At 45.2% G+C, this 72089-nt stretch overlaps 1 protein-coding gene across 1 annotated transcript; it reads left to right on the forward strand.

The window, feature by feature from the left end:
• The first annotated feature begins 21857 nt into the window (after positions 1-21857).
• On the forward strand, positions 21858-44980 carry LOC149401438 (uncharacterized). Its single transcript, XM_089610716.1, has 5 exons — positions 21858-22135; positions 22205-22297; positions 22363-22464; positions 22548-22630; positions 44785-44980. Exons 1-5 carry the CDS (start codon positions 21902-21904, stop codon positions 44978-44980), a joined length of 708 nt encoding a protein of 235 aa, XP_089466842.1. The 5' UTR covers positions 21858-21901.
• The last annotated feature ends 27109 nt before the right edge of the window (positions 44981-72089 follow it).

The raw sequence follows: 72089 nt of genomic DNA on the forward strand, positions 1-72089 counted from the left end.
GCGCGAGGATGGTGGTGGTGGTGGTGTTCCATTGGACAGAGGTTGTGTGTGGGAAGGCCGTTGGAGCTGCGGTCAAGATGGTTAAGAAGTAGAGGGATTGAAATGTGTTTGAGATGTTTGAGTACCAGACCAAGAGAAAAAGAGGAAGAAGAAGAAGAAGAAGAAGAAGAAGAAGAAGAAGAAGAAGAAGAAGAAGAAGAAGAAGAAGAAAAGGCAATGTAATAGACATGGAAAAAAAAGGAGAGAAAGTAAATAAAATAAAACATGATAAAGGAAATGAAAGAATATTTAAGTAAATTTATATCAGAATATCACAAATTCTGTTAAAATTTAGATAGAAGGGGTTGTTGTCGATTGTTTTCGGAAAACCCGGAGCGCCGAGAAGACGCGCCGCTCAAAGGGCCGATGGTCAGGCCGGAGGTCCTGAAGAGTGGCAAGCCTTCCGTCACGAGTCGCTAGCAAGGCCTCGTGCCAAAACTTTCAGCTCCTCAAGTCGAGCTTCGCTCCTCAAGTCGAGTCGATCTCCTCGAGTCGAGCCTCGCTCCTCGAGTTGAGTCATTCTCCTTGAGTCGAGCCTCTCTCCTTGAGTCGAGCCTCGCTCCTCAAGTCGAGCCTCGCTCCTCGAGTCGAGCCATTCTCCTTGAGTCATTCTCCTCGAGTCGAGCCTCGCTCCTCGAGTTGAGCCTCGAGCCGTTCTACTCGAGTCGAGCTTCGCTCCTCGAGTTGAGCCACTTTCCATGAATAGAGAATCTCATACATCATGTGATGAGCGTGATATCTGCCGCCCAAACGGCCCAACAGGCCAAATAATATAGAGGTCGCAAAGGCCCACAAAGAGCCAGCCAGGCGCGCGACGCACCCAGCACGCCGCGCGCCGCACGCAGTGCGGCGCATCCCGCACGCCGCGGGTCGCGCGGGGCAGGTTGCGCGCCGCGTGCATGCTGCGCGCCTCCACTTGATGGTGCGCGTGCCCCCAATCCCACATGGACGAGAAATGAGCCTCCTAATGTCCTCCAACCAATCGATACGCTCGAATTCTCGCTTTGCTTCTCTTGATGCCATTTTTGGCCTGAAGCGCTTTCTACAAATCTCTCTCGTTCTCAGAGGTTCCGAAGCACTCTCAGGGACTCCCGGACGTCGCTCCCTCTGATCGAACGCCGAGAGTAGTGCCAAGGCACGCTCCTAGGGTTTTCTACTGAAAATCCCCTACGTGTCTAACACACTAGACGCGTCCGCGATTTCCGAAGTTCTGAGACATCGCCGTGGACTCCTCCACGCTCCGTCTCCTTCGTTGAGAACGCCCTCTCCCCAGGCTCCGGGCCTCATTCTGCGTTACATACGCCTTGAACTACGTTCTGATCTGATCCCACACACGGGTACGTAGGCAGCCTATACCAAAAAGGCACGGTCACTCCTCCTCTTCACCCATTCTCTTCTCTAAGAAGTGCGTGGGTTGAAGAAAACTTAGCTCGAGACTTTCGAGTTCACACCTTTGGCTCGGGTACGGCCACTTGGCCCGGCCTTGGGTCGAACCGCCCGAAGCTTTAAATAGTTGTTCATTTTCATGCAACAATATTTTGGCGCTAGAAGGAGGGGACTTCCCGACCTGTTCAGCTCGAATCCCTTCTATCTATCTTCTTCTTTTTCTTGGAGACTAGACTTTCTCGGACTCGAGAAAAGATGAGTAGTCCGCCACCCATACGTTCTGAGGGCGTTAACAACCCAGATAACGTCACTTGGACCAAAAAATATTTCTTGCTCTCCCAAGCGCATGGTGACGAAGAGTCGCTCCATAAAGAGGGCTCGCCCCGCTTGCCATCTCCATCTCCAGATAGCAGAGACGACTACATCATGGAGTTGGAGGAGAATATCCGCCAAATGAAGGCGAAAAACGCGAGGTACCACAGCCGACTGGCTGCAAAGCGACCTACGCATGACGCGGTGATCCCCAACGGGGATCTCGAGAACCTCAACAAGGAAAGTCGCGACAGCGACCCTGATGACGAGGGTACTGGCGATTCAGAGGATATCGAGACTTCTCTCATGAAGAACGGGGGACTCCCTGCCGTGTTTGAAGCCGGTCCTTCGAACCCCTTACCCAAGACAGGGGACGTACCTGCGACCTCCCAAGAGGGGAACTCCCGACGTTCGGCCCTTGACCGACTTGGTCAAAGGGAGAATGTTGCGGAAAGTCAAGGCACGCGGAGAGCGCACCGTCGTAGACGAAGCCTGCGTCTTCGTATGACAAGACCTGATCTCAGGAGCCATCTCACTAATCAAAGCAACGGACGTGGCAATGATCTGAGAGAGCGATTGAGCTCTCGACCCAACATCCTGCTGGCAGCCCCAACTAACGGGAATCGCCGCACGGGTCAAGGGTCTAATGAAAGACGGCAGGTGTTGTCAATGGTGCCCACAAGAAGAGTTGTAGTCTTTACTTTTGTACATTTGATGAAATAAAGTCTCACGAAGACTCTTGCTTGTAATTGCTTATTCATTAATAAAAAGTTGAAACGTTCATTCATTATTCATTGTGTGAAGCTTTATGATAAAACCTTAGTCTTTAGTCCATAAACAAACCTAACAACACATGAAGAGACAAATGTAGATTTGCATGAACAAACTCTTCATGGTTTTCTTAAAACGATATATTCGCAATCTAAGGGTCAAATGACTATTGACCTCAGTACGATTGTTAGGAGAATCTATGATGTCTGGTTATGGGACATTGAGAGTTGGAGACTCTATAGTTCTTCTAGGTATCTTCCGAAGGTACTGAATTGACCAGTGCACTTCTAGAGACAAGATAAGAACAAACCATTTACCCTCTTATGTCTCGAAGCCACTACGTATGAATTGCATCATGCTTACCTTAATCCATAAATGACACATGCCATTTCACAGCTTACGTATTCTCATTTGAGAAAGTCAGAGTTCTGACTCACTATCTGATTCTGAACATGACCTATTGGTGAAATACGAAGTTGTGAAGATGTCATGAGTAACTATGTGAAGTTCTCATAGATATGGAATTCATGTACAAGATTGCTGAAATGCAATGCATATCACCTCATGCTTTTTTCCTTGGAATGTGGATAAATGAACTGGCCAGTGTCCATATTGAGTCCTGAATCTTTTGGATGAAACAATGTGACTTGTTAGCTCCTCGTCAATACATTGTTTCTAACTTATTCACAAGCGACCAAAGAGTTGAGGAAATAACAGCTAGAAGGGTAAAATGGTAATTTTGTAAATCCCGACTAGCTGATGCTATTCATGAAGGGTAAACATAGATAATATTCAATGGATCCACTCATCACAATTAGGTTGAATCCTTGAGTAGAAAATTCATTTAAACCGAGAGATTCTCAGTGTCAACTCTTTAGTGGAGTCAGTTGACTTTAAGCTAAACTTGAAAAAAGTTTGTGAACTTTTGAGTCCAAGTATTTTAGCTAAAGCTTTGTTCATTTGGATCAATGAGGTCACTGTCACAAATCATATCGAGTAGGAATAGTTAAACTAGAAGCTAAGTCAAAACAAGAACGAGACAAGTTTTACGAAAATTGTTTAAAGGGTATTTTTGTCTTGTTGGACATAGGACGAAATGAATGTCAATAAATTTTTTTTTGACATTGTCATATGATGAAAAATGAAATTTAAATCACACGGCCAACTTAAAGAATTTGGGCCTTGAGGATTTATTTCATTTCACGGAATTTTATGTGAAAATTCTTAATGGGCTTTTCTTATATTGTCATGAACAAATAAAGAAACATCTAGAAGCATGTTCTAGACTCAAAATTTCGTGCATACCGTAGAGAGAAAGAGGAAATTATTTTTTGCATTGATGTATTAAGATACTTGCCAAAAGAAAAATACGAAACAAATTTCCTCTAGAAGGAAAGCTAATTTTCGGCCAATTAAGGAGGAAACAAATGAGTAAACAAACCCAAGGTGTCATGACTACCATCTTGGACGTGCAACATAATGGGAAAAGAGGAAATAAACATTTTCTCATGAATATGTGATATTCTATAGAAAAGAGGAAACTAACTTTTGAAGGTAATCCTCCTCCTATAAATACCCCACCTCATTCTCATTGTTTCTCATCCGACATAAGTTAGATATTGAGAGACTCTCTCTCTCTAGACCTTGTGACCGCCCCTCTCTTTCTCTCTCTAGTTATTTTTTGTTCTTGTTTTGGCACCTAAGCCCACACTTGACCTAGTGTTTTAGCTCTTCGACTTTGAGACTTGTTCTTGAGTCATCGTGTTTAAAAGTGCCCACACACTAATTCCTTTTTTTCTCGAGTGATTTTAGTGATATAAACTTTCGTGGTTGCTCGAGTTCTCGAGGAAAGAAGAGAGACGTGCTGCGAGGGGTGACGAACGTTTCAACCTTCCGAAGGCTTCTCAACGTTCAAGCTTCTAAAAGGTTAGTAAATTTATAATACTCATTCATGTTATAAATTATATGTACTTGCTCTTTGTCTAGGTTAGTAAAATTGTTTTACTTGTTTTAAGGAAAATTTTTAAATTTCGATGGTTGCTCGAAGCGTTAAACTTTTTCTTAACCCTAGATCAATTCCAACAAATGGTATCAGAACTATGGTCAAAGATATGCATGTACATGTAATTAAAATTATGAGCTTGAAAATCGTTTTCGAAAGTTTACTAATTTTGTGACAAGTTATAATTGTTTTCTTAGATTTTTTTTTAATTTATTGCTCATGCCTTTAAATTAAAAATCATGTTGATTTTCTATGAGTTTGGGATGTTATTAAAACACTTAGAATCAGTTCTAAAAGTTTTTAATTTTTTATAATGAAAAACGTATTTTTAAAGTTTGAGAAATTTCGGTAAATTTTTGTGACTAGTTATCTTGTCTTTCTAGTTTCTTTTATTTACTTGATTCGTTTTATGTTTGTTGTTATTTCTTTTATACCATGTTATTACAATGTTAATAAAACACAAATAAAAGCTTTAACAACTTCCTAAAACGTTCCGTTACAGTCGATTCTTTTTTCGCACTCAAAGTCTGACCTTTAATTATTTCCAGTTTTCTTCGAGCTCAAGAAAATCCGCAGTAAAAGTGGCGTAACTCTCAGCTCAGAATTCTAAATTTAATGATTCTTAAATCAAATTAAAGGTCTGTTTGTCCTCTTTGCAATGCAATTGCTTTCGGGTTAAAAGGACATCGGAGCCCCAGTTATGGCGATTTTACTCCGAGGTGCGCGACTGTTCCGAAAGTCCAGTTTTTTAGAAATCCGGATTTTTAGCCCCACTACCATGAGTTATAGGACTCTAATGAGAAAATTTTCTTGAGAAAAAATGTTTTTTTTATAAGATTATAAACATAATATGAAAGATTAAAATGTTTTTATTTTTGAAAGTTTAATTGAAATTGAATTTTTACAAAACTAGTTTGAATTTTGAAAAACCGTTTTCGTTTTCAAATTTGAAAATATTTTGTCATCCAAATCAAATAAGTTTTCAAAATGTTTTCAAAACTATATCTATATCACATATGTTCAAAATCTATATGGTCTTGAAAATTTGAGTGGGAGGTCTCCTCGTAGACAAGCCGAAAAATAAAGATGTGTAATCTCAAACTTTAAAGTGTTCGAGTGAGTTGAAGTTCACACTTCCCTCATGCACTTTCCCCGAACAGAAAATAGGAAAAGATCCGAGTATGTCCCTTGTGCCTTTATGCACTAACACTGCTCTGAACATGAAGATCTATGATTCTTTTCTAGTTGTCCGCTCTATCGCTCTATAACTAGGAAAACCGTTTCCGAACTTATAAGAGTCGATGCACCAACTCCAAAAACTAAGTGGGAGGGTTATACTTGTTGTTTGTAACCCACGATCCCCAACACTAATGAAAGAAGCAATTAACATGAGACTAAGAGCCGTTCTTGCGACCCTCTCTTAAATGGGAGTACTCTAAAGCGTTTTTGCTTCGATCATTGCTCAATGGGCTACATCCGAGAGTGATACGATGAAGGCAAGGCCTCCCCTTGGGGGATTGTTTTTTCAAAGTTGATCTTTTGGACTAAGTGGTTGGTTGCACACTTAGACTTAATCCCTAGTAATCCTTCATTGATGCTCTGCGAAAGGATGTGAGTGATCAAACCAATTTAAAAGATGGCTAGTCAAAATTGGTGTATTGACATTTTGGCTAAGCATTAATGATGTGTCATTTACTTATAAATGAAGATTTTTTTGCGGCCTTCTCTTGAGGGAGTAAATTATCGTTTGGTTTATAACACCTTTGGATTTTATCAAATGTTAAAAACTTAAATCCTAAACCAAAGACAAATCATAAACTTGTTTCAACTCTTTTAGGCAATATGTCTCTCAACCTTCTCTCGATCATCCTTTCCTCGAACAAACTCGAAAACAAAAACTACGTAGATTCAAAACGTAACCTCGATATCATCCTTACCGTTAACAAGCACAAATGGGTACTCACCACCCCGTGCCATCCTTTGACGAATAATGATTCGACTCAAGAGGATAAATATGCCTTAACGGCCTGGCTTCGATCCGGTGAGATTGCGAGATGCTATATCTTAGCATCAATGAATAATGTGTTGCAACAACAACATCGTGACATCGAGACTGCCGCCGACATGCTCTATAATCTCCTTGAGATGTTTGGGGGGCAATGGCGTCAAGAAAGGCAACAAGCAGTCTGACAGTTTTTGAACTGTCACATAAAGGCTAGGACTCCTGTCGGAGACCTTATGATACTGATCATTAGTTATCTGAATAAAATGGAAATCCTAGGATCTGAGATTGATGGGAAGAATGTCATAGATATGATCTTAGAAACTCTTCCCGCGTCTCTTGATACCTCCAAGATAAACTACTCCATAAACAAGCTAGAATACACTGTTACCAAGCTTATGAAGGAGCTTCATACTGCTGAAGGTCTCACTAAGAGAAAGAGGAATCAAAGAGAGGCACATGCTACTGAGCACAAAGCCTCCACCTCTGGATCTAAGAAGAGACCTCACAAGGCCGATAAGAAGAACTGTCCTGCCTATCTCAAAGCAAAGGAACATAGTATTGTAGTAATTACCGAAGCATGCTTAGTAGCTGATAATGTATCAACGTGGATTCTTGACTCCGCTGCTACTAATCATATTTGTTGTTCCTTGATTGGTTTCAAGAAAACCAAAAGCTTAGAGGAATGCGACTTCTGTTTCAAATGGGGTGATGGGAGCTTGGTGTCTGCGAAGGCTGTGGGATCCGTGACGCTGTCTTTTGAAGACCGCACTTTAAACTTGAACAACGTTTATTTTGTTCCTACCTTTGGGAAGAACTTAATATCCGTTGTTCGTCTCCTTGAGCAAGATTATTATTTAAAGTTCATTAAGAATGGAATTCGTATTTCGTTTCCTGATAATTCTTTTGTCACTGATGCATGTATGAAGAATGCTCTTTTTTATATTTATCCCACTCAACCTTCTCATTTAGACACCGAAATAGATAATGATCTAGTTAGGGAGCCAAAGAGGATCAAACTATTTGAATCCTCCGATCTAATAAAATCAACATATCTCTGGCACTTAAGACTTTGTCATATCAGTCTAGACAGGATTAAGGGACTTGTGAGGGACGGTCCACTCCAAGCCTCTGCAATAGGTTCACTACCTACTTGTGAATCTTGCATAGAAGGAAAAATGACTAAGCAACCTTTCTCTGATAAGGGTCGAAGAGCCACTGAGTTGCTGGAACTAGTACATTCTGATGTATGTGGTCCGCTCAGTCAACATGCACGTGGTGGATACGAATACTTCGATATTTTCACCGATGATTACTCAAGATACGGTTTTGTCTATTTGCTCAAACACAAATCCGAGACCTTTAACGTATTTAAGGTCTTTAGGGCTTTAGTAGAAAAGAAAACTGGCAAAGTGATCAAAACCCTTCGATCTGATCGAGGTGGTGAGTATATGTTTGGAGAGTTCGATGACTTTCTTAAAGAAGAAAGTATCGCTTCTCAGCTTACCGCACCTGGCACACCTCAACAAAATGGAGTGTCAGAGAGAAGGAACCGAACTCTTATGGAGATGGTTAGATCAATGATGAGTTACTCATCACTCCCTATTTCCTTTTGGGGATATGCCCTCGAAACAGCCGCTTATATTCTGAACCAAGTTCCGTCCAAAACGGTTCCTGGTACTCCTTATGAACGATGGACTGGCCGTAAACTAAATCTGGGTCACATCCGAATTTGGGGTTGCCCTGCACATGTGCTAAGGCAAAAGACTAGCAAGTTGGCTAGTAGGTCAGAATTGTGCTTGTTTGTGGGATATCCAAAGGAAACCAAGGGTTTCATCTTCTATAGTCCCGAGGACGATAAGACTTTCGTTAGCACGAATGCTCGTTTCCTTGAGGAGGACTTTATGAAGGATGCAAAACCTAGAAGCAAAATTGTGCTTGAAGAAAAGTTGGGTGATGAAGCTTCTACCTCATTTGTAAGAACTGTTCTTACCCCAACTGAAACACAACCTAACTCATCAGAATCTCGTCAAGTAGTTCTTCAACGTAGTGGGAGGGCTACTCAAAAGCCTGACAGGTACATGTCCTATGGAGACTCTCTCGTAGCCGTCTCCGACATGGATGACCCTGTTTCCTATAGCCAAGCGATGACTTGTTCTGAATCAAACCTTTGGCTTGACGCCATGAAAGTTGAGATGCACTCGATGTATGTCAACAAAGTCTGGAAACCTGGCACAAGAATTCGTTGACTTTCTTACAAGAAGAAGGTATCGCTTCTCAGCTTACCGCACCTGGCACACCTCAACAAAACGGAGTGTCAGAGAGAAGAAACCGAACACTTATGGAGATGGTTAGATCAATGATGAGTTACTCATCACTCCATCTTTCCTTTTAGGGATATGCCCTCGAAACAGCCACTTACATTCTGAACCAATTTCCGTCCAAAACGGTTCATGGTACTCCTTATGAACGATGGACTGGCCGTAAAGTAAATCTTGGCCGCATCAAAATTTGGGGTTGCCCCGCACACGTGCTAAGGCAAAAGACTAGCAAGTTGGCTAGTAAGTCAGAATTGTGTCTGTTCGTTGGATATCCAAAGGAAACCAAAGGTTTTACTTTCTATAGTCCCGAGGACGATAAGAATTTCGTTAGCACGAATGCTCGTTTCCTTGAGGAGGACTTCATGAAAAATGTGAAACCTAGAAGCAAAATTGTGCTTGAAGAAAAGTTGGGTGAGGAAGCTTCTACCTCATCTGTAAGAACTGTTCCTACCCCAACTGAATCACAAACTAACTCATCAGAATCTAGTCAAGTAGTACTTCGACATAGTGGACGGGCTACTCAAAAGCCTGACAGGTATATGTCTTATGGAGACGCTCTCGTAGCCGTCTCTGACATGGATGACCCTGTTTCCTATAGCCAAGCAATGACTTGTTTTGAATCAAACCTTTGGCTTGACGCCGTGAAAATTGAAATGCACTCGATGTATGTCAACAAAGTCTGGAAACTTGTAGACCTTACTGAAGGGATTAAACCCATAGGGTGTAAGTAGATATACAAGAAGAAAAGGGGTCCGGATGGTAACGTCGAGACGTTCAAAGCACAACTTGTGGCTAAAGGTTATACCCAACAAGAAGGGATTGGCTATGAAGAAACCTTCTCTCCAGTTGCGATGCTTAAATCCATCCGCATACTTCTATCCATAGCTGCAGCTCTCGACTATGAGATCGGGAAAATGGATGTCAAGACGGCCTTCTTGAATGGCGATCTTGACGAGCGCATTTATATGGCTCAACCAGAGGGTTTCGTGGAAGAAGGTCAAGAGACCAAGGTTTGTGAGTTGCTTAAGTCCATTTATGGATTAAAGTGAGCATCTAGGTCATGGAATATTAGATCCGATGAAACTGTGAAGAGCTTCGGCTTTGAGCAGTCAATAGATGAGCCGTGTGTTTACAAGTTAATACACAAAGGCAAAGTTGTGTTTCTGGTACTATATGTCGATGATATATTACTCATAGGTAATGATGTGGCTAAGTTATCTGAGGTTAAGGTCTGGCTAGCAAAGCAATTCGATATGAAGGATCTAGGAGAAGCCGCGTACATTCTGGGGACCCAAATCTTTCGAGATAGGAAGAACCGGATTCTGTCGCTCTCTCAAGCATCTTATATTGATAAGGTGATGGATCGCTTCTCGATGCAAGACTCCAAGAAGGGCCAAACACCCTTCGATGCAAGACTGCACAAGAGATTGAGGACATGAGAAAAATCCCTTACGCCTCAGCCGTATGAAGTCTCAAGTATGCTATGCTTTGAACTAGACCTGATATCTGCTTCGCAGTTGGCGTAGTTAGCCGTTTTCAATTCAACCCTGGACCCGAGCACTGGATTGCTGTTAAGCATGTTCTTAAGTGTCTTCGAAGAACTAGGAACTTCATGCTTACATATTCAGGTACTTTACTTTTGTACATTTGATGAAATTATGTCTCACGAAGACTCTTACTTGTAATTGCTTATTCATTAATAAAAAGTTGAAACGTTCATTCATTATTCCTTGTGTGAAACTTTATGATAAAACCTTAGTCTTTAGTCCATAAACAAACCTCACAACACATGAAGAGACAAATGTAGATTTGCATGAACAAACTCTTCATGGTTTTCTTAAAACGATATATTCGCAATCTAAGGGTCAAAGGACTATTGACCTCAGTACGATTGTTAGGAGAATATATGATGTCTGGTTATGGGGCATTGAGAGTTGGAGACTCTATAGTTCTTCTAGGTATCTTCCGAAGGTACTGAATTGACCAGTGCCCTCCTAGAGACAAGATAAGAACAAACCATTTAATCTCTTATGTCTCGAAGTCACTACGTATGAATTGCATCATGCTTACCTTAGCTTACGTATTCTCATTTGAGAAAGTCAGAGTTCGGACTCACTATGTGATTCTGAACATGACCTATTGGTGAAATACTAAGTTGTGAAGATGTCATGAGTAATTATGTGAAGTTCTCATAGATATGGAATTCATGTACAAGATTGCTGAAATGCAATGCATATCACCTCATGCTTTTTTCCTTGGAATGTGAATAAATGAACTGGCCAGTGTCCATATTGAGTCCTGACTCTTTTGGATGAAACAATGTGACTTGTTAGCTCCTCGTCAATACATCGTTTCTAACTTATTCACAAGCGACCAAAGAGTTGAGGAAATAACAGCTAGAAGGGTAAAATGGTAATTTTGTAAATCCCGACTAGCTGATGCTATTCATGAAGGGTAAACATAGATAATATTCAATGGATCTACTCATCACAATTAGGTTGAATCCTTGAGTAGAAAATTCATTTAAACCGAGAGATTCTCAGTGTCAACTCTTTAGTGGAGTCAGTTGACTTTAAGCTAAACTTGAAAAAAGTTTGTGAACTTTTGAGTCCAAGTATTTTAGCTAAAGCTTTGTTCATTTGGATCCATGAGGTTACTGTCACAAATCATATCGAGTAGGAATAGTTAAACTAGAAGCTAAGTCAAAACAAGAACGAGACAAGTTTTACGAAAATTGTTTAAAGGGTATTTTTGTCTTATTGGACATAGGACGAAATGAATGTCAATAAATTTTTTTTTTGACATTTTCATATGATGAAAAATGAAATTTAAATCACACGGCCAACTTAAAGAATTTGGGCCTTGAGGATTTATTTCATTTCACGGAATTTTATGTGAAAATTCTTAATGGGCTTTTCTTATATTGTCATGAACAAATAAAGAAACATCTAGAAGCATGTTCTAGACTCAAAATTTCGTTCATACCGTAGAGAGAAAGAGGAAATTATTTTTTGCATTGATGTATTAAGATACTTGCCAAAAGAAAAATAGGAAACAAATTTCCTCTAGAAGGAAAGCTAATTTTCGGCCAATTAAGGAGGAAACAAATGAGTAAACAAACCCAAGGTGTCATGACTACCATCTTGGACGTGCAACATAATGGGAAAAGAGGAAATAAACATTTTCTCATGAATATGTGATATTCTATAGAAAAGAGGAAACTAGCTTTTGAAGTTAATCCTCCTCCTATAAATACCCCACCTCATTCTCATTGTTTCTCATCCCACATAAGTTAGAGATTGAGATATTCTCTCTCTAGACCTTGTGGCCGCCCCTCTCTTTCTCTCTCTAGTTATTTTTCGTTCTTTTTTTGGCACCTAGGTCCACACTTGACCTAGTGTTTTAGCTCTTCGACTTTGAGACTTGTTCTTGAGTCGTCGTGTTTAAAAGTGCCCACACACTAATTCCTTTCTTTCTCAAATGATTTTAGTGATATAAACTTTCGTGGTTGCTCGAGTTCTCGAGGAAAGAAAATTTTTAAATTCCGCCGCTTGCTTGAAGCGTTAAAATTTTTCTTAACCCTAGATCAATTCCAACAGCAGGTGACTCCTCCCGAACAGGGAGTTACTCTGACAACCGGTCTCGATGTGGTCACTATGATCCACAATCTTCGAAATGAGGTACGAGATCTTCGGGAATACGGAATAGGCGGAAGTGCCTTTGGAGTCGTTGAGGAGAATTCCTCGCCTTTCACGGCTCAGATATTGGTGGAGGTTTGTACAGGAAATTTCAAACTCCCGAACCTCGCTCCCTATGATGGAAATGCGGATCCTGCTTACCACATCTAGCACTATGAAACCTGGATGACGACGTAGGGTGTCTCTCCCAGTGCCATGTGCCAAGCCTTTAGTCTTACCCTCGCCGGACCCGGTTTCGAGTGGTTCAAGAACTTAAGGTCGGGAAGCATCCACTTGTTCAAAGACCTGAAGGACATGTTCCTACCATGGTTCGCCACATCTATTGTCCAAAAGAAGACCAAGATGTACCTGTGGTCAATCAGGCAAGAGAGTGGCGAGTCTCTTAGGCGATACCTCGCCCGATTCACCGAAGAGTTGAACAAGGTCGACCGCTTTGACGACGGTGACGCAATTGCCGCTATCATTGAAGGCTTGCGCACAAGTGACTTCCTCAAGTCGGTCGTTGGTCGTGTCCCTTCTACCATGGCCGAGTTGATGACTCGAGCTAAGACCTTCATGGGAATCGAAGATTACCTCGACGGTCGCAAGAGCAACAATCAAAGCTCTCCACGTCGAGACGAACCTAGCCACGAACAAGGTGAATCTCGTAAAAGACGAAATAAGGGGAATCAGGTTTCCAATAGCCAACCCCCTGCACCCCAGAAGCCGCGACTTGCGGAAGAATTTAAAGGATATTCGTCGTTCACAACGTTGAACACGACGCCGGAACGGATCCTTGCTTTGGTACGTGACAAGTTCACTCCCCCGGCTCCAATGAAAAAAGATCCAGCGACTTGCGATCGATCCAGATATTGTGAGTTCCATCAGGAATACGGTCACTTGACCTCCGAATGCTACAATCTTAAAAGGCAAATCGAGGCTTTGATCGAACGGGGTGAACTGAAAGAGTTCATGTTACGTATGATAAGCGCTGCGGGCCCCACCACGAATAGACCACAGTCTGGCAAGGGAGGAGGAACATCCGCTACTGCCGACCGAACCGCGGGTACTGCCAACGCCGATCCGCAGCTCCACGTTGTGACTACCATATTGATAGGTCCACAAGATGGAGATTCAGCCCGACAACGGAAAAAATTCCTTAGGGCCGTGGCTCAGGAAGACGCTGCTATGCACGTCAACTTTACGTACGAGGAACCTCCGTTCGTGCCACACGAGACGATGTATTTCACCAACGAAGAGGCCAAGCGAGTTGTGCATCCGCACAATGACGCGATAGTACTCAAAGCCCAAGTGGCTAATAACTTGGTAAAAAGGGTTCTCATCGACAACGGCAGCGCTGCCGACATAATTTTCAAGTCCACCCTAGAGCGCATGAAGCTCGGGGTGCTACACCCGACTCCAACCCAAAGGCCCTTGTTTGGGTTCACTGGGGAAAGAGTCATGACCTAAGGCATCATCGATCTACCAGTCACCTTCGGGACCCCCGGAGGCATTGAAGTCGTTCACATGGTCCCATTCCTAGTGGTTGATTAGAAGTCGCCCTACAACTTAATCATCGGGCGATCCACGCTGAACCGGCTGAGGGCTATTATTTCCACGTATCACCTATTGGTGAAATTCTCCACTGAAGAGGGAATTCGTATCATTGCTGGAGACCAATCCCAGGCCAGGATATGCTACGTGCAAGGAGTCGATGGCAAGTCCGCGGGAAAAATGGTCAACACAATCTTCCAACTGGAAGACGATTACCCATGCGACCTAAGGAACGCAAGGAAGTTCAGAGAACTTGACCCCTGGGACGAAGTCGAGAGACTCAAAGTGGAAACCTCCGATGATCTTATGCCGGTCATGCTAGACGAATCTAAAACCTGACCAGGTTGTAAAGATCGGCACCCGACTTCCACTCGCCATCAAGACTCAGCTCACTGCCTTCCTCCGGGAATTCAAGGATGTGTTTGCATGGACTCATGCGGACATGCCCAAAATTGATCCCGAGATAATAGTGCACTGATTAAACGACGACCAAAGGGTCGCCGAGAAAGTGCAGGCTAGACGAATGTTCAATCCCGAGCGATACCTGACTATAAATGAAGTGGTCGAGAAACTTCTCACCGCAAACTTCATCCGAGAGGCTAAGTACCCCAAGTGGGTCGCCAACGTGGTAATGGTGAAAAAACCTAATGGGAAGTGGCGTATTTGCATAGATTACAAAGATCTTAACAAAGTCTGCCCTAAGGATTGCTTCCCACTCCCGCGCATTGAATAATTGGTCTACGCCACGGCTGGCCATGAACTCCTCAACTCCATGGATGCCTATTCGGGTTATAACCAGATTCGAATGCATGAGCCCGATCAAATTAAGACAACCTTTGTCACCGATCGAGGTCTCTACTGTTATAAGATCATGCCTTTTGGTCTTAAAAATGTGGGAGCAACATACCAACGTTTGGTTAGTCGTAACTTCGCCAATCAAATCCGCAAGACCATGGAAGTGTACATGGACGACATGCTCGTTAAAAGCCTACTGGCAACCAATCACGTACACGACCTAAGGGAGATGTTTACAATCCTCCGCCGGTATAAAATGAAACTCAACCCCAACAAGTGCGTGTTTGGGGTTGAATCCGGAAAATTCCTTGGATACATCGTCAGCTGACAAGAAATAGAGGCGAATCCCGAAAAGATCAAGGCACTCCTCAAGATGAAGTCTCCATGGCGAGTCAAAGAGGTGCAGAACCTGACCGGTCGGATTGCTGCTCTGACGCGCTTCGTGTCAAAAGCCACCGACAAGTGTCAATCGTTCTTCAAAGCTCTGAAGAAGACGGACGGCTTTGAATGGACCAACGAATGCGAAAAAGCCTTTCAAGAAATGAAGGCTTACTTTGGGTCCCCGCTAGTTCTCTCCAAGCTGAAAGAGGGCAAGATGCTATACGTATATCTCGCCGTCTCTGAAAGAGTTGTAAGCACTGTTCTTGTCCGCGAAGAAGATAGGGTCCAATGGCCGATCTACTACGTGAGCAAAGCCTTACTCGACGCGAAAACGCGCTACGCCGAGATAGAGAAACTCTCTCTGGCTCTCGTGATGGCAGCCAAAATGCTACGTCCGTATTTCCAAGCTCACCCCATCGCGGTGCGAACTGAGCATCTGGTCGGTAAAGTTCATCAAAAGGGAACATCGACTCGCATGGAGATCTGGTCCCAAGAGTTGAGCGAGTACGAGATTGAATTCCACCCTAGAGCGGCTATAAAGGGTTAGGCCTTAGCCGACTTTGTGGTAGAATTCTCCTACACTCCCGATGTGGGAAGAGCAGAAAATGGCTTAACCGATAACTCAATGACGCGGAAAAGAAAGGTTGACCCAACGGGTCCCATCTGGGAGTTATACGTAGACGGAGCATCTAATGCTAGGGGGGGCTGGCGCCGGAATCATTTTGACTAACCCTGACGGGGAAAAGTTGCGATACGCCCTCCACTACGGCTTCCATATCTATGAGAACTTCACAAAGTTACTCATGACATTCTCACAACTTAGTATTTCACCAATAGGCCTTGTTCGGAATCACATAGTGAGTCCGAACTCTGACTTTCTCAAATGAGAATACGTAAGGTGTGAACTGACATGTCTCATTTCAGGATTAAGGTAAGCACGATGCAATTCATACGTAGTGACTTCGAGACATAAGAGGTTGAATGGTTTGTTCTTATTTTGTCTCTAGAAGTGCACTGGTCAATCACTACTACAAATTAACATATTAGGTGCGACATGTCGCACCTAAATGTCGCACCTAAGCACATATTAGGTGCGACATGTCGCACCAGATAATCCTCCAAGCGACTAAAAATTTCGCTGATGATTAGTGCTATCCGGTGCGACTTTGTCGCACCCAATATGATAATGTCGCACCTGATACTATTGGGTGCGACATTTGTCGCACCTAATGGGTTTAAAAATTTAAAACGGTTAGAAATTCCCCCCGAATATTTTTGGTTCTGGAATTTCACATTAGGTGCAACATTGTCGCACCTAATAGTCATATTAGGTGCGACACTTATGACTATTAGGTGCGACACTGTCGCACCTAATAGTTTTAGGGTATTTTAAATACCCGAGCGTCTTCTTCTTCGCCCAAACCGCCTCTCTCTCTCTCTAACTCTCTCTCTCTCTCTCCGACGCTCGTTCTTCTTCCTCCGCCGTGACCTCCCCGCCACCGTGACCCCTTCGTCGTCCTCCTCCAAGGTACGTCTCTCTCTCTCTCTCTCTCTCTCTCTCTATCTATCTATCTCTCTCTCTTATTTTCTGTCTCTCCGACTTGCAGGTCGTCCCCCGCGCCGCCCGTGACCACCTCGGCTCAGCCCGGTCGTCCCCCGCTGCCCGTGACCTCGCCGCGCCGCCCGTGACCTCCCCGCCGCCCGTGCGCCTATCTGCCGCCGTGACCTCCCCGGCACCGTGACGTACGTCTCTCTCTCTCTCTCTCTTATTTCTGTCTTTCTCCGACCTACAGGTCGTCCCCCGCCGCCCGTGAGCATCCCTCGACTCAGCCCGGTCCTCCCCCCGTACCCGCTGCCACCCTAATAGCCCTCGGCCCACCCGCTGCCGCCCAAATAGCCCCGGCCTCGCGTTTAGCTCGTCGCCTCGTCGTCGCCTCGGAAAAGGTTAGATTAGAAATGGATTGAAATTATGTGTTTGAAGTGGATAAATGTTTAGTTAATTAGTAATTTTGAAATGGATTGAAATTAATTAGTAATATATATGAAAATAGTAATATGTTTAGTTAATTAATTAATTAGTATTGAAATTGAATTTGAAATGGATATATGTTTAGTTAATTAATTAATTAGTATTGAAATTGAATTTGAAATGGATATATGTTTAAATTAGAATATTGAGTTAAATGGTTGAAATTAAAATGAATAAATGTTGAAATTGGAATGTTGAGTTAAATTGTTATATGTTGAAATTAGAAAGTTGAATTGGAATATTGAAATGGATATTCGTATGTTAATTAGTTAATTAGTATCATATGTAGTTAGATTAATTACTAATATATTTTAAAATGATTAGTAACATGTTACATTTAATGTAATTATTGAAAATTTATTGCGACCGAGCCACATAGGCTCGGTTTAGTATTTAGTATGTTAATAGGATAGACCTGGTTGGTTATATATGTGTTTTTTTTTAAATTGCAGATTTTGGTTAGTCAATATTTTAGGGGAAACTCTGCCGAATTTTCGGTAGAATAATAACTATATGTAATATAACGAATTCTAACCATTTTTTCAAATTAATATATATTTTTCACAATTTCTCTTTCACTCTCACTAATTCGATCTCGAATCTTTCAAATGTTAACGAGTCACTCTCAATTTCCTAACAATTCATCACTCTCAATTTCATAACAATTCACTTTAAATTTCAAATATTCACTCTCAATTTTACCTCTCAGTTTTACCTCTCAATGTCAATAATTCACTCTTACAAAATGAATTCTAACGATTCATTTTTATCTCCCAATTTCCCGTCTCATTCAGAAGAATGTCAAATCCAAGTAGGGACTGGATTACCGAGAACAATCGGTTGAGTTTGCAATATAAAACAGGGGTTAACGAGTTTATCCGCGTTGCAAGCAAACTCTCGAACGAAAACGGTCATTATCGTTGTCCTTGTAAGTCTTGCAATAACGTGAGATGTCTGGACATCGGGGTCGTAAAGAATCACCTTTTGAACAAGGGGTTTACCCCGGGATACACCGAATGGTATCATCACGGCGAACGTCGAATGGTAGAAGATGCCATCGAGACTAACCAAAGAGGAGTCGGTGGATTGCACGATGATCTCCATGATATAATGGATCACGAGGACTTCGACGATTTTACGGATCCGACTCCGAGTGAAGTGCGTGCAGATGAGCAAGTGGAAGATTTGTTCGCTGAGTTCGAAGCAGAATTGTACCCTAGGTGCAAAGAGTTTTCGTCTTTGTCGTTCTTGGTTTCGTTGATGCACATCAAAGTCACGAACCATTGGACGAACAAGTCGTTTACAGAATTGTTGCAGCTCTTGAGGAAGTCTCACCCAATTGGTAACCGAATTCCGGAAAAACACTACGAGGCAAAGGCGAAGCTGAAGCGTTTCGGCATGGGATACGATATGATCGACGCGTGCATCAACAATTGTGTGTTATTTCGAAAAGATCTCGAGAAAGCTGAAGTGTGCCCAATTTGCAATGAGAGCAGATGGAAGCCAACCGGGAAGAATGTATCACAAAAGATATTACGATACTTTCCCTTGAAAGATCGATTGAAGCGATTGTACGCTTCTCGACACACGTCGCTTGAGATGCAATGGCATGAACGAGATCGCGTCAAAGAAGAAGGCGTTTTGCGACATCCTGCAGATGGTTCGACGTGGAAGAATCTAGATGAGAGATACCCAAATTTTGCTGCAGAGCCTCGTAACGTACGTCTGGGACTAGCTTCTGATGGGTTCAACCCGTTTGGGGAAATGAGTCTAGCGTATAGTATGTGGCCCGTGGTACTAACTGCGTACAACTTGCCACCTTGGTTGTGCATGAAAAAAGATTACTTGCTGCTAACGCTTTTGATACCTGGACCGAGCTCACCTGGAAAAGACATGGACGTGTTTTTAGAACCACTAGTTGAAGAGCTGAAAGAATTGTGGGATAATGGATTCCAAGTGCAAGACGGGGCGAACGATGAAGTGTTTCGGTTGCGTGCCGCGCTTCTATGGACGATAAACGACTTTCCGGCTCGATCGTATTTGTCGGGATGGAGTGGCCAAGGGTATCTTGCTTGCCCTACATGCAACATTGAGACGCCATCTATGAAAATTAGGAACATGATTGTCTACTATGACCATCATCGATTCTTGCCTACGCCTCACCGATTGAGGAAAAGCACTGATCACTACGTAAATCGTCACGAGAAGCGCCTGAAACCTGTCAAGTTGACTGCGCAAGACATACTCGATCAGTTGACTAGTGTGTCTTCCACGACAACCGGCAAGAATATCGATAAACGAAAACGTGCTGAGTGCGAATTGAATTGGACCAAAAAGAGCATCTTCTATAAGTTGTCTTACTGGTCAGAATTGGAGTTGAAGCACAACATGGACGTCATGCATATAGAGAAGAACGTGTGCGAGAATCTTCTTGGGACGATGCTCAGCTTGGAAAAGAAGAACTACGATACGGAGAAGTCGAGATTTGACTTGATGGACTTGAAAATCAAGTATTCTCTGCACTTGAGACAACAAAGGAATGGGTGGTACAAACCGCCAGCAGCGTACACGTTAACGTTTGAGCAGAGACACCGGTTTACCGAGTTCCTCCAATCTGTTAAATTCCCAGACGGGCTCGCTGGAAATTTGAAGAAAAATGTAACTGCTGACGGGAAGCTCACAGGTTTGAAGTCGCACGATTGTCACGTGATCATGCAGAGGCTGTTGGCTGATGGTATTCGCCCTTTTGTGCCAAAACCGATACAAGAGACGATCTCAGAGCTCTGCAACTTTTTCAAGTTGATCAGTTCTAGAACCCTGAGAGTGGACGATCTCGAAAAAGCGCAAGATTCAATCATTGAGATATTGTGTAAGCTTGAGATGATATTTTCGCCAGCTTTTTTCACAATCATGGTTCATGTGGCAATTCATCTACCAGATGAAGCGTTGTGTGGCAGTCCGGTGCATATGCGATGGATGTACCCAATTGAGAGATACCTTGGAACGTTAAAACAATTTATCAGAAATAGAGCTAGACCCGAAGGCTCCATTGCGGAAGCGTACATTGTAGAAGAGGCATTGACATTTGTTGCAAGGTATCTCGAAGATAAGAAAACTGTCGACGAAGTTCAAGTGCGGGAACTTAGTGTTTTCCGATCTGAAAACTGTGTGCCTTACGGGATGATGAAGCCGATAGTTTTAGACGACGACCAAAAAGAGAAGGCGGAGTGGTACATTTTTACCAATTGTCCAAAAATCGATCCGTATTTGATGTAAGGGAATCTTTCATTTAAATATGTATATAATATAGCTCATTGATTTACATCTAATTACGTAATATTAACAGTGAGCATTTGGAACTTATACAAAATAACTCTGAAGCGGGAACTGCAGATTCTGATCTCGAAGCAATGCACAGAAAAGAATTCAAAATTTGGTTTGCGAAAAAGGTAAACTGAAAGGATTCATTTGCTGAAAGCATATTAAAATTGCTACAAAAATTGCTAATGACATCATCTTAATTTGCATATTCCAGATTTATGACATGAAAGTTAGTGGTTCCGACGTGTCTGAAGAACTTTACGCATTGTCTACGGGATCTATGCAAATTGCTCATCAGTATCCGAGTTTCTTTGTGAATGGCGTGAAGTTCATCACTCGTCGTCGTGATAACCAACGAATCACCCAGAATAGCGGTGTTTGTGTGCCCCTGAACGACTTCAACTTTTACGGTCGAATGGAAGACGTAATCGTGCTGAACTATACACATAACTGTCGTGTCGTACTGTTCAAATGCATATGGTATGGTGACAAGTACAATGCAGGACGTATAGTGCACGTTGATAAGATCACCGGAGTAACGAGTTCGTATACCGCCAAAGAGTGGTTTACAGAAGAGCCGTTTATACTCGCTACTCAAGCGAAGCAAGTGTTTTACATCCAAGATCTCAGTAAGGGTCGCGAATGGAAAATCGTTCAAGAATGCAATCAACGTGGGATATGGGACATTCCTGAAGTAGATCCGACCACTTCAGCATCGATTCCATTGACAATAGAATTGTCGAATATCGACCGTCTTAATCATCGACACGAAACTGCTACGGCCGAGCTTGTTACTGTCGTTGAAGATGATGAAGAAGTGGATGAAGAAGATGAGGCGCTTGCCGTTTTTGAGGGAGACGATGTTGATGTCGATACTAACATTACATCGAGTGTCAATGATGAATGACTAACACCATGTAATAACCGTAGTCGTCGAATACTAATTACATAGTTATTAAAAATACTAACTACAATTCATTTTGCAGGATCTCTACTTCAGGTCAGGACCCATCAGGAGGAGAGCGTGACCGCCGCAGATGCCGAGGAAGAAGCGGGGACCAACGACTGGCGTCGTTTCTGGGAGAGCTCGTGTTGGGACCCCTAGAGCGAACACAGTTCGCTACGATCAGACTGCGCATGCGTTCTACCAAGACGTTAGGGAGCAAAATCCATTGATCGGGACGTTCCAAAACCGATTAGGAAACCTGATCAAGAGTACCATTCCAGTCGACCTCCCAGACTGGAATCATGTACCTGCGTAGAGTGTGGCGGCTCTTATGAACTCGATTCATAACGAGTATAACTTCGTTTATGAACATCCCGAGAGTGGCGAGCTTGTGCCTGCAGATCCTATTCACAACGAGATTGATATGGCTATCATTCGCGATGCGAAGAGGATGCCGTGGCCAGAAGTCGAGGTTGTCGCAGGTCTTCTTCAAGACATTTTGCGGGAGTAAGGATCTCGCTAAAAATGAAACTCCCGAAGGCTACAACAAGGAAGCCTGGTTGAAAGCAATAGAGACGTTCGACTCGCCGGAGCATAAGGTATGAGTTAAACTTCCGATGGTTATTCGAATTTCTTAAAATTAAACTTAACGAATTTATGTCTTGCAGGTGAAATCTCTCCGCAACCGGGAAAATTCGAAGATGAAGAAGACGAAGGCGAGACAAGGGTCGCTTAGTTTTTTTGGTCATCGCTCGAGGAACGTAAGTCTCTTAATATTAATATGCAATATATATGTGATTCATATTTTAATGTTGAAAAATTACAGCGAATGGAAGATGGGAGTATAGGCTCGGCTTTAGCGATATGGTCAGAAAAACACCATGACGCTAAGGGATCGTGGACGACGGACTTCGCGAAGACGCAATACGTAAGTTAATTTTTATTTATTTACTATATTTAATTACTTTATTTCTTCTTATCTGATAAGTTTTTTGTGGTTTTATTTTGAAGGATCAAGTCACCGCCCAGAAGATAGATATTTTGCGGCAAGCGGAGGAGCAAAACGTCGTGATCTCCCAAGAAGATGCGGAGATGTACGCGATGCGCGATGTTTTGGGAGTGCGCAGAGACTGGAAAGTCGGTTTAGGGCCTTCGATCCCAAGGTCATCGTTGGGTATTGCCCAAACGCTAGATGGAGGCTCGTCAAGTTCGTCATCTCAGATCGATCCATTGGTTGCCGAGATGCGAGCTCAGATGGATGCCCAACAAGCCGAGCTGCAAGTGATGCGGCAACAGATCGCCTTCCTCAGCCAGCAGCACAACAAGCCTCCCACGACTCCTCAACCTCCGCCTGCATCGCAACCAGGTGGGACGGATCAGCAGACGCCAGGTTCCACGCCGGGTTCTACGCCTGCTTCTATGGATTACTTGCGAGACCGTCCTTACGGAAGCGGCGGAACGAGCGGCAGCGCGTCAGGCAGCGGTGGACGAGGACGCGGAAGCGGTTCTCGAAGTTCTGGCAACTTATTCGGTAGAGAAAATTCTACTATCGATAAATTTTATAGGAAAAAAAATTAGGAATTCATTTTTTCGCTTTTTTTGGAAAGAATTTTTATTTTTAATTAAGAATTCTATTTTTAGAATATTATTTCTAATTCATTTAGAATTTTGTTAATTAATTTTTATTTAATTTTAAATGAATTTTAATTTAATTTTTTAATTTTGTATTTTTTTTAATTTAAAAAACATATTCGGTGCGACAATGTCGCACCGAATATCATGGCGGTAACGGCATTAGGTGCGACACTGTCGCACCCGATATGAATTTACCCGCCAATTTTATAAAATTTGGCAGGAAAATAACTTAGGCATTAGGTGCGGTGCGTCGCACCTGAAAATGTCGCACCTAAAGGGGTACTTATTAGGTGCGACATGTCGCACCCAATACCTTCTGCGACGGGTTATCCGGTGCGACGCTGTCGCACCCAATGTCGCACCTAATAAATTTTTAGGTGCGACATTTTAAGCATTGGGTGCGACATTCGTCGCACCGGAAAACGTATTTTGTCCTAGTGAATTCAGTACTTTCGGAAGATACCTAGAATAACTATAGAGTCTCCAACTCTCAATGCCTCATAACCAGACATCATAGAGTATTCTAACAATCATACTGAGGTCAATAGTCCTTTGACCCTTAGATTGCGAATATCGTTTTAAGCAAACTACGAAGAGTTTGTTCATGCAAATCTACATTTGTCTCTTCGTAAGTTGTTTAGTTTGTTTATGGACTAAAGACTAGTGTTTTATCATAAAGTTTCAAATAGACAAGGAGGAATGAATGAACGTTTCAACTTTTTATTAATGAATAAGCAATTACAAGCAAGAGTCTTCATGAGACTTTATTACATCAAATGTACAATATATATAAAGACTACAACTCTTCTTGTGGGCACCATTGACAACACCTTATGACCCACAAATTAGATTTCGAACAAAAAAAAAAAACTCTCATCATCCAAGAGCAACCAACATTAAAACAAACAATACTATATCGTGTTTTGTTTGATCTCTAAAATCTGAATTCAAAGTTACTGCGAAGTGCAATCATACTCATAGCCGAAACAAGAACATCATTCCGCATAAAAACATTGCTGACATTAACATCAAAATTCATGGGGAAAATTTTCAAATCAAGGCCATCAAAAATAAAAATTTGTAAATAAGATTGATTACATTATGTATTTTCATGGATGACAATGAATTATGAGTTTTTAACCAGTGATGTTCAAATAGTTTAACTGCAACATAAAATGAATGTACCGACAGTAAATATATATAAATACCACAAAAAAAGCAAAAAAAAAATATATATATATATATATATATATATATATATATGCGTTTATTGTAAAACATAAGAAAAATTATAAAAACACACCTGATTTCATCAAACAAAACCCAACCATCGTGTAACCCGCTGCAATTTCCAGACGTTAGGGTGAAATTCCAATGTAGCGATTGAAAAAAAAATGTAAGAAAATCAACGAAACTCTTATACGCTAAATATTTGAAACTAAATATAGAATATCCACCGATATAAAATAATAACAAATAAATCGTTACTTTCAAAATTTGAAATTCAATTACTCGTAATTTAAAAAACAGTTGCTAAAAAGAAGGGATTTAATTCACTACCGATTTGTTTAAAATTTGAATGTACACAGTAAAAAAATTCAAATTTTAAACATAATTTTGGAAATAAAAAATGGAGGGACAAACTGTAAAGTACAAAAATTTCTGATAGGGCCACGTCATACTTGTTGTTGTCGGTCGTTTTCGGAAAACCCGAGACGCCAAGAAGGCACGTCGCTCAAAGGGCCGATGGTCAGGCCGGAGGTCCTGAAGAGCGGCAAATCTTCAAGCCCTCGCCCAAACTCCTGACTCCTCGAGTCGAGCTTCGCTCCTCGAGTCGAGCCTTGAGTCAATCTCCTCGAGTCGAGCTTCGCTCCTCGAGTCGAGCCTTGAATTGTTCCTCGAGTCGAGCCTTTAATTGTTCCTCGAGTCGAGCCTCGAGTCATTCTCGAGTCACTCCTCGAGTCAAGTCGCTAGTCGCTCTCGTCGAGTCGAGCCTTGCTCCTCGAATCGAGTCACTCTCGTCAAGTGGAAAGCTTCATATTTCACGTGGGAAGAATGATATTCGAAGGCCCGCAAAAGCCCGGCAAGACGAGCCGTTCATCACGCACATTTTCAAGCTACGCCGGCCGGCCGTGCAGCAGACGGCGCGCCGCGCCAGACAGGTGCGTGCCGCGCGCTCCATGCGCCACGCGACCTGCGCCGTGCCCGGTGACCCTCGCGCCGCGCCCCCTGCGCCGCGCGCCGCGCGTTGTGCGCCGCTCTTTGTGCGCCGCGCGCGCCGTACGCCTCCACTTGATGGCATGCGCGATCCTAGTCCCACATGGACGAAAAAGGGACCTTCTAAGGCCCCCAAACACCTATATAAACCCCTCCCATTGAGGGGAAAGCCATCCCATTGAATCCTATTGAATACAGAAAATTCTCTGCATCTCCTCTGCTTCTCTGGATGCCATATTTGGCCTGAGGCAGATTCTCTTCTCTCTCCTTCGTTCTCAGAGGTTCTGAAGCACTCACGGGGACTTCCCGGACGTCGCTCCCTCTGACCGAACGTTCTCCGGTGCTCAAGCACGCCCCTAGGGTTCTCGATCTCCGAAGTTCTGAGACGCTGTCGAGGACTCCTCGTGCCCCGTCTCCTTCGTCGAGCACGCCTCTCCGCCAAGGCTCCGCGCCTCATACTGCGTCCTACACGCTTGAACTACGTTCTGACCTGATCCCACGCACGGGTACGTAGGCAGCCGACAACCAAGGCACGGTCACTCTTCCTCTTCACCCCCTACCTCTCCCGAGAGGCGGGTTGATCGGAGAAAACCCTAGCTTGAGACTATCGAGTTCACACTCTTGGCCCGGGTGCGATCACTTGGTCCGGCCTTGGATCGAACCGCCCGAGGTTTTAAATAGTTGTTCATTTTCGTGCGACAACATTTTGGCGCTAGAAGGAGGGGACTTCCCGACCTATTCAGCCCGAAATCCCTTCTATTCATCTTCTTCTTTTCTTCTGCGAACTCAACCTTCTCGAACTTGAGAAACGATGAGTAGCCAACCACCCGTACGTTCTGAGGGCGTGAACAACCCCGAAAACGTCGCTAGGACCAAGAAATACTTCTTGCGTTCCCGAGCGCATGGTGACGAAGAGTCGCTCCACGAAGAGAGCTCGACCCGTTCGCCATCTCCATCTCCTGATAGCAGGGACAACCGCATCGTGGAGTTAGAGGAGAGTATCCGCCGACTGAAGGCGAGGAACGCAAGGTATCACAGCCGACTGGCTGCGAAGCAATCTATGCGTGACACGACAATCCCCAACGGGGATCATGAGAACCTCAACGAGGAAATCCGCGACCGCGACCCTGATTACGAGGGTACTGGTGAGTCGGAGGATATCGAGACTTCTCTCACGAAGGACGGGGAACTCCCCGCCGTGTTTGAAGTCGGTCCATCGAATCCCTTACCCCGAACAGGCGATGCGCCGGCAGCTTCTCAAGAGGGGAATTCCCGACGTTCAGCTCTCGACCGACTAGGTCCGAGGGAGAATGTTGCGGAAAGTCAGGGCGCGCGGAGAGCGCACCGTCGCAAGCAAAGCCGGCGTCTCCGTACGGCCAGCCCTGACCTTAGGGACCGCCTCACTGCTCAATGCATTGGGCGTGGCCATGATCTGAGAGAGCGACTAAGCTCTAGACCCAATGTCCCGCTGGCAGCCCCAACTAACGGGAACCGCCGCGCAGGACAGGGGTCTAACGAAAGGCTGCAGGTGACTCCTCCCGATCAAGGGGTTACTCCAACGACCGGTCTCAATGTGGTCACTATGATCCACAACCTTCAAAATGAGGTACGAGATCTCCGAGAATACGGAATGGGTGGAAGTGCCTATGGGGTCGTTGGGGAGAATTCATCGCCTTTCACTACTCAAATACTAGCTGAGGTTTGTACGGGGAATTTCAAGCTCCCGAACCTCGCTCTCTATGATGGAAAAGCAGATCCTGCTTACCACATCCAGCACTATGAAACCTGGATGACGATGCAGGGTGTTTCTCCTGGCGCCATGTGCCAAGCTTTTAGTTTGACCCTCGCCGGACCCGGCTTTGAGTGGTTCAAAAACTTAAGGCCAGGAAGCATCCACTCGTTCAAACACCTGAAGGACATGTTCCTAGCACGGTTCGCTACGTCTATGGTCCAAAAGAAGACCAAGATGTACCTGTGGTCAATCAGGCAAGAGAGTGGCGAGTCTCTTAGACGATACCTCGCCCGATTCACTGAAGAGTCAAACAAGGTCGACTGCTTTGACGACAGTGACGCAATAGCCGCTATCATAGAAGGCTTGCGCACAAGTGACTTCCTCAAGTCTGTCGTCGGCCGTGTCCCTTCTACCATGGCCGAGTTAATGACTCGAGCTAAGACCTTCATGGGAGTCGAAGATTACCTCGACGGCCGCAAGAGCACTAATCAAAGCTCTCGCCGTCGAGAAGAACCTATCCGCGAGCAGAACGAACCTCGTAAGAGGCGAAACAAGGGGAACCAGGTTTCTAGCAACCAACCCCCTGTACCTCAGAAACCGCGACTTGCGGAAAACTTCAAAGGGTACTCGTCGTTCACGCCACTGAACACGGCGCCGGAAAGGATCTTGGCTCTGGCACGTGACAAGTTCACGCCCCCGGCTCCAATGAAGAAGGATCCCGCAACTCGCGATCGGTCCAGGTATTGTGAGTTCCATCGGGAATATGGTCATTTCACCTCGGAATGCTACAACCTCAAACGGCAAATCGAGGCTCTGATCCAACGGGGCGAGCTGAAGGAGTTCGTGTTGCGCATGATCGGCGCTGCGGGCCCCACCGCGAACAGACAACAGTCTGGTCAAGGAGGAGGAGCAGCCGCTTCTGCCAACCAAACCACGGCTACTGCCAACGCCAACCCGCAACTGCACGTGGTAACCACCATACTGGGAGGTCCACAAGATGGGGATTCGGCCCGATAACGGAAGAAATTCCTTAGGGCCGTGTCTCAGGAAGACGCTGCTATGCACGTCAACTTCACATATGAAGAACCTCCGTCCGTGCCTCACGAGACGATGTATTTTACCAATGAAGAGGCCAAGCGAGTTGTGCATTCGCACAATGACGCGATCGTGCTCAAGGCCCAAGTGGCCAATAACTTGGTGAAAAGGGTTCTCATCGATAACGGCAGCGCTGCCGACATAATTTTCAAGTCCACCCTAGAGCGCATGAAGCTCGGGGGACTGCGCCCGACTCCGACCCAAACACCATTGTTTGGGTTCACTGGGGAAAAGGTTATGACCGAGGGCATCATCGACCTGCCGGTCACCTTTGGGACCCCTGGAGGAATCGAAGCCGTTCACATGGTCCCATTCCTAGTGGTCGATCAAGAGTCGCCCTACAAGTTAATCATCGGGCGACCCACGTTGAACCGGCTAAGGGCGATCACTTCCACGTATCACCTACTGGTGAAGTTCCCTACCGAATGGGGAATTGGCATCATGGCTGGAGACCAATCCCAAGCCAGAATATGCTACGTGCAAGGAGTTGATGGCAAGTCCGCGGGAAAAGCGGTCAACACAATCTTCCAACTGGAAGACGATTACCCATGCAACCTAAGGGATGCAAGGAAGTTCGGAGAACTTGACCCCCGTGATGAAATCGAAAGACTTAAGGTGGAAACCTCCGATGATCTTGTGCCAATCGTCCTGGACGAGTCGAAGCCTGATCAGGTTGTAAAAATCGGCACCCGACTTCCACTCGCCATCAAAACTCAGCTTACCGCCTTCCTTAGGGAGTTCAAGGATGTTTTTGCATGGACTCATGCGGACATGCCCGGAATCGATCCCGAGGTAATAGTGCACCGACTGAACGACGACCCAAAAGTCGCCGAAAAAGTACAGGCTAGACGAACGTTCAACCCAGAACGATACCTGGCCATAAATGAAGAGGTCGAGAAACTCCTCACCGCAAACTTCATTCGAGAGGCTAAGTACCCCAAGTGGGTCACCAACGTGGTAATGGTAAAAAAGCCCAACGGGAAGTGGCGAATTTGTATAGACTACAAAGATCTTAACAAAGCCTGCCCTAAGGACTGCTTTCCACTCCCGCGCATCGAACAACTAGTGGACGCCACGGCCGGCCATGAACTTCTAAGCTTCATGGACGCCTATTCCGGCTACAACCAAATTCGAATGGACGAGCCCGATCAAATTAAGACGACCTTTGTCACCGATCGAGGTCTCTACTGTTACAAGGTCATGCCTTTCGGCCTTAAGAACGCGGGAGCAACGTACCAACGCTTGGTAAATCGGATCTTCGCCGATCAAATCGGCAAGATGATGGAAGTGTACGTGGATGACATGCTCGTTAAAAGCCTGCTGGCAACCAATCACGTACGCGACCTAAGGGAGATGTTCACAATCCTCCGCCGATATAAAATTAGGCTCAACCCCAATAAATGCGTATTCGGGGTTGAATCCGGAAAGTTCCTCGGTTATATCGTCAGCCGACGAGGCATAGAGGCGAACCCGGAAAAAATCAAGGCACTCCTTGAAATGAAGTCGCCAAGACGAGTTAAAGAGGTACAAAGCCTGACCGGTCGGATTGCCGCTCTAACACGCTTCGTGTCTAAAGCCACCGACAAGTGTCAACCGTTCTTCAAAGCTCTGAAGAAGACGGACAGCTTTGAGTGGACGGACGAATGCGAAAATGCCTTCCAAGAAATGAAGGCTTACTTTGGGTCCCCACCATTCCTCTCTAAACCGAGAGAGGGCGAGACGCTATACGTGTATCTCGCCGTCTCCGAAAGAGCTGTAAGTGCTCTCCTTGTCCACGAAGAAAACAAGGTCCAGTGGCCGATCTACTACGTGAGCAAAGCCTTACTCGACGCGGAAACGCGCTACACCGAGATTGAGAAACTTTCTCTGGCTCTCGTAACGGCAGCTAAGAAGCTACGACCGTACTTCCAAGCTCACCCAATTGCGGTGCGAACTAAGCATCCAATCGGTAAAGCTCTTCAAAAGGGAACATCGACTCGCATGGCGATCTGGTCCCAAGAATTGAGCGAGTACGGGATTGAGTTCCACCCAAGAACGGCTATAAAGGGGCAGGCCTTAGCCGACTTCGTGGCAGAATTCTCCTACGCTCCTGATTTGGGAAGAGCGGAAGCCGACCTTAGCGACGATACGCTAACTCGGAAAAGGAAGGTAGACCCAACGGGTCCCATCTGGGAGTTATACGTAGACGGAGCATCTAATGCTCGGGGGGCGGGCGCCGGAATAATCCTGATTAATCCCGACGGGGAAAAGCTGCGATACGCCCTTCACTACGGCTTCCAAGCCTCCAACAATGAAGCTGAATACGAGGCGCTCATTGTAGGGATAGAGCTGGCACAGAAACTCGGCTCCCATAACCTGCGAATACACTGCGACTCGCAGTTGATCGTAAACCAGGTTAGAGGAGATTACACCGCCAAGGAACCCAACATGATCGCGTACCTGGCTAAGACAAACTCCAAACTCGAGGCCTTCTCTTGGTTCGAGATTCACCAAATCCCGAGAGAACAAAATTCGGAGGCTGACGCGCTTGCCCGCCTCGGATCTGGCATCGACGAAGACGGATTAGGGACCGTACCCATTGAATCTCTCCCACGACCATCCGTCTCCCGAGACGAAGTCGGGACCATAGAGGTGGCATCTCAGCCCACTTGGATGGACTCAATTGTCGAGTTTTTGCGAAGAGGGGAACTCCCCGAAGACCGCAAGGAAGCCGATAAACTGAGGGCCTTAGCATCCAAATACACGCTCCGTGAGGGCATACTCTATAAGCGCGGTTACTCGACACCGCTGCTCCGATGCCTCGATAGCGTTGAGTCGACCAAGGTCCTCCGCGAAATCCATGAGGGCATCTGCGGAAACCACGCCGCGGGAACTTCCCTTGCGCTCAAAGCACTTAAGCAAGGCTGTTTCTGGCCTACCATGAAGCGAGATGCTTGCGAATGGGCAAGGCGTTGCGATAAATGCCAGCGCTTCGCGGAAATTCCGCGACAGCCCCCGACCCCGTTAAGCAGCATCGTTGTCCCACGTCCCTTTGCTAAGTGGGGCGTGGACATCATTGGCAAGCTCCCTAGAGCGCCAAGGCAATACGAGTACGCCATTATCGCCATCGACTACTTCACTAAGTGGGTAGAGGCCGAGCCGCTTGCCAGAATAACTGAAACAAACACGACAAACTTCATCTGGAAGAACATCATATGCAGGCACGGTATCCCCGCCTCCATTGTGACCGACAACGGGGCACAATTTGACAACGCGCGAGTAAGAAATATCTGCGATCAACTGAAGATCAGCAAGACCTTCTCCTCGCCGCGTCATCCTCAGGCCAACGGCCAAGTCGAGGCAGTCCACAAGACTATCAAAAGCAACCTGAAAAAGAAGCTCGAAGACAAGAAAGGCGCCTGGGCCGAGGAATTGCCGTTCGTCCTATGGGCATATAGGACAACCGCGCGAAACGCCACCGGTGAGACGCCATTCTCCCTTGCATATGGGGTCGAGGCCGTGGTTCCAATTGAAACTGAGGTACCCACGTTCCGAGTCGATACATTCGACGAAGCGGACAACGACGAGGCCATGCGCCTTGAGTTGGACCTGATCGATGAAAAGAGAGAGGAAGCATTCAGATGCCTCGCCGCACAGAAGCGCAAGGTCGAAAGATACTACAACTCCAAGATCAAAAGGCGAACCTTTGCCGTCGGAAGCCTCGTCCTCAGACGAGTGTTCCAGAACACACAAGTCCAAGGCGCCGGCGTCCTAGGCCCGAACTGGGAAGGCCCTTACAGAGTCCGCAAAGTCATTCACGACGGGACATACTACATCGAGCACACGGACGGAACTCCGATTCGCCACCCGTGGAACGCAGAGCACTTGAGGCAGTACTATCAGTAGCTAGCGTCCCCCGCTTTTTTATCGCTTTTATTTCCCATTTTCAATAAGGCCTACGAGCCAATGTTTTAGGATTTAAAATTTTCTCGCAAGTTTTTTCGCAAAAGTAATAAAACTCAAGTTTTCCGTTCCAAATTTTGTTTTATGCAAGTTTTCTGGTTATCGAACAATTAACTTATAACCCAAAAACTTGGGGGGGCTAGCTATGGTAAGGAAACTCTCAAAAGAACACGCTCCACCAAAAAACTTAAGACGCCTACATGGCGCAACCTAAGACGCCTACATGGCGCAACCTAAGACGCCTACATGGCGCACGTAAGACGCGTAAAGGCGCAACCCGTAAGACGCCTACATGGCGCAACCTAAGACGCCTACATGGCGCACGTAAGACGCGTAAAGGCGCAACCCGTAAGACGCCTACATGGCGCAACCTAAGACGCCTACATGGCGCACGTAAGACGCGTAAAGGCGTAACCCGTAAGACGCCTACATGGCGCACGTAAGACGCGTAAAGGCGCAACCCGTAAGACGCCTACATGGCGCAACCTAAGACGCCTACATGGCGCACGTAAGACGCGTAAAGGCGCAACCCGTAAGACGCCTACATGGCGCAACCAAAGACGCCTACATGGCGCTCGTAAGTCGCGTAAAGGCGTAGCCCGTAAGACGCCTACATGGCGCAACCCAAGACGCCTACATGGCGCACGTAAGTCGCGTAAAGGCGCAGCCAGTAAGACGCCTACATGGCGCAACCTAAGACGCCTACATGGCGCCCGTAAGTCGCGTAAAGGCGCAGCCCGTAAGACGCCTACATGGCGCAACCTAAGACGCCTACATGGCGCACGTAAGTCGCGTAAAGGCGCAGCCCGTAAGACGCCTACATGGCGCAACCTAAGACGCCTACATGGCGCACGTAAGTCGCGTAAAGGCGCAACCCGTAAGATGCCTACATGGCGCAGCCCGTAAGACGCCTACATGGAGCACTCAAGACGCCTACATGGCGCAGCCCGTAAGACGCCTACATGGAGCACTCAAGACGCCTACATGGCGCAACCCAAGATGCCTACATGGCACGATTTGAGACGTCCACGTGGCACAATCCGGCACACGTAAGGCACCTACGTAGCATGGCTGACTCGCAGTTGAAAATACTTAAGAACGCAAACCATCCAAGTTACTGGCGTGTTTGAAAAGGTATCCTGCCGAGGTAAAAGGATGGACAAAATCATTGACACAAACAAGTGACCATTCATGCATGCCATAGAAGATGAATGTGCGAAAACATTCATAAAAATAAATGAATAACTCCTCATAAAAGAAAGGGGCAACTGCCTCAAAACCGAGAAAGCATGCGCTAAGACAAGTGCGCTAAAGGGAAATATCCTAGTAAGCAAGCGCTAAGACAAGTGCGCTGAATGGAAAAATCTAACCAGGAAAAATAAAGAAAGGAAACGGTCACTCGGCGGGATCGTCGCCCACAGGGTCGGCCCCGTCGAGTGGTGGGAATAGCGAGTCGAAGAAGTCGAAGGTGACCCCCCGAGAAACATTCTCGGTAGCTGTGGCGTCCCGACACTCCACCGCCGCTGCGTGCCTTGCCTCCTCGACTCCGACATCAAAGTCGTCTTGAAGGTCGGACGCAAGCTGCTCCGCCGCGGCTTTCTCCTCGGTGACCCGAACCACCTCCTCCGCCAAGGAGTCGCGCTTACGCTCCGCACGAACACGGGCAGCCTCACTCGATGTAAGCTGGCCCTAAAGAATGCCAACTTCTTCTGTGCGTGATTCCAACTGACGTCGAAGGTCCCGCGCTTCGCTCCGGAAGACCTCCGTCGATCGAGTCGCCACTTCAAGGGCTTGACGTTCCGTCGTTAGCTCCTCAGCCATCTTCGCCACCGCCGCCTGAGCACGGTCGCACTTGCCGCGGGTAACTCCCAATTCCACGCGAGCCTCCTGAAGCTGCTCGCGGAGACTCGCAAACTCCGCCTTTGAGTGAGAACCTCGCTCGGCGTGGGCCAGCTGAGACTTCGCTTGAGCAAGCTCCTCCTGGGCGCGACTCATCCGCCTGATGAGGTCGTGAAGGATCTTCTCGCCCCGGGTCGCTCGAGCAAGCACCTGAGAAGGCAAAAAGACAGTTTAGCAAAAGACAGATTCATCGCAAACGAGGTAAGGGAAACTCACTCTCTGTGAATCGGAAACGCCGTGACGAAAGAACTCCACGTCACTGCTGGCCACAACGCTCTTCCACATCTTCATCGAAGATTGAGCAAGGCCCAGGGAACATTCCCCCCTAACCTCCGCGGCCTCCACGTCGACCATCGAGTTCACGCGCTTAGAGTCCGAAGACGTGTCTGGCAAAGCCGAGGAGGAAGGTCGCTTCAAAGAAGCGCGAGGACCGCTCTCCGCCCGATGATCGGTATCGAGTTTTTCCCGACCATCCCGCGCAGCAATCCGACGACGAACCGCCGCCAACGACTTCGGGTCCCGGGAAGCCTTCGCTAGACGAGCCCGAGCCCTCGCCCTAGCCGAAGAGACTGCAAAAACGACAAAGTCAAAACCCTAAGCTAAAAACAAAAGCAAGAAGTACAAAAAGTCGACATACCTTGAGGATCGCCGCTCGAGAGAGATGATGCGGCACTTGGGGCACCCTCGGTCCGCTGACTAGGAGGAAACGGCGGGAACCACCCAGTGGAAGCCATCAGCTCAGGAGAACGAAATCGTTCGACGGCTTTCCGAGCCTCCGACATTCTCCGGATCTCCTTCACAAAGTCGAGGTCGTCGGCCCCCTCGTTAGCGGGAAACTCGGACAAGGGGCCGAACCGGAGCGGCGCGTCACCAAAAGCCTCCGCCGAGACCCACACCCATGGTCATCGATTGTACTTCTCTGAATCGATGATCAGCTTAGTATTCCGGCGATCGCGGGCCACAAAGAAACTGGGTTGCCCGGGCGCAGGGAAGACCGCGATGAGATTGCGAAAATCACTCACGGTCCTCACCCGCTCAGTCTGGCAATGCCACTTCATATGGCACATCGCCACTATGCGGTAGAATGCCGGGCTCATCTGACATGCGTGCACCCCCAGACGGGCGAGAAGCTGCTGAACGATGGGTTGAAACGGCAGCCGCAACCCGCAGTTAAGACTCGCCACTGAAACTGCGGCAAAACCACGACGAGGCCGGAAAGGACGGTCGTCCTTTAAGGGACGGAGAAGCGTCACGGACGACGGAATGGCAAAAGCCTCCCGGAGACCGACGAATGTCCGGTAGGTGAGCGTGCTCGAAGCATCGACCCCCGAACAATCGAAGTCCTCGGGAGCAGCAAGGCCCTCCTCGGGATACCACTCCGTCCTAGCAAGCGACCTCGCCGATACCAACGCCTCTGCGTCAGGGGTCCCGGGCTGAGGACCCCCTGACTCCACGGAAGGGCTCCTGCCCTCCGACACAACCGCGGCAGCCGCCGGCGGTACCTCGGGACGCTCCGATACGAGGCCTTCGGCCCCCGGACATGTCTCTGACTCACCTCCGGGATCTTCAGACTCGGGACCAAAGTCGTCCACGCAGTCTATCTCGTCGAGAACCGACTCTAGCAGAGTCACCGCGTCCACGTCCGTAGCATCTCCCGGCACGCCTTGAGAGTCCAAGTCGGACTGCGGCACGTCGGGGCAGGCTTTGCCGCGAACCCCCTCGCCAACCAAGTTGATCACGAGACGAGGGGCAGGTTCCCCGGACGTGGGATGATCGGACTCCCCACCTGTATCGTGCCCAGCGGGCGCGCACTCTTCTTGAGGCTGAGCAGCAGGCGCAATCGCGCCCAGCTCGCCTTCCTCGAGCCACTGCTCTACTCCGCTCGGATTTTCTTCCACGTGCAGAGGAACTTCCCTTAATCCCGCGAAGAGATCATCATCTGCGTGTTCAGAACCCTAAAACAAGAGAGAGAAATCAATCTTGTGACTCTCAGCTGAGAAAAGGGGAGGGACACTCATAATGCAAGCGTAAAAGAGGAAACAAGCGTAGAGAAGAGAGAAAAAAAAATAAAGTGAGGAAAGAAGAGAAGGAGTGGTCTATTTATAGACTTCTAGGGGGGTAGGAGTCGAAATCCTACTCCCACAAGGGTCAAATTCGGAGTAGAAACTCCAAAAAGTTGGAGTTCTCCCGCGCAAGGCGAACCAGCCCCGCGCACGGGGCGCGCCGCGCGCCAAGCTCGCGCGCCGCGCGGGTCACGCAGCACAGACCGCGCGCCAACCCCAAAAAAAAAAAAAAAAAGAAGAAAAAAGAAGAAGAAATTTTTTTTCCTCGGGGCCACAAGGCACGGGAAATATTTTCCTCAAACACCCAACTAGAAGAACAAAAAGTTCATCGCTGGGATGCCTCCCGAACGACGAACTTGGGGGGCTAATGTTGTCGGTCGTTTTCGAAAAACCCGAGATGCCAAGAAGGCACGTCGCTCAAAGGGCCGATGGTCAGGCCGGAGGTCCTGAAGAGCGGCAAATCTTCAAGCCCTCGCCCAAACTCCTGACTCCTCGAGTCGAGCTTCGCTCCTCGAGTCGAGCCTTGAGTCAATCTCCTCGAGTCGAGCTTCGCTCCTCGAGTCGAGCCTTGAATTGTTCCTCGAGTCGAGCCTTTAATTGTTCCTCGAGTCGAGCCTCGAGTCATTCTCGAGTCACTCCTCGAGTCAAGTCGCTAGTCGCTCTCGTCGAGTCGAGCCTTGCTCCTCGAATCGAGTCACTCTCGTCAAGTGGAAAGCTTCATATTTCACGTGGGAAGAATGATATTCGAAGGCCCGCAAAAGCCCGGCAAGACGAGCCGTTCATCACGCACATTTTCACGCTACGCCGGCCGGCCGTGCAGCAGACGGCGCGCCGCGCCAAACAGGCGCGCGCCGCGCGCTCCATGCGTCGCGCGACCTGCGCCGCGCCCGGTGACCCTCGCGCCGCGCCCCCTGCGCCGCGCGCCGCGCGTTGTGCGCCGCTCTTTGTGCGCCGCGCGCGCCGTGCGCCTCCACTTGATGGCATGCGCGATCCTAGTCCCACATGGACGAAAAAGGGACCTTCTAAGGCCCCCAAACACCTATATAAACCCCTCCCATTGAGGGGAAAGCCATCCCATTGAATCCTATTGAATTCAGAAAATTCTCTTCATCTCCTCTGCTTCTCTGGATGCCATATTTGGCCTGAAGCAGATTCTCTTCTCTCTCCTTCGTTCTCAGAGGTTCTGAAGCACTCACGGGGACTTCCCGGACGTTGCTCCCTCTGACCGAACGTTCTCCAGTGCTCAAGCACGCCCCTAGGGTTCTCGACTAGAGTTCCCCTCGCGCGTCTAACGCGCTAGACACGTACGCGATCTCCGAAGTTCTGAGACGCTGCCGAGGACTCCTCGCGCCCCGTCTCCTTCGTCGAGCACGCCTCTCCGCCAAGGCTCCGCGCCTCATACTGCGTCCTACACGCTTGAACTACGTTCTGACCTGATCCCACGCACGGGTACGTAGGCAGCCGACAACCAAGGCACGGTCACTCTTCCTCCTCACCCCCTACCTCTCCCGAGAGGCGGGTTGATCGGAGAAAACCCTAGCTCGAGACTATCGAGTTCACACTCTTGGCCCGGGTGCGATCACTTGGTCCGGCCTTGGATCGAACCGCCCGAGGTTTTAAATAGTTGTTCATTTTCGTGCGACAACACTTGTAGCTATTTACTTAAGATTTACGAAATGTTGGCTATTTAGCAATGTCAAACGTTTAAATTGGCTATTTTGCTAACTTGTTGTAAATAATAACCTCAACCATCGCATCTATAAAAATAGAACGAGATATAAAAGAGCAATTGCACCATATAGAAAAAATTAATATTATATTTTTAATTTAAATTCTCATACTAAAACAATTAATTTTTATTTTGATAAAAAGTTGAAACATTATCAACAAAATAATGTGAAAAAATTATTGGTTAATAAACAAACTAAAATCTTAATTTTCCATAGAATTATTTATATATTTGATTGGACAAATTGGCCTGACCGGTCTTACTAGCTCAACTGGACTATTACATATCGACCCACTTGAACCAGTAAACTACTGTTCGTGTTATTAATGTAGGTATCGCGATAATCATGAATTTTTTGAACTTTTCATGATGTCTAATTTATTATTGATTATGATTTTCTAAAATAAAAGATTTGTAATTATTAACTTATTCAAAAAGACAAGGGCATTTGTGTGATAATTTGATTGATAACAGCCAAAGGCTTAGATTACCAAAATAGCGCAAAGGAAATTCAAAATCTTCTACAGGAAGAAGATGAAAAGTGGATCACAAACAATAAAAAATGCAACAAAACAATCTGTGGGTTACATGTCTTTGTACGTAACCAGTCATTATCAGATTACTATACGACTCACGAGCGGAAACACGGATTTCGCTTGTTGCAGATTGCGGTTTTAGGGGTCTTGCTTGACTGAGATCCATAATCAAAGATGAAAATCATATCTCAGATCTGAGAACTACTCCGATTAAAGATCGGTTGGTACAAAAACCAGATCTACTAAGTAAGGATTATTAAAACATAATTAAAAGGAAAAAAAACATAAAGAAGAAAATATAAATAAAAAGTATCTTCCTCTAGGTCGAGAGTTTTATCCTAGGATAGGTGGCGACGTCGAAGATTAAAAGTCCATGTCTTGATTTTTTTGAAAAGGCAGCGTCTTTTTTTTTTTTTGGATTTTGAGGAGAGATTAGGGAGAAAGCAGTGAGATACTTTTTGCTCATCATTTGTGTGATATTGTAAGTCTCATTTATAGAGGAGGTCATGCTTATTTACGTTATGAAAGGTCACTTCATAAAAAAAAAAAAAAAAAAACTCCATTTTAAGGTCATAAAGGGACCTGATTTAAGTAATCTCGAATATCATGGCTGATAAAATGTTTCTAAAGAAAAGGCTAAAATGCTAATTGGACCTATGAGAAAAATCTCAATTTTGATTGGGAAAGAAGTCAATGGATACTTCGATGGATTGGACAGTCATAGGCTCTAGCATCACAGGCTGTATTTTCGGCATCGTCCTTGACGATCCCACACTTTCGAACCGAGTTTGAAGGTAACGATACTTCGGGTATGACTTTTGGAATATCTCTTAATTAGTTGTAGAATCGATACTTTTGCAGTTTGAGTCAAGCTTAAATGCGTAAGCTGTGTAAACCGTAGAATAATGAACTTCTGTTGCGCACTAAGTTCGTGAACGCGAGTGACACAAAAGTTTGACGGAAAAAGACGTCATTTATGACGTCATTGTATGTTCCACCACGGGAATGTTGTGTTTATATGACGGAAAAAGACCATCATGATTATTAATTAATAATTTTTAAAAATTGACAGCTAGTTTAAGTTGTTTTCTTTCACTCATATAACACCTTGGTTTAGTTCACTCATCGGAATATTGAATAAAAAATGCATGCAGTTATATACCCATCATTAACCCGCAGCTCAAACCAAATCAAAATGTTAATTTTTAGCTATTTGGATTTTTATATTATTTAATTTCATCCACACTAGAATAATGCATTTGAGAGAGAGAGAGAGAGAGAGAGAGAGAGAGAGAGAGACTCGTTGGTTGTATTTCAAAGACTTGACTTGTCTTTTATCCCTCCCCATTCAACTATGTAATAGACTTTTGGTGCATAATCTCTCAGAGTACCAAAAGTTCTAACAAAAAAATTGGATTTTTATATTATATAATTTCACCCACACTAGAATAATGCATTTGAGAGAGAGAGAGAGAGAGAGAGAGAGAGACTCTTGTTGGTTGTATTCCGAAGACCTTGACTTGTCTTTCATCTCTCGCCATTCAACTATGCAATAGGCTTTTGGTGCATAATCTCCCGCAGTAACAAAAGTTCTCAAAAAATAAATATTTGAATTTTTATATTATATCATTTCATCCACACTAGAATAATGCATTTGAGAGAGAGAGAGAGAGAGAGAGAGAGAGAGAGAGAGAGAGAGAGAGCTTTTGTTACTCTGAGAGATTATGTACCAAAAGTCTATTCTATAGTTGAATGGCAAGGGATGAAAGGCAAGTCAAGGTCTTCGAAATACAACTAACAAAAGTCTTTATCTCCCTCTCTCTCTCAAAAAGGAAGGCCGAGAATCCAGCCCAAGATCCCGCTGCTTCCACTGAGAGCAACGACGTGTTCATGGTGAAGCCAAACATGAGAAGCAGAGACAAAGGAAAATCACATATTGTAGAGGAGACAACGTGAAAATCCATTACGAAAAAGTATATATTTTAGGTATAAACTCATTTGGTGAAAAAAAAGGAACAATTTGTTTGTGCATATGATGTTTGTGGGGAAATTTGTTGTTTGAAATTATTGTTGATGTGCGTGTACTACGTTAAAAGACAGGTTGCAGGTATTTTTGGGGGCGATTGGTCACGAAATGTTGATTTCGTAAATCTTCACAAAATTGGTCATTTTTGTGATATGTATCACGAATCAGGAAATTCGGGACACATTAGTTACGGTTTGTTTCTTCAAAGTTGATAGTATTGATGTCAATATCCCTAAAATAACTTATAAAATTTCACTTTCTATCGTAAATATGAAATAAAATTCTGCTATGATATTAATCCTTATGTTAATTTTTTTTAATTAAATATATTAATTGGACACATGTAACATGTGGAAATAAATCATATGGTGTAACTCGTACATCCTGATAGATAGTTGGAGCATTACAAGTCGGTTTATAATATATTTGCTTTGTAAACATATGTATTAATCAACTATTTTGCATAGTTAACTAGTATCTTTTTTTTTCATATCACGCCAAAATAACCTTAAAGAAGAAGGACGGTGATGAATCTACCGAACAGTAAAAAAATAATAGATCTATATGTCCTTCCTAGTCCCTTTACCAAAATATTTACCTCTGACAAAACAATTTTCTTAAAGAAAAAATAAACTTAAAAAACTTTGCCGTACACATTCTACATATTATAAAAAGCCTTTACTTCTAACAAAACTTGCTTGTATTATTTTCAAGAGACATTACTACATTGGATACCATTTGTATGATGTACTTCAACTACAAGATAATCACACATGCCATTTTCTCAAATTACTATTCACACTTAATGGTTTTAAAAAGTTCATTACAGGTACTTAGTTATAATTAACTATACATGTATGTATATACTCAGGATCAGGAGATTTTGATCATATATATGTAATATATATTCCGGAGAATAAATTAGCTAGTATAAAGATTAATTCCAACTTCAAAGATGGAACAAAAGTACAAATATATATAAATATTTCCTAATATTCAGTAGAATATTGACAGCATCACAAAGGTATTCTTAGTGGAAAAATCAAATATAAATAGAGGACTCATGACCACTTACCAGTTCTCGCGTGACCCCTTGTTATCTCGTGGACCCCACTAAAACGAACCCAGTTTGACGGTAACGATGCTTCGGGTATGACTTTTGGAATATGTATTATCGTCGATATTTTTGCTGTCTGAATCAAACAAAACTGCTTGGGCTGTGTAAACGCGTGGACTAACCAACTTCTGTAGCGGAATAGTTCGTAAGCAGTGACACGAAAGTCTGTACTCAAAGCAAATAAAAAATGCTAATTTGCAGTCTATTTGAACTTTTACCAGCTTAAATCAACACTAGTGCTTCAAGTATAAGAAATTTTACGTATGGTAGTGTTACTCATAGAATTCGCCGAGATCAAACGATCTAGTCGGTATTCCGAGAATAGAGATATCCAGCACTAGAGTTCGTACCCAAAGGTCCGAGAACTCATGAAGATTAAGGAGCGAACGTTCATACTAACAAAGAGCGGACCCTATTAGTCAGAACTTCGAAGAGAAGAGAATACAATAGGTGTAAAAAGACTAGTCAGACAATAAACACGTGTAATAGATAATCAAAACGCTCACCTCGACAGTTAACACCGAGGATAGCTCAAATAACCACTCACTCTTCATAAAAGCGAGTGGGGATCAAATAACTGCCATATGACGTGAGGCTGATCACCCCACGATCCATAGCATTCTCCCACGACGTCAACTTGTTGGTGGATCGAGCTCGTATCAGACACGAACAATCGCTCTGATACGACTCGTTTGAGATGATTCCACCATATAACCATATTAATGCGGAAAAATAATTAATTACGCTGATCATAAGCTAATTAAATTATGGTTATAATTAACAAGATCTAGTTATGTTTAATTAATTTAATTCACGAGAGCATATAAGTCAAGCAACCGATATAAGAGTAAACGAGTACTTACATTGATTTTCGGTTCAGCTACAGAACGCTCCAATCCAATCGCGTACTCCTTGCGTCTTCTTGATGAAGGACTCGAGGATGACACATTAGTCTTCCGAAACGTAATCTCCGAGACGAATAAGAAAGATGAGTGTGCACAGTCTTTATCTCACTAGATCACGAAACTAGGTGTTTCGAGATCTCTCTCTTATTTTACTAAGAATGGAAACGAATTTCCGAGGGGAGGGAGAGGCAGATGCACGGCCAAGGGAGGCTAGTGATGCACGAAATTTCTCTCAAATTTCTTAAAATAATTGCTTATTTTTGCCTTCTCATGAACCCCTATTTATAGTAGTAAAAAAGAGATATTCATGGAATCTTCCAGAATATTTTATTTCCTTTTATTGTGTTCACACTAGTGGATTAAATCTAGGCCATTGGATCTCATCTACTGAATCCTACTTTTTCTCTCATCCATCAGATCAATATCTATGGGATATTATTCTTTTATTTAAATAGAGAATAATTTATTTAGTGAGATAATAAAGGAGGATATATTATTTTCCTAAATATTCTCCTAAATACTTTCCTTTAAATAAGGAGAAAATATAGGACAATATCTTATATTTTTCTCTCTCCTTTATTTAAACAACTAAAGAGAAAATATTGGTAAGTACCAATATTGAAAAAATCGGATTTGGAGGCGCACGGCCAAGGGGATTTGCGCAAATCCTATGCCGAAATTCACAATTCGAATTTTCCATGTGTGCAAGGCCCAATTGCTTAAAACCCAATTAATTATTTATTTACTTGGTCCAACAATAAACAAATAATTAATAATTGTTTATTTACTTGATCAAACAATAAATAAACAATTCTACCATAAATATTTATTTAATTCTGCGAATACCCGTTTTCCAGAATTAATGCTGTCAATCACAATTACAGCAAGTGAGATTAATAATGATAAACATTATTATATGAAAGTTCTTATCCGCCTTTATCAGAGCCGAATCGGGGACTATGGACCTAGTAATAGGAGCTTCACAAATCCGATGAAAAAGACGAAATAGTATTTTCTCTTTTGTCCATCGATTCGTCTAATCTTGGTCAAATACTCCACCTTGTAAGCCAAGACTGAACTCTCCTTTATACTAGAATTATATTTACTCATCGTGACGAGTGTCCACTGATATAGTTAGTTCGTGATCAAGATCCTCCAGGTTCAACCCGTATCGAGAGAAGTCAATTTATCCGTTATACTTCTCTTGATACATATCAGCCCTAAGCATTGTTGCTTCCCCAGCGAAAGATTCTTTCGAACGTTACTTACTTCGAAAGTGCTAGCAATCTATCGGTTCTGGAATCAACCCTTAGGTGAGTGAACATTAACCTTCTTTCAGGAAGGCTGGATTCCGTATCTGTAAATCACTTCCCACTCGAATCATGCTCTGAGAAAACTCCCAAGACATAAGCTGTGATTAGCATGAATAGCCTTTTAGCGAATAAGTCAAAGAGCTCAGTAACATAACCCAGTGTCCATGATCACTTCAGGATTTAGATCAAGTCTCACTGTGACCATCATAGTGGCCTCGGTTAGTGTGTCGTAACGGTCCTTAAACGACACATCTACACCAAGACCTGTCCAGGTCGTACACTTACCACAAGTGTAGAATGCTCCCACATAGTGATCAGCCTTCACCTCTGTGTTCCACATATATGACTTTAGATATAGCTTTCCAGGCGTATATCAGTCATCGACCATGTTTTAGCACACCGCCCGAACTCAGGTGCCCAGCACGTGACTCAGTTAGATACGGAGGCTATGGAAGATAGTTGTTATTGATTCTAATTGTTTAGAACTCAACCCACTAATCATATAATGCTAATAAAGTAATCTTATTATCGAATTTAGTAATCATTATCTTCAAGTGGGCAATATTCCCAACACAACTAACAAATGCCAAGGCCCCCAGATTTCTATAAATATGGATATCGACAAGACCAAGAGGAGGAGAAAAATCTCTGGAAGAAGGAAGAACTAGATTTAACTTGAACGTTTGCTCTGTTTTATTTTGCTCTCTTGTAATAGATTCGTCTTTATTTAGAGAAATTCTTGCCTAGGTCCTGAGACTCTTCGAGACTGGGTACTCGGAACTCAGATTACTTCATAAGATAAGTGTAACCAATTTCTCAGGTTAACATTTTGGCGCTAGAAGGAGGACAGCTAAAGAATTATTGCCAGTTCATCCATTCCAGACCATAACACCGTAGATGGTAATCTCGACGCAGAGGTTGAGCATCACAACAACACTCTACCCTTCATCACGGAGGAAATGGCAGAGGTCCACCGACAGCCCAGTCTTGCTGAACAATTCAAGGAAATGCGATAGCTTATCCGGGCATTGGAGACCAGCAATACGGAGCTACGCGGGAGGATCCAGGCGAAAAGGGTCACCATAAGGAGCGCAATGATGATCCCCGATGAAGAGCCCTGTCACCGATCCGGGAAAGATCCCATGGAGCAGGAGCCGAGGATTAAGAAATCCCGGAGACACGCCAAGGATTGCTATGAAAGAGACTGGGAAGATTCCGACTCGGATGGCTTCTAGACCAGTTAGGGAAAGATCCTTGACTGGTACCAACTTTCCGGAGAAAGAAGCCGTTCCCAGACCCTGAAAGATCATGGAGGGAGCTCATAGACGAGCGACAGTACGAGCACCAATGAGACCAACTTCAAAAGATTGGAGCGTCGAATTGAGGAGGTCGCTGTAGGCCGGAAAGAACCCGCCCTAAAGATTGGAGAAACCGTCTCCCCCTTCTCCGCTCGGGTGTTAGCACACCCCTTGCCGAAACACTTCAGAATGCCAACTATACCGGCCTATGACGGTAAGACCGATCCCGGAGATCATCTTGATACCTTGTCGTCATGGATGCATCTGCATGGAGCTGCCCCAGAGGTCATGTGCCGGGCATTCTCTATCGCTTTAGCCGGTTTGGCCAATAGATGGTACAGAAAGCACAAGCCAAATTCTGTGGGATCGTGGAAACAACTATCCAGAAAATTCATGGAGCAGTTTGTCGGATCAAGCTGAGGGAACGTCCCAAAGGAGAGACAGCTAGCCGTGAAGCAAATCCATGACGAACCACTTAAAGATTACATAAATCACTACTCAGAACAACCACTAGAAGTTGTTGAGAAGATTTCAAACTCTTTGGGATCACATCGGGAATTCGATCAGAAACAGAATTTTGGTGGTCACTTCAAAAAACAAGTCCTAAAGACTGTCATGATTTTTTGAAAAGGGCCCAAAAATACATTAATGACGAGGAAGCCAAGCGAGCAGCACGGAAGGCCGAAGCCCCAAGGCCCCGGCGCGAGGAACATCGGGGACGACGTACAGAAGATTCTCGCCCATCAAAGAAGAGAATATCGGAAGCTGGCCCTAGAAAACCTTTTGCAAGTAAGTTTGATAAATATCACCCCCTTAATATGTTGGAATTGATCTAGGGTCAAGAAAAGATTTAACGCTTCGAGGAAGCGGCAGAAAATTAAAATTTTCTTTTTAACAAGTAAAACATTTTTACTAACCTAGACACAGAGCAAGTACATTTAAATTAAAACTATTAAAGAGCATTACTTGTTTACAAACCTTTGTGAAGCTTGAACGTTGAGAAGCCTTAGGAAGGTTGAAACATTCGTCTCCCCACGCACCTCGTCTTTCTTCTTTCTTCGGGAAATAGAGCAACCACAAAAGTTTCTATCACAAGAATCACTCGAGAAAGAAAGGAATTAGTGAGTGGGCACTTTTAAACACGACAACTCAAGAACAAGTCTAAGAGTCGAGGAGCTAAAACACTAGATCAAATGTGGACCTAGATGCCAAAACAAAAATGAAAAGAACTTAGAGAGAGAGAGGGAGAGGGGCGGCCAAGTTCTAGAGAGAAAGGCTCTCAATCTCTTAACTTATGTGGGATGCATGAAATGAGAGTAATGAGGCCTCTATTTATAGGAGAGGAATTACCTTCAACAAGGTAGTTTCCTCTTCTATAGAATATCGTATATTCATGAACAAAACTGCTTTCCTTCCCTTCATTTCACACGGTCAAGAGGAGGCTTCTAGAAGCCTTGGATTTGTTTCCTCTTTTATTCTCTCCATGCCTTGGCCGCCCACTTCATTTCCTCTTAGAGGAAATTTGTTTCCTCTTTTTCTTTTGGCAAGTATCTTCATACATCATTGCACAAAATTGGCTCTCTTTCTCTTGGGTTGGACATGCACTCCTTCTAGAAGGGGCTACCAGATTTTTCTTCATTTGTTCATGACAACATAAGAAAAGTCCATTAAGAATTTTCAAGTAAAATTCCATGAAATGAAATTAATCCAAAGGCCCAAAATCTTATCATGGCCGAGTGGTTTATTTTTCATCATATGACAATGGCAAAAAATTTATTGACATTCATTTCATCCTATGTCCAAAAAGATAAAAATACCCTATAGACAATTTTCGTAAAACTTGTCTCGTTCTTGCTTTGACTTAGCTTCTAGTTTAACTATTCCTACTCGATATGACTTGTGACAGTGACCTCATGGATCCAAATGAACAAAGCTTGACCTAATATACTTGGACTCAAAAGTTCACAAACCTTTTCCAAGTTTAGCTTAATGTTAACTGACTCCACTAAAGAGTTGACACTGAGAATCTCTCGGTTCAAATGAATTTATTTTCTACTCAAGAATTCAACTAAATTGTGATGAGTGGATCCACTGAATATTATCTATGTTTACCCTTCATGAATATCATCAGCTATTCGGGATTTACAAAATTACCATTTTACCCTTCTAGCTGTTATTTCCTCAACTCCTTTATCGCTTGTGAATAAGTTAGAAACAATGTATTGAAGAGGAGCTAACAAGTCACATTGTTTCGTCCAAAAAAGTCATGACTCAATTCGAACACTGATCATTTCATTTATTCACATTCCAAGGAACAAAGCATGAGGTGATATACATTGCATTTCAGCAATCTTGTACATGAATTCCATATCTATGAGAGCTTCACAAAGTTACTCATGACATCTTCATAACTTAGTACTTCACCAATAGGTCTTGTCTATATCACATAATGAATCTAGAACTTTGACCTTCTCAAGTGAGAATTGAGTCATGACTTTTTTGGATGAATCAATGTGACTTGTTAGCTCCTCGTCAATACATTGGTTCTAACGTATTCACAAGCAACAAATGAGTTGAGGAAATAACAGCTAGAAAGGTAAAATGGTAATTTTGTAAAGGGTAAACATAGATAATATTCAGTGGATTCACTCATCACAATTAATTTGAATTCTTAAGTAGAACATAAATTCATTTGAACCAAAAGATTCTCAGTTTCAACTCTTTAGTGGAGTCAGTTGACATTAAGTTAAACTTGGAAAAGGTTTGTGAACTTTTGAGTCCAACTATGTTAGCTCCAGCTTTGTTCATTTGGATCCATGAGGTCACTATCACAAATAATATCTAGTTGGATTAGTTAAACTAGAAGCTAAGTCAAAACAAGAACTAGACGAGTTTTACGAAAATTGCCTAAAGGGTAATTTTGTTTTTTTGGACATGTGCTGAAATGAATGTCAATAAATAAGTTTTTTGACATTGTCATATGATGACAAGCAATTAAACCACTCGGCCATAACAAGAAATTTGGGCCTTGAGGATTAATGTCCCAGTATGTACCGTGTGCCTTTATGCACTAACATTACTCTTCTTTGAACATGAAGATCTAGGATTCCTTTCTAGAATTCCGCTCTATCGCTCTATAACTAGGAAATATGTTTCCGAACTTATAAGAGATGATGTTCCTTTTCTAAAAACTAAATGGGAGGGTTATACTTGTTGTTTACAACCCACGATCCCCAACACTAATGAAAAGTGTAATTGTCGCCAGACTAAGAGTCACCCTCGTGGCCCTCTCTTAAAGGAGAGTACTTAACGGTAATTTGCTCTGATCATTGCTCAATGAGCTATGTCCAAGAGTTAGACAATGAGACAAAGCCTCCCCTCAGTGGATTGTTTTTTCAAAGTCGATCTCTTGGACTAAGTGATTGGTTGCACACTTAGACTCCATCCCTAGTAATCCTCCATCGAGGCCCTGCGAAAAGATGTGAGTGATCAAACTTTTTTATAAGGTGGCTAGTCAAATATGATGTATGGACATCTTGGCTATGCATAAATGATGAGTCATTTACTTATGAAAGGAGACTCGTTGCGGCCTTCCCTCGAATGAGTAAAGTGTCATTTTGTTCATAACACCTTGAAATTTTCTTGTCTTGTTCATCCTAAAAAGTTAAACAAACTTAAATCCTAAACCAAAAGACTAATCATAAACTTGTTTTAACTTTCAGCATAATGTCTCTCACCCCTCTCTCAACCATCTTTTCCTCGAATAAACTCGAAGGGGAAAATTACGTCGACTGGAAACGTAACCTGGACATCGTCCTTACCGTGGACAAGAACAAATGGGTACTCACCACCCCCTGTCATCCTCAAACGAATGAACATTTGACACAAGAGGAAAAAGACACCTTAGCGGCCTGGCTTCGATCCGATGAGATTGCGAGATGCTATATCTTAGCATCAATGAACAATGTGTTACAACAACAACATCGTGATATCGAGACTGCTGACGACATGCTCTACAATCTCCATGAGATATTTGGAGGGCAAGGACGTCAAGCAAGGCAACAAGCGGTCCGACAGTTTATGAACTGTCGCATGAAGGGTGGAACTCCTATTAGAGATCATATGATGCTGATCATTAGTTATCTAAACGAAATGGAGATCCTTGGATCTGAGATAGATAGGGAGACCAAAATAGATATGATCTTGGAAACTCTCCCCGAGTCTTTTGATACCTTCAAGCTGAACTACTCCATGAACAAGCTAGAGTACACTATTACCGAGCTTATGAAGGAGCTTCACACCGCTGAGGGTCTCACCAAGAAAAAGAGGACTCAAGGAGAGGTACATGCTACTGCCTCCACCTTTGGATCTAAGAAGAGACCTCGCAAGGCCGAGAAGAAGAACCAACCTAAGGTTTAAAAGCAGAAGAAGACGCCAAAGGTTCCAAAGGTAGACAAGTCCAAATACAACTGTCACCATTGCAATGAAGCTGGTCACTGGCGTAGGAACTGTCATGCCTACCTCAAGACTAAGTAAAAATGTATTGTACTTATTACCAAAGCTTGATTAGTAGCTGATAATGTATCATCGTGGATTATTGACTCCGCTGCTACTAACCATATTTGCTGCTCCTTGACTGGTTTTAGGAAAAGCAAAAGCTTAGAGGAAGGCAACTTCTGTTTCAAGTAGGGTGATGAGAGCTTGGTGTCTGCAAAGGCTGTGGGATCCGTGACACTGTCTTTTGAAGAGCGCACTTTAAATTTGAATAATGTTTATTATGTTCCTTCCTTTGGGAAAAACTTAATATCTGTTTCTAAACTTTTCAAGCATGATTATTGTTTAAAGTTTATAAAGAATGGAATTCATATTTCTTGTTCAAATTCTTTTATCACTGATGCCTGTATGAAGAATGCTCTTTTTTACATTTACCCGACTCAACCATCTCTTTTAGACAATGAAATAGCTAACGATCTAGTTGGGGAGCCAAAGAGGATCAAACTTTCTGACCTCTGATCTATAAAATCAATATATCTCTGGCACTTAAGACTTGGTCATATCAGTGTAGACATGATTAAGAGACTTGTGAGGGACAGTCCACTCCAAGCCTCTGCAATAGGTTCACTACCTATTTGTAAATCTTGTATAGAAGGAAAAATGACTAAGCGACCTTTCTCAGCTAAGGGTCGAAGAGCCACTGGGCTGCTGGTACTTGTACATTCTGATGTATGTGGTCCGCTCAATCAACAGGCACGTGGAGGATACGAATACTTTGTTACCTTCACTGATGATTACTCAAGATACGGTTTTGTCATATGATGAGTTACTCATCACTCCCTCTTTCCTTTTGGGGATATGCCCTCGAAACAGCCGCTTACATTCTGAACCAAGTTCCATCTAAAACGGTTCCTGGTACTCCTTATGAACGATGGATTAGCCGTAAAGTAAATTTTGGCCGCATCAAAATTTAGGGTTATCCTGCACGCGTGGTGAGGCAAAAGACTAGCAAGTTGGCTAGTAGGTCAGAATTGTGTCTGTTTGTTGGATATCCAAAGATAACCAAAGGTTTCACTTTCTATAGTCCCGAGGACGATAAACCTTTCGTTAGATCAAATGCTCGTTTCCTTGAGGAGGACTTTATGAAAGATGTAAAACCTAGAAGCAAAAGTGTGCTTGAAGAAAAGTTGGGTGAGGAAGCTTCTACCTCATCTGTAAGAACTGTTCTTGCCCAAACTAAAACACAACCTAACTCATCATAATCTCGTCAAGTAGTACTTTGACGTAGTGGGAGGGCTTCTCAAAAGCTTGACAGGTACATGTCGTATGGAGACACTCTCGTAGCCGTCTCTGACATGGATGATCCTGTTTCCTATAGCCAAGCGATGGCTTGTTCTGAATCGAACCTTTGGCTTGACGCCATGAAAGTTGAAATGCACTCAATGTATATCAACAAAGTCTGGAAACTTGTAGACCTTCTTGAAGGGATTAAACCCGTAGGGTGTAAGTGGATATACAAGAAGAAAATGGGTCCGGATGGGAACGTTGAGACGTTCAAAGCACGAGTTATACCCAACAACAAGGGATTGACTATGAAGAAACCTTCTCGCTATTCGCGATGCTTAAATCCATCCGCATACTTCTATCCATAGCTGCATCTCTCGACTATGAGATCTGGCAAATAGATGTCAAAATTGCCTTCCTGAATGGCAATCTTGACGAGCGCATTTATATGGCTCAACCAGACGGTTTCGTGGAAGAAGGTCAAGAGACCAAGGTTTATGAGTTGCTTAAGTTCATTTATGGGTTAAAGCAAGCATCTAGGTCATGGGATATTAGATTTGATGAAACTATGAAGAGCTTCGGCTTTGAGCAGTCAATAGATGAGCCGTGTGTTTACAAGTTAATACACGAAGGTAAAGTTGTGTTTCTGGTACTATATGTCGATGATATATTACTCATAGGTAATGATATGGGTAAGTTATATGAGGTTAAGGTCTGGCTATCAAAGCAATTCAATATGAAGGATCTACGAGAAGCCACGTACATTCTAGGGATCCAAATCTTTTAAGATAGGAAGAACCGGACTCTGTCGCTCTCTCAAGCATCTTATATTGATAAGGTGATGGATCGCTTCTCGATGCAAGACTCTAAGAATGGCCGAACACCCTTTAGGAATGGAGTCTCACTCTCTAAGGACCAGTCACCTAAGACTGCACAAGAGATTGAGGACATGAGAAAAATTCCTTACGCCTCAGCCGTAGTAAGTCTCATGTATGCTATGCTTTGCACTAGACCCCATATCTACTTCGCAGTTGGCGTAGTTAGCCGTTTTCAATCCAACCCTGGACCCGAGCACTGGATTGCTGTTAAGCATGTTCTTAAGTATCTTCGAAGAACTAGGAACTTGATGCTTACATATTCAGGTACTGACCTGACTATGACGGGATATACTGACTCCAATTTTCAAGCGGATAAGGATTAAAAGAAATGCACTTCGGGATCTGTGTTCATCCTTAATGGTGGAGGAGTACTATGTAATCTCGCATTGTTGACTCCACAATAGAAGCAGAATATGTGGCTGCTTGTGAAGCATCCAAGGAGGCTGTATGGCTTAGAAAATTCCTTAATTATTTCTAAGTCGTTCCAAATGTCGACGAGCCTGTGACCCTTTATTGTGATAATAGTGGGGCTGTCGCTAACTCAAAGGAACCTCGAAGCCATAAGCGCTCTAAACATATTGAGAGGAAATACCATTTGATTCGAGAGATCGTGCAGCGCGGAGACGTGGAGGTGAAGAAGATCTCAACGATGGACAACCTGGCAAATCCATTCACCGAGGCCTTAGCAAACAAGATCTTCGACCAGCATCGGGAGGGATTAGGCATGAAGGCCTACACATATCTTCTTTGAGTCAAGTGCTAGTTTGTTGTCAACGGTGCCCATAAGAAGAGTTGTAGTCTTTACTTATGTACATTTGATGTAATAAAGTCTCACGAAGACTCTTGCTTGTAATTGCTTATTTATTAATAAAAGTTGAAACGTTCATTCATTCTTCCTTGTCTGAAGCTTTATGATAAAACTGTATGGTTATGGGACATTGAGAGTTGGAGACTCTATGGCTCTTCTAGGTATCTTCCGAAGGTACTGAATTGACTAGTGCACTTCTAGAGACAAATAAGAACAAACCATTTAACCTCTTATGTCTCGAGATCACTATGTATGAATTGCATCATGCTTACCTCAATCTTGAAATGAGACATGCCATTTCATAGCTTACGTATTCTCATTTGAGAAATCAGAGTTCGGATTCACTATGTGATTCTTAACAGGACCTATTGGTGAAGTACTAAGTTATGAAGATGTCATGAGTAACTTTGTGAAGTTCTCATAGATATGGAATTCATGTACAAGATTGCTGAAATGCAATGTATATCACCTCGTGCTTTGTTCCTAGGAATGTGAATAAATGAACTAGTTAGTGTCGAAATTGAGTCATGACTGTTTAGGATGAATCAATGTGACTTGTTAGCTCCTCGTCAATACATTGTTTCTAACTTATTCACAAGCGACAAAGGAGTTGAGGAAATAACAACTAGAAGGGTAAAATGGTAATTTTGTAAATCTCAACTAGCTGATGATATTGATGAAGGGTAAACATAGATAATATTCAGTGGATCCACTCATCACAATTTAGTTGAATTCTTGAGTAGAAAATAAATTCATTGGAACCGAGAAATTCTTAGTGTCAACTCTTTAGTGGAGTGAGTTCACATTAAGCTCAACTTGGAAAATGTTTGTGAGCTTTTGAGTCCAGGTATTTTAGATCAAGCAAAATTCATTTGGATCCATGAGGTCACTGTCACAAATCATATCGAGTAGGAATAGTTAAACAAGAAGCTAAGTCAAAACAAGAACGAAACAAGTTTTTCGAAAATTGTCTAAAGGGTATTTTTTGTCTTTTTGGACATGGGATGAAATGAATGTCAATAAATTTTTTGACATTGTCATATGATGACTTATTCCACTCGGCCATAATATGATTTTTGGGCATTGAGGATTAATTTCATTTCATGGAATTTTACTTGAAAATTCGCAATGGGCCTTTTTCTTATGTTGTCGTGAACAAATAAAGAAAAATCTAGAACACCTTCTAGAAGGCTTGCACGTCCAACATGGCAAGAGAGAGACCAATTTTGTGCATTAATGTATGAAGATACTTGCCAAAAGAAAAAGAGAAAACAAGTTTCCTCTAGAAGGAAAGAGAGGTGGCCGGTAATTAGAGGCAAGAGAGAGCAAAGAATAAAAGAGGAAAGAAATCCAAGGAGTCATGAAGGCCCTTGTTGGCTGTGTGACTTGGATAGAAAAAGGGAAATATTTGCTCAGGAATATGTGATATTCTATAGAAGAGGAAACTACCTTATTGAAGGTAAAACCTCTCCTATAAATAGAGCCCTCATTCCTCTCATTTTATTCATTCCAAAGTTATAGAGATTGAGAGTTTATCTCTCTAGCTTGGCCGCCCATCTCCTATCTCTCTCTAAGTTTTCTTTCGTTTTTGTTTTGGTACCTAGGTCCACATTTGACCTAGTGTTTTAACTCTTCGACTTTGAGACTTGTTGTTGAGTCGTCGTGTTTAAAAGTGCCCAAACACTAATTCCTTTCTTTCTCGAGTGATTATTGTGATAGAAACTTTCGTGGTTGCTCGAGTTCCCGAGAAAAGAAGAGAGACATGATGCGAGGGGAAACGAACGTTTCAACCTTCCTAAGGCTTCTCAACGTTCAAGGTTATCAAAGGTTAGTAAACATATAATGCTCATTTATAGTTTTTATTTATATGTACTTACTCTTTGTCTAGGTTAGTAAAAATGTTTTACTTGTTTTAAAGAAATTTTTTAAATTTCGCCGCTAATGAGACATGTCATTTCATAGCTTACATACTCTCATTTCATAAAGTCAGAGTTCTAGATTCACTATGTGATATAGACAGTGCGTCTTCGTGGGATTCGACGATGTTTGCCATCTCGCTTTCCAAGAAAGTGATTGAAACATCATTTTCTTGGTTGATGTTGCTGGGCCCATTTTTCTAGGTGCACTCATGCGTCTTGATCGAATTGACGGAGTCAATGCAGTATTTTGATCCTCCCATGACGAATTCGACCCGGTGTTTAGTCTGTGCTGGGGGAGAGTTCGGCTCCCCTTCTTCGTCAGGTCTAGATCATTTGAGCCAAGGATTTCCCTTCCCTCAGGAGTTGATGTTTTTATTCTTGGGTAGAGGCCCCAAGTCGACGTCCTTCAGCTCGCCCTTCTCGTATATATTCACCAAGACCTTTCTCATGGTCTCGCTGTTGTCAATGGTGCCCACAAGAAGAGTTGTAGTCTTTATTTTGTACATTTGATGTAATAAAGTCTCACGAAGACTCTTGCTTGTAATTGCTTATTCATTTAATAAAAAGTTGAAACGTTCATTCATTCCTCCTTGTCTGTTTGAAGCTTTATGATAAAACATTAGTCTTTAGTCCATAAACAAACTTAACAAATTACGAAGAGACAAATGTAGATTCGCATGAACAAACTCTTCGTAGTTTGCTTAAAACAATATATTCACAATCTAAGGGTCAAAGGACTATTGACCTCAGTACGATTGTTAGGAGAATCTATGATGTCTGGTTATGGGGCATTGAGAGTTGGAGACTCTATAGTTCTTCTAGGTATCTTCCGAAGGTACTGAATTGACCAGTGCACTTCTAGAGACAAAATAAGAACAAACCATTTAACCTCTTATGTCTCGAAGTCACTACGTATGAATTGCATCGTGTTTTACCTTAATCCTGAAATGAGACATGTCATTTCACAGCTTACGTATTCTCTTTTGAGAAAGTCAGAGTTCGGACTCACTATGTGATTCTGAACAGGACCTATTGGTGAAGTGCTAAGTTGCGAAGATGTCATGAGTAACTTTGCGAAGTTCTCATAGATATGGAATTCGTGTACAAGATTGCTGAAATGCAATGTATATCACGTCATGCTTTATTCATTGGAATGTGAATAAACGAACTGGCCACTGTCCAAACTGAGTCTTGACTCTTTTGGATGAAACAATGTGACTTGTTAGCTCCTCGTCAATACATTGTTTCTAACTTATTCACGAGCGACAAAGGAGTTGAGGAAATAACAGCTAGAACGGTAAAATGGTAATTTTGTAAATCCCAACTAGCTGATGATATTCATGAAAGGTAAACATTGATAATGTTTTGTGGATCCACTCATTGCAATTAGGTTGAATTCTTGAATAGAAAATAAATTCATTTGAACCAAAAGATTTTCAGTGTCAACTCTTTAATGGAGTCAGTTGACATTAAGCTAAATTTGGAAAAGGTTTGTGAACTTTTGAGTCCAAGTGATTAGCTCAAGCTTTGTTCATTTGGATCCATGAGGTCACTGTCACAAATCATATCGATTAGGAATAGTTAAACTAGAAGCTAAGTCAAAACAAGAACGAGACAAGTTTTACGAAAATTGTCAAAAGGGTAATTTTGTCTTTTTGGACATAGGATGAAATGAATGTCAATAAATTTTTTTAACATGGTCATTTGATGACATGCATCCACTCGTCCAAGATTGAATTAATTGGGCCTTGTGGATTAATTTCATTTCATAAGAATTTTATTGAAAATTCTTAATGGGTCTTTCTTATGTTGTCATGAACAAATGAAGAGGCTTCTAGAAGCTCCTTCTAGTCTTCTTGGCCGCCCATCACCCAAAGAGAGAGAGAATATTTTGTGCATAAAATGTATGAAGATACTTGCCAAAAGAAAAAGAGGAAACAAATTTCGTCTAAGAGGAATAAGGCAAATCGGCCAAGGCTAAGGGGAAGCAAAAGAGGAAACAAATCCAAGCCTTCTAGAAGGTATATTGGCCATGTGACTCTATGGGGGAAGGAGAGAATATTTGCTCATGAATATGTGATATTCTATAGAAGAGGAAACTACCTTATTGAAGGTAAAACCTCTCCTATAAATAGAGCCCTCATTCTTCACATTTCATTCATCCCAAGTTTTAGAGATTTGAGAGCTTCTCTCTCTAGCTTGGCCGTCCCTTCCCTCTCTCTCTCAATCTCTAAATTTTCTTTCGTTTTTGTTTTGGCATATTAGTAATCTTTAATGCTCATATTAGTTTTTATTTACATGTGCTTGCTCTTTGTCTAGGTTAGTAAAAACGTTTTACTTATCTAGCGTTAAACTTTTTCTTAAACCCTAGATCAATTCCAACAAATGGTATCAGAGCTATGGTCAAAGATATGCATATACATGTATTTAAAATTATGAGCATGAAAATCGTTTTCGAAAGTTTACTAATTTTGTGACAAGTTAGAATTGTTATCTTAGATTTTTTTTTAATTTATTGCTCTTGCCTTTAAATTAAAAATCATGTTTATTTTCTATGAGTTTGGGATGTTATTAAAACACATTAGAATCAGTTCTAACAGTTTTTTATTTTTTATATTGAAAAACGTGTTTTAAAAGTTTGAGAAAATTTCGAGTAAATTTTGTGACTAGTTTTCTTCTCTTACTAGTTTCTTTTATTTGCTTGAATCATTTTATGCTTGTTGTTATTTCTTTTATATCATGTTATTACCATGTTAATCAAACACAAATAAAAGCCTTAACAACTTCCTAAAACGTTTCGTTACACTCGATTCTTTTTACGCACTAAAAGACCGAACTTTAATTATTTTTGTTTTCTTCGAGCTGGAGTAAATCCCGCACTAAAAGTGGTATAACTCTCTTCTCAGAAATCGAAATTTAATGATTCTTGAATCAAATAAAAGGTCTATCTTTCCTCTTTCCAATGCCACCAGTTTTAGGTCAAAAGGACATCGAAGTCGCCAGTTATGGCGATTTTACTTCGAGGTACGCGGTTGTTTCGAACCTATGGCGATTGCACGATGCTCTCCATGATATAATGGATCACGAGGACTTCGACGATTTTACGGATCCGACTCCGAGTGAAGTGCATGCAGATGAGCAAGTGGAAGACTTGTTCGTCGAGTTGGAAGAAGAATTGTACCTTGGATGCAAAGAGTTTTCGTCTTTGTGTACCTGTGAACGACTTCAACTTTTATGGTCGATTATTGGAAGACGTAATCGTGCTGAACTATACACATAACTGTCGTGTTGTACTGTTCAAATGCGTATGGTATGGTGACAAGTACAATGCAGGACGATAGTGCACATTGATAAGACCACCCGAGCAACGAGTTCATATACCGCCAAAGAGTGGTTTACAGAAGAGTCATTTATACTCGAGACTCAAGCGAAGCAAGTGTTTTACATCCAAGATCTCTTTAAGGGTCGCAAATGGGAAATCGTTCAGGAATGCAATCAACGAGGGATATGGGACATTCCTGAAGTTGATCCGACCACTTCAGCATCGATTCCATTGACAATAGAATTATCAAATATCGGCCGTCTTAATCATCTACACGAAACCGCTACGGTCGAGCTTGTTACTGTTGTTGAAGATGATGAAGAAGTGGATGAAGAAGATGAGGCGTACGCCATTTTTGAGGGAGACGATGTTGATGCCGATACTAACATTACATCGAGTGACAACGATGAATGACTAACACCATGTAATAACCATAGTCATCGAATACTAATTAAATAGTGAAAATACTAACTACAATTCATTTTGCAGGATGTCTACTTCAGGTCAGGACCCATCAGGAGGAGAGCTTGACCCCCCGCAGATGCCGAGGAAGAAGCGGGGACCAACGACTGGCCTCGTTTCTACAAGAGCTGGTGTTGGGACCCCTGGAGCGAACACAGTTCGCTACGATCAGACTGCGCAGGCGTTCTACCAAGACGTCAGGGAGAAAAATCTGTTGATCGGGACGTTCCAAAACCGATTAGGAAACCTGATCAAGAGTACAATTCCAGTCGAGCTCCCAGACTGGAATCATGTGCCTGCGCAGAGTGTGGCGGCTCTTATTAACTCGATTCATAATGAGTATCGCTTCGTTTATGAACATCCCGACAGTGACGAACTTGTTCCTGCAGATCCTATTCGCAACGACATTGGTATGGCTATCATTCGTGATGCGAAGAGGATGCGACGTGGCCAAAAGTCGAGGTTGACGCAGCTCTTCTTCAAGACGAGTAAGGATCTCGCTAAAAACGAAACTCCCGAAGGCTATAACCAGGAAGCCTGGTTGACAGAAATAGAGACGTTCGACTCGTCGGAGCATAAGGTATGAGTTGAACTTCTGATGGTTATTTGAATTTCTTAAAATTGAACTTCACAAATTTATGTCTCGCAGGCGAAGTCTGTCCGCAACTGGGAAAATTCGAAGATGAAGAAGACGAAGGCGAGACAAGGGTCGCTTAGTGTTTTTGGTCATCGCTCGAGGAACGTAAGTAGTTTAATATTAATATGCAATATATATGTGATTCATATTTTAATGTTGAAAAATTACAGCGAATGGAAGATGGGAATATAGGCTCGGCTTTAGCGATATGGTCAGAAAAACACCATGACGCTAAGAGATCGTGGACGACGGACTTCGCGAAGTCGCAATTCGTAAGTTAATTGTTTTATTTACTATATTTAATTAGTTAAATTATTCTTATCTGATAAGTTTTTTGTGGTTTTTTTTAAGGATCAAATCACCGCCCAAACGATAGATATTTTGCGGCAAGCGGCGGAGCAAAACACCGTGATCTCCCAAGAAGATGCAGAGATGTACGCGATGCGCGAAGTTTTGGGAGTACGCAGAGACGGGGAAGTCGGTTTAGGGCCTTCGATCCCAAGGTCATCGCTGGGTGTTGCCCAAACGCTAGATAGAGGCTCGTCAAGTTCGTCATCTCAGACCGATCCATTGGTTGCCGAGATGCGAGCTCAGATGGATGCCCAACAAGCCGAGCTGCAGGAGATGCGGCAACAGATCGCCTTCCTCAGCCAGATGCACAACCAGCCTCCCACGACTCCCCAACTTCCGCCTGCACCGCAACAAGGTGGGACTGATCAGCAGACGCCAGGTTCCACGCCGGGTTCTATGCCTGATTCTATGGATTTCTTGCGAGACCGTCCTTACGGAAGCGACAGCACGTCAGGCAGCGGTGGACGAGGACGCGGAAGCGGTTCCCGAAGTTCTGGCAACTTATTCGGTAGAGGGAATTCTACCATCGATAAGTTTTATAGGAAAAAAAATTTAAGAATTCGTTTTTTCGCTTTTTTAGAATGAATTTGTATTTTTAATTCAGAATTCTATTTTCATAATATTATTTCTAATTAATTTAGAATTTTGTTAATTAATTTTTATTTAATTCTAAATGAATTTTGATTTAGTTTTCTAATTTTGTAATTTTTTTAATTAAAAAACATATTCGGTGCGACATTGTCGCACCGAATATAATGGCGGGAATGTTATTAGGTGCGACAATGTCGTACCCGATATGAATAACCCGCCAATTTTTATAAATTTGGCAGGAAAATAGTTTGGGCAGTAGGTGCGACAATGTCGCACCTGAAAGTGTCGCACCTAAAGGTATGATTATTAGGTGCGACATGTCGCACCTAATGCCTTTAGCGACGGGCGCACCTAATGTCGCACCTAATAAAATTTTAGGTGCAACATATGAAGTATTTGGTGCGACAATCGTCGCACCGGATGACGTTTTTTGTCCTAGTGATAGTAATAAAGAAAAATATACTGTGTGTAAATGAAGAATGAATTTTTTTTTTGTTTGGTAAATGACTGTAACCTAGATAAACATATTTTGCATTTTAGTTGCTCTTGAATCCATAATATATAAGGAAAACTGACAAAAAGTTAAAAATGTTAGTGAAATAATTTTTTGACTACTATTGCTCATGTTCTACCTAAATAACCAATTAAAAATAGTAGATTTATACTTATTAATAAAAATGTGTCAACTTTATTATTTTCACGAAATTAATAATTTAAAACTTACAATATTTATTTAAAAATATTTTAAAAAATGAATGTAGATGTTTAAAGATTTTATATTTGGAGAAATAAAATTTTTAATTACTGTTTGTATTGAAATTTTATTCATAATTGGCTATTTGAAGTCAGTGTTTAAAAAAGTGACGTCAATTATAACTTTATATTCTATGTTTTACAACAAATTAACGTCGCTATATTATAGAGTGATGTCTGTTGTCGGTCGTTTTCGGAAAACCCGAGACGCCAAGAAGGCACGTCGCTCAAAGGGCCGATGGTCAGGCCGGAGGTCCTGAAGAGCGGCAAATCTTCAAGTCCTCGCCCAAACTCCTGACTCCTCGAGTCGAGCCTTGAGTCAATCTCCTCGAGTCGAGCTTCGCCCCTCGAGTCGAGCCCTTAATTATTCCTCGAGTCGAGCCTCAAGTCATTCTCGAGTCACTCCTCGAGTCAAGTCGCTAGTCGCTCTCGTCGAGCCGAGCCTTGCTCCTCGAATCGAGTCGCTCTCGTCAAGTGGAAAGCTTCATATTTCACGTGAGAAGAATGACATTCGAAGGCCCGCAAGAACCCGGCCAAGACGAGCCGTCCATCACGCACACAGCGCGCTACGCCGGCCGGCCGTGCAGCAGACGGCGCGCCGCGCCATACAGGCGTGCGCCGCGCGCTCCATGCGCCGCACGACCTGCGCCGCGCCTGGTGACCCTCGCGCCGCGCCCGGTGACACGCGCGCCGCGCCCCTTGCGCCGCGCGCCGCGCGTTGTGCGCCGCTCTTTGTGCGCCACGCGCACCGTGCGCCTCCACTTGATGGCATGCGCGATCCTAGTCCCACATGGACGAAAAAGGGACCTTCTAAGGCTCCCAAACACCTATAAATATCCTCTCTCATTGAGGGGAAAAGCCATCCCAAAATATCTAATAATTCTCTTCATCTCTTATCGACACGCTCGATTTCTCTGCTTCTCTGGATGCCATATTTGGCCTGAAGCTGACTCTCTTCTCCCTCCCTCGTTCTCAAAGGTTCCGAAGCACTCACGGGGACTTCCCGGACGTCGCTCCCTTTGACCGAACGTTCTCCGGTGCTCAAGCACGCCCCTAGGGTTCTCAACTAGAGCTACCCTTGCGCGTCTAACACGCTAGACGCGTACGCGATCTCCGAAGTTCTGAGACGCTGCCGAGGACTTCTCGCGCCCCGTTTCCTTCGTCGAGCACGCCTCTCCACCAAGGCTCCGCGCCTCATACAGCGTCACACACGCTAGAACTACGTTCTGACCTGATCCCACGCACGGGTACGTAGGCAGCCGACAACCAAGGCACGGTCACTCCTCCTCCTCACCCCCTACCTCTCCCGAGAGGCGGGTTGATCGGAGAGAACCCTAGCTCGAGACTATCGAGTTCACACTCTTGGCCCGGGTGCGATCACTTGGTCCGGCCTTGGATCGAACCGCTCGAGGTTTTAAATAGTTGTTCATTTTCGTGCGACAACATTTTGGCGCTAGAAGGAGGGGTGGTTCCCGACCTATTCAGCCCGAAATCCCTTCTATTCATCTTCTTCTTTTCTTCTGCGAACTCAATCTTCTCAAACTTGAGAAACGATGAGTAGCCAACCACCCGTACGTTCTGAGGGCGCGAACAACCCCGAAAACGTCGCTAAGACCAAGAAATACTTCTTGCGCTCCCGAGCGCATGGTGACGAAGAGTCGCTCCACGAAGAGAGCTCGACCCGCTCACCATCTCCATCTCCTGATAGCAGGGACAACCGCATCGTGGAGTTAGAGGAGAGTATCCGCCGACTGAAGGCGAAGAACGCAAGGTACCACAGCCGACTGGCTGCGAAGCAACCTATGCGTGACACGACGATCCCCAACGGGGATCCTGAGAACCTCAACGAGGAAAGCCGCGACCCTGATTATGAGGATACTGGTGACTCGGAGGATGTCGAGACTTCTCTCACGAAGGACGGGGGACTCCCCGCCGTGTTTGAAGCCGGTCCGTCGAATCCCTTACCCCGAACAGGCGATGCGCCGGTAGCTTCTCAAGAGGGGAATTCCCGACGTTCGGCCCTCGACCGACTAGGTCCGAGGGAGAATGTTGCGGAAAGTCAGGGCGCGCGGAGAGCGCACCGCCGCAAGCAGAGCCGGCGCCTCCGTACGGCCAGCCCTGATCTTAGGGACCACCTCACTGCTCAACGCGTTGGGCGTGGCAATGATCTGAGAGAGCGACTAAGCTCTAGACCCAATATCCCGCTGGCAGCCCCAACTAACGGGAACCGCCGCGCAGGACAGGGGTCTAATGAGAGGCTGCAGGTGACTCCTCCCGATCAAGGGGTTACTCCAACGACCGGTCTCGATGTGGTCACTATGATCCACAACCTTCGAAATGAGGTACGACATCTCCGAGAATACGGAATAGGTGGAAGCGCCTATGGGGTCGTTGAGGAGAACTCATCGCCTTTCACTACTCAGATATTGGCTGAGGTTTGTACGGGGAATTTCAAGCTCCCGAACCTTGCTCCCTATGATGGGAAAGCAGATCCTGCCTACCACATCCAGCACTATGAAACCTGGATGACGATGCAGGGTGTTTCTCCTGGTGCCATGTGCCAAGCTTTTAGTTTGACCCTCGCCGGACCCGGCTTTGAGTGGTTCAAAAACTTAAGACCAGGAAGCATCCACTCGTTCAAAGACCTGAAGGACATGTTCCTGGCACGGTTCGCTACGTCTATGGTCCAAAAGAAGACCAAGATGTACCTGTGGTCAATCAGACAGGAGAGTGGCGAGTCTCTTAGACGATACCTCGCCCGATTCACAGAAGAGTCAAACAAGGTCGACCGCTTTGACGACAGTGACGCAATTGCCGCCATCATAGAAGGCTTGCGCACAAGTGACTTCCTCAAGTCTGTCGTCGGCCGTGTCCCTTCCACCATGGCCGAGTTAATGACTCAAGCTAAGACCTTCATGGGAGTCGAAGACTACCTCGACGGCCGCAAGAGCACTAATCAAAGCTCACGCCGTCGAGAAGAACCTATCCGCGAGCAGAATGAACCTCGTAAGAGGCGAAACAAGGGGAACCAAGTTTCTAGCAACCAACCCCCGGTACCTCAGAAACCGCGACTTGCGGAAAACTTCAAAGGGTACTCGTCGTTCACGCCGCTGAACACGGCGCCGGAAAGGATCCTGGCTCTGGCACGTGACAAGTTCACGCCCCCGGCTCCAATGAAGAAGGATCCCGCAACTCGCGATCGGTCCAGGTATTGTGAGTTCCATCGGGAATATGGTCATTTGACCTCGGAATGCTACAACCTCAAAAGGCAAATCGAGGCTCTGATCCAACGGGGCGAGCTGAAGGAGTTCGTGTTGCGCATGATTGGCGCTGCGGGCCCCACCGCGAACAGACAGCAGTCTGGTCAAGGAGGAGGAGCAGCCGCTTCTGCCAACCAAACCACGGCTACTGCCAACGCCAGCCCATAACTACACGTGGTAACCACCATACTGGGAGGTCCACAAGATGGGGATTCGGCCCGACAACGGAAGAAATTCCTTAGGGCCGCGTCTCAGGAAGACGCTGCTATGCACGTCAACTTCACATATGAAGAACCTCCGTCCGTGCCTCACGAGACGATGTATTTCACCAATGAGGAGGCCAAGCGAGTTGTGCATCCGCACAATGACGCGATCGTGCTCAAAGCCCAAGTGGCCAATAACTTGGTGAAAAGGGTTCTCATCGATAACGGCAGCGCTGCCGACATAATTTTCAAGTCCACCCTAGAGCGCATGAAGCTCGGGGGGCTGTGCCCGACTCCGACCCAAACGCCATTGTTTGGGTTCACTGGGGAAAAGGTTATGATCGAGGGCATCATCGACCTGCCGGTCACCTTTGGGACCCCTGGAGGAATCGAAGCCGTTCACATGGTCCCATTCCTAGTGGTCGATCAAGAGTCGCCCTACAACTTAATCATCGGGCGACCCACGTTGAACCGGCTAAGGGCGATCACTTCCACGTATCACCTACTGGTGAAGTTCCCTACCGAAGGGGGAATTGGCATCATGGCTGGAGACCAATCCCAAGCCAGGATATGCTACGTGCAAGGAGTTGATGGCAAGTCCGCGGGAAAAGCGGTCAACACAATCTTCCAACTGGAAGACGATTACCCATGCAACCTAAGGGATGCAAGGAAGTTCGGAGAACTTGACCCCCGTTATGAAATCGAAAGACTTAAAGTGGAAACCTCCGATGATCTTGTGCCAATCGTCCTGGACGAGTCGAAGCCTGATCAAGTTGTAAAAATCGGCACCCGACTTCCACTCGCCATCAAAACTCAGCTTACCGCCTTCCTTAGGGAGTTCAAGGATGTTTTTGCATGGACTCATGCGGACATGCCCGGAATCGATCCCGAGGTAATAGTGCACCGACTGAACGACGACCCAAAGGTCGCCGAAAAAGTGCAGGCTAGACGAACGTTCAACCCAGAACGATACCTGGCCATAAATGAAGAGGTCGAGAAACTCCTCACCGCAAACTTCATTCGAGAGGCTAAGTACCCCAAGTGGGTCGCCAACGTGGTAATGGTAAAAAAGCCCAACGGGAAGTGGCGAATTTGTATAGACTACAAAGATCTTAATAAAGCCTGCCCTAAGGATTGCTTTCCACTCCCGCGCATCGAACAACTGGTGGACGCCACGGCCGGCCATGAACTCCTAAGCTTCATGGACGCCTATTCAGGCTACAACCAAATTCGAATGCACGAGCCCGATCAAATTAAGACAACCTTTGTCACTGATCGAGGTCTCTATTGTTACAAGGTCATGCCTTTCGGCCTTAAGAACGCGGGAGCAACATACCAACGCTTGGTAAATCGGATCTTCGCCGATCAAATCGGCAAGACGATGGAAGTGTACGTGGACGACATGCTCGTTAAAAGCCTGCTGGCAACTAATCACGTACGCGACCTTAGGGAGATGTTCACAATCCTCCGCCGATATAAAATGAAGCTCAACCCCAACAAATGCGTATTCGGGGTTGAATCCGGAAAGTTCCTCGGTTATATCGTCAGCCGACGAGGCATAGAAGCGAACCCGGAAAAAATCAGGGCACTCCTTGAAATGAAGTCGCCAAGACGAGTCAAAGAAGTGCAAAGCCTGACCGGTCGGATTGCCGCTCTGACACGCTTCGTGCCTAAAGCCACCGACAAGTGTCAACCGTTCTTCAAAGCTCTGAAGAAGACGGACGGCTTTGAGTGGACGGACGAATGCGAAAGTGCCTTCCAAGAAATGAAGGCTTACTTTGGGTCCCCACCATTCCTCTCTAAACCGAAAGAGGGCGAGACGCTGTACGTGTATCTCGCCGTCTCTGAAAGAGCTGTAAGTGCCGTCCTTGTCCGCGAAGAAAACAAGGTCCAATGGCCAATCTACTACGTAAGCAAAGCCTTACTCGACGCGGAAACACGCTACACCGAGATTGAGAAACTTTCTCTGGCTCTCGTAACGGCAGCTAAGAAGCTACGACCGTACTTCCAAGCTCACCCAATTGCGGTGCGAACTGAGCATCCAATCGGTAAAGCTCTTCAAAAGGGAACGTCGACTCGCATGGCGATCTGGTCCCAAGAATTGAGCGAGTACGGGATTGAGTTCCACCCAAGAACGGCTATAAAGGGGCATGCCTTAGCCGACTTCGTGGCAGAATTCTCCTACGCTCCCGATATGGGAAGAGCGGAAACTGACTTGAATGATAACGAGCTAACTCGGAAAAGGAAGGTAGACCCAACGGGTCCCATCTGGGAGTTATACGTAGACGGAGCATCTAATGCTCGGGGGGCTGGCGCCGGAATAATCCTGATTAACCCCGATGGGGAAAAGCTGCGATATGCCCTTCATTACGGCTTCCAAGCCTCCAACAATGAAGCTGAATATGAAGCGCTCATTGTAGGGATAGAGCTGGCACAGAAGCTCGGCTCCCATAACCTGCGAATACACTGCGACTCGCAGTTGATCGTAAACCAGGTTAAAGGAGATTACATCGCCAAGGAGCCCAACATGGTCGCGTACCTGGCTAAGACGAATTCCAAACTCGATGCCTTCTCTTGGTTCGAGATTCACCAAATCCCGAGAGAACAAAATTCGGAGGCTGACGCGCTTGCTCGCCTCGAATCTGGCATCGACGAAGACGGATTGGGGACCGTGCCCATTGAATCTCTCCCACGACCATCCGTCTCCCGAGACGAAGTCGGGACCATAGAAGTGGCATCTCAGCCCACTTGGATGGACTCAATTGTCGAGTTTTTGCGAAGAGGGGAACTCCCCGAAGACCGCAAGGAAGCCGATAAACTGAGGGCCTTAGCATCCAAATACACGCTCCGTGAGGGCACGCTCTATAAGCGCGGTTACTCGACACCGCTGCTCCGATGCCTCGATAGCGTTGAGTCGACCAAGGTCCTCCGCGAAATCCATGAGGGCATCTGCGGAAACCACGCCGCTGGAACTTCCCTTGTGCTCAAAGCACTTAAGCAAGGCTATTTCTGGCCTACCATGAAGCGAGATGCTTGCGAATGGGCAAGGCGTTGCGATAAATGCCAGCGCTTCGCGGAAATTCCGCGACAGCCCCCGACCCCGTTAAGCAGCATCGTTGTCCCACGTCCCTTTGCTAAGTGGGGTGTGGACATCATTGGCAAGCTCCCTAGAGCGCCAAGGCAATACGAGTACGCCATTATCGCCATCGACTACTTCACTAAGTGGGTAGAGGCCGAGCCGCTTGCCAGAATAACTGAAGCAAACACGACGAACTTCATCTGGAAGAACATCATATGCAGGCACGGTATCCCCGCCTCGATTGTGACCGACAACGGGGCACAATTTGACAACGCGCGAGTAAGAGATATCTGCGATCAACTGAAGATCAGCAAGACCTTCTCCTCGCCGCGACATCCTCAGGCCAACGGCCAAGTCGAGGCAGTCAACAAGACTATCAAGAGCAACCTGAAAAAGAAGCTCGAAGACAAGAAAGGCGCCTGGGCCGATGAATTACCATTCGTCCTATGGGCGTATAGGACAACCGCGCGAAACGCCACCGGCGAGACGCCATTCTCCCTTGCATATGGGGTCGAGGCCGTGGTTCCGATTGAAACCGAGATACCCACGTTCCGAGTCGACACGTTCGACGAAGCGGACAACAACGAGGCCATGCGCCTTGAGTTGGACCTGATCGACGAAAAGAGGGCGGAAGCATTCAGACGCCTCGCCGCACAGAAGCGCAAGGTCGAAAGATACTACAACTCCAAAATCAAAAGGCGAACCTTTGCCGTCGGAAGCCTCGTCCTCAGACGAGTGTTCCAAAACACACAAGTCCAAGGCGCCGGCGTCCTAGGCCCAAACTGGGAAGGCCCTTACAGAGTCCGCAAAGTCATTCACGACGGGACATACTACATTGAGCACACGGACGGGACTCCGATTCGCCACCCGTGGAACGCGGAGCACTTGAGGCAGTACTATCAGTAGCTAGCGTCCCCCGCTTTTTTATCGCTTTTATTTCCATTTTCAATAAGGCCTACGAGCCAATGTTTTAGGATTTAAATTTTCTCGCAAGTTTTTTTTCGCAAAAGTAATAAAACTTAAGTTCTCCGTTTCAATTTTGTTTACGCAAGTTTTCTGGTTATCGAACAATTAATTTATAACCCAAAAACTTGGGGGGGCTAGCTATGGTAAGGAAACTCTCAAAAGAACACGCTCCACCAAAAAACTTAAGACGCCTACATGGCGCATGTAAGTCGCGTAAAGGCGCAGCCCGTAAGACGCCTACATGGCGCAACCTAAGACGCCTACATGGCGCACGTAAGTCGCGTAAAGGCGCAGCCCGTAAGACGCCTACATGGCGCAACCTAAGACGCCTACATGGCGCACGTAAGTCGCGTAAAGGTGCAGCCCGTAAGACGCCTACATGGTGCAACCTAAGACGCCTACATGGCGCACGTAAGTCGCGTAAAGGCGCAGCCCGTAAGACGCCTACATGGCGCAACCTAAGACGCCTACATGGCGCACGTAAGACGCGTAAAGGCGCAGCCCGTAAGACGCCTACATGGCGCAACCTAAGACGCCTACATGGCGCACGTAAGTCGCGTAAAGGTGCAACCCGTAAGACGCCTACATGGCGCAACCTAAGACGCCTACATGGCGCGCGTAAGTCGCGTAAAGGCGCAGCCCGTAAGACGCCTACATGGCGCAACCTAAGACGCCTACATGGCGCACGTAAGTCGCGTAAAGGCGCAACCCGTAAGACGCCTACATGGCGCAACCTAAGACGCCTACATGGCGCACGTAAGTCGCGTAAAGGCGCAGCCCGTAAGACGCCTACATGGCGCAACCTAAGACGCCTACATGGCGCAACCTAAGACGCCTACATGGCGCACGTAAGTCGCATAAAGGCACAGCCCGTAAGATGCCTACATGGCGCAACCTAAGACGCCTACATGGCGCACGTAAGTCGCTTACATGGCGCAACCCAAGATGCCTACATGGCGCGATTTGAGACGCCCACGTGGCACAATCCGGCACACGTAAGACACCTACGTAGCATGGCTGACTCGCAGTTGAAAATACTTAAGAACGCAAACCATCCAAGTGACTGGCGTGTTTGAAAAAGTATCATGCCGAGATAAAAGGATGGACAAAATCATTGACACAAACAAGTGACCATCCATGCATGCCATAGAAGATAAATGTGCGAAAACATTCATAAAAATAAATGAATAACTCCTCATAAAAGAAAGGGGCAACTGCCTCAAAACCGAGAAAGCATGCGCTAAGACAAGTGCGCTAAAGGGAAATATCCTAGTAAGCAAGCGCTAAGACAAGTGCGCTGAACAGAAAAACCTAAAAAGCACGCGCTAAAACATTTGCGCAGGAAAAATAAAGAAAGAAAACGGTCACTCGGCGGGATCGTCGCCCACAGGGTCGGCCCCGTCGAGTGGTGGGAAAAGCGAGTCGAAGAAGTCGAAGGTGACCCCCCGAGAAACATTCTCGGCAGCTGTGGCGTCCCGACACTCCACCGCCGCTGCGTGCCTTGCCTCCTCGACTCCGACATCAAAGTCGTCCTGAAGGTCGGACGCAAGCTGCTCCGCCGCGGCTTTCTCCTCGGTGACCCGAACCACCTCCTCCGCCAAGGAGTCGCGCTTACGCTCCGCACAAACATGGGCAGCCTCACTCGATGTAAGCTGGCCCTGAAGAATGCCAACTTCTTCTGTGCGCGATTCCAACTGACGTCGAAGGTCCCGCGCTTCGCTACGGAAGACCTCCGTCGACCGAGTCGCCACTTCAAGGGCTTGACGTTCCGTCGTTAGCTCCTCAGCCATCTTCGCCACCGCCGCCTGAGCACAGTCGCACTTGCCGCGGGTAACTCCCAATTCAACGCGAGCCTCCTGAAGCTGCTCGCGGAGACTCGCAAACTCCGGCTTTGAGTGAGAACCTCGCTCGGCGTGGGCCAGCTGAGACTTCGCTTGAGCAAGCTCCTCCTGGGCGCGACTCATCCGCCTAATGAGGTCGTGAAGGATCTTCTCGCCCCGGGTCGCTCGAGCAAGCACCTGAGAAGGCAAAAAGACAGTTTAGCAAAAGACAGATTCATCGCAAACGAGGCAAGGGAAACTCACTCTCTGTGCATCGGAAACGCCGTGACGAAAGAACTCTACGTCACTGCTGGCCACAACGCTTTTCCACATCTTCATCGAAGATTGAGCAAGGCCCAGGGAACATTCCCCCCTAACCTCCGCGGCCTCCACGTCGACCATCGAGTTCACGCGCTTATAGTCCGAAGACGTGTCTGGCAAAGCCGAGGAGGAAGGTCGCTTCAAAGAAGTGCGAGGACCGTTCTCCGCCCGATGATCGGTATCGAGCTTCTCCCGTCCATCCCGCGCAGCAATCCGACGACGAACCGCCGCCAACGACTTCGGGTCTCGGGAAGCCTTCGCTAGACGAGCCCGAGCCCTCGCCCTAGCCGAGGAGACTGCAAAAGCGACAAAGTCAAAACCCTGAGCTAAAAACAAAAGCAAGAAATACGAAACGTCAACATACCTTGAGGATCGTCGCTCGAGAGAGATGATGCGGCACTTGGGGCACCCTCGGTCCGCTGAGGAAACGGCGGGAACCACCCAGTGGAAGCCATCAGCTCAGGAGAACGAAATCGTTCAACGGCTTTCCGAGCCTCCGACATTCCCCGGATCTCCTTCACAAAGTCGAGATCGTCGGCCCCCTCGTTAGCGGGAAACTCGGACAAGGGGCCGAACCGGAGCGGCGCGTCACCAAAAGCCTCCGCCGAGACCCACACCCACGGTCGTCGATTGTACTTCTCTGAATCGATGATCAGCTTAGTATTCCGTCGATCGCGGGCCACAAAGAAACTGGGTTGCCCGGGCGCAGGGAAGACCGCGATGAGATTGCGAAAATCACTCACGGTCATCACCCGCTCGGTCTGGCAATGCCACTCCATATGGCACATCGCCACTATGCGGTAGAATGCCGGGCTCATCTGACATGCGTGCACCCCCAGACGGGCGAGAAGCTGCTGAACGATGGGTTGAAACGGCAGCCGCAGCCCGCAGTTAAGACTCGCAACTGAAACTGCGGCAAAACCACGACGAGGCCAGAAAGGACGGTCGTCTTTTAAGGGACGGAGAAGCGCCACGGACGATGGAATGGCAAAAGCCTCCCGGAGACCGACGAATGTCCGGTAGGTGAGCGTGCTCGAAGCATCGACCCCCGAACAATCGAAGTCCTCGGGAGCAGCAAGGCCCTCCTCGGGATACCACTCCGTCCTAGCGAGCGACCTCGCCGATACCAACGCCTCTGCGTCAGGGGTCCCGGGCTGAGGACCCCCTGACTCCACGGAAGGGCTCCTGCCCTCCGACACAGCCACGGCAGCCGCCGGCGGCACCTCGGGACACTCCGATGCGAGGCCTTCGGCCCCCGGACATGTCTCTGACTCACCTCCGGGATCTTCAGACTCGGGACCAAAGTCGTCCACGCAGTCTATCTCGTCGAGAACCGACTCTAGCGGAGTCACCGCATCCGCATCCGTAACATCTCCCGGCACGCCTTGAAAGCCCAAGTCAGGCTGCGGCACGTCGAGGCGGACTTTGCCGCGGACCCCCCGCCAACTAAGTTGATCACGAGGCGAGGGGCAGGCTCCCCGGACGCGGGACGATCAAACTCCCCACCTGTACCGCGCCTAGTTGGCGCGCACTCTTCGAGAGGCTGAGCAGCGGGCACAGTCGCGCCCAGCTCGCCTTCCTCCAACCACTGCTCTACTCCGCTTGGATTTTCTTCCACGTGCAGAGGAACTTCCCTTAAACCCGCGAAGAGATCATCCTCTGCGTGTTCATAACCCTGAAACAAGAGAGAGAAATCAATCTCGGGACTCTCAACTGAGAAAAGGGGAGGGACACTCATAATGCAAGCGTAAAAAAGAAAACAAGCATAGAGAAAAGAGAAGAAATAAAGTGAGGAATAAAGGGAAGGGGGGGGGGGGGGGGGGGGTCTATTTATAGACTTCTAGGGGGGTAGGAGTCGAAATCCTACTCCCACAAGGGTCAAATTCGGAGTAGAAACT

Source organism: Urtica dioica, chromosome 4, assembly GCF_054948205.1.
Source record: "Urtica dioica subsp. dioica isolate 48M chromosome 4, U.dioica_male_clone48M_v1_H2, whole genome shotgun sequence".
Lineage (NCBI taxonomy): Eukaryota > Viridiplantae > Streptophyta > Magnoliopsida > Rosales > Urticaceae > Urtica > Urtica dioica.

Coding starts and splice junctions, on each gene's coding strand:
- LOC149401438 (XM_089610716.1), top strand. CDS start 21,902: ATGAACATCCCGAGAGTGGCGAGCTTGTGCCTGCAGATCCTATTCACA. Junction 22,298..22,362: donor TTGGTCATCGCTCGAGGAAC/GTAAGTCTCTTA, acceptor GAAAAATTACAG/CGAATGGAAGATGGGAGTAT. Junction 22,465..22,547: donor ACTTCGCGAAGACGCAATAC/GTAAGTTAATTT, acceptor TTTATTTTGAAG/GATCAAGTCACCGCCCAGAA.